Genomic DNA, 72,089 nt, shown 5'->3' with positions numbered 1-72,089 from the left:
TTAATCTTTACATAAATGACTTTGTTGATACAGTTAAAGCTTATGGTTATGGAGTTGACATTGGTAACAACGAGCAGTGTTGTATATTGCTATACGCTGAAGAGATTGTTCTTACAGCTGACATTGAAAGTGATCTTCAGAATATGTCAAATGTCTGATATGAATGGTGTGGTACTAATAGAACGACAATCAGTCCAACTAAAAGCCAGGTAGCTCAATATAGACCTAATTAAATGTATACGTAGAACTAATGCCCCGTTCACATGTGGACCAGTAAGACTGGACACAGCGGATAGATATGTCTATCTATGTCTTGTTCTGACCGAGTTCCTTGACTATAACATCACTGCGAAGGTAGTTTCACAGTCGGCTGGAAGAGCACTGGGTGTCAGGCGCCGATGTGGGGCTTTGTTGCTCTGTGTATGTCAGTCCATGGTTGTGGCATTTCGGGGGCTGTAGCTCCGGTGCTGCGTATGGGTGAGGCTGGTTAATGTCTGATTTGTAGATAAATGTATAAGGTTTTAAGTACCGATACAGTATTTTTATCATCTGTGATAATTAATCTCATGAAACTCATTTTATGAGGGATCATGTGCAGCAATATAAATGTTATGTATGTGGTATATTATATATGGTTGTAATATGGATGAGAATAAACTATGAACACAAGTAAATAAATGAATTATTAAACGGTTTACTGGTTCTATCCGATATCTGCAGATAGGATAGTCATGCAATGATTTCTTTACAGTTGTAGCTGACTCGCTGTAGTTAGGTGAGGCAATTCCACTGATCATATCAATAAGCTCCTTGTCTGATTAAACACCTTTTGTCCATTTAATGCCTTAAAATAACGAGCATGGATTAGAGGAGACCAGATAAATTCTCTGAACTTTGGACGAGAAAGCAAGGGAAATATTTTTCGCTACATTTGTAAGCATCGTTCCATTGTTTATCATTGTTTTCTCATCCATCGTGACGCCGTCCCGCCGAGACGGATTGCTGGGAATAATTAGAAAAGATTTTCGTTCATAGACAAAATACTTCAAATTTCAAATTCTGGCACGTTTGCTGGAATAATTCAATACAGAAAACCTAGTAAAACCTTCAGATGTTGTGCTTGCGTCATGAACATTAAAAAAAAAGAAAGAAAGAAAAAAAAAACCAAACCCATTATGATTCAAAATTTGCGACGGGAGATACTACATTAAATTACACAAATTTAACATGTTTAATGCAACAAAATAAATAATAATGCAACCTAAGTAGCCTTAGAGTATATTTGAAAAAAAAGTTTCTTTGATTTCACAAATGCGTCACACATTTACAAACATTACAATATTCAAACTTATATAAAGCGAACTATAACTGAGAAAAAAAATGTCTTACCTGCAATAAATGTAAGAACCAAGAAAAATATTGTCAGCTTCATTACTGACCTAGTGATTGAATGTCGAATGAAAGTTTTGAAAGCTTATTTAAGTTATATAGTTACAGGGCAATTAGGCTGTCATATGCTTTTTGCTACTTTAACTCATTCTGCCCGCGCGACGCATTAATGCGTCGACCAGTTGTTATCTGAATTCCGCGTGCCGCTTCTAGGCGGTGTTGTTATCTACATCTGGAAACCGCACGCCGCGTACATGCGTCTTTACAGTAATAGCTCTGAATTCCGCATGACGCATTCAGTCGTCACATTTCATTGGTCTTATATAAAATCTTTTAGTTCTTTCTAACAAGTTGGACCAATCAATTTTTTGTTGCGTAACATTTTTAAAACATAAATAAAACCGGATGTTGTGAAAAAATAAATGCTTTCGTTGAAAAAAGTTTTAAAAGCGAGCGTCGTTCGAGTTATAATTTGTGATTTCTCGAAGTCTGAAAATTACGGATGATTCTTTACATGATCGAAACATAAAAGAAAAATGAATAAATAAATAAATAGATACCAACAAATATTCATTGAGAAATGACAATTGAAATAATGCGACCCAAAATTATATACTTTTTCGCTCGTCGCTATGCGGCAAATAATGCCATCTGCGGGATCAAACAATTTTACGGCTAATTGAGTTTATTCTGATTATTATCAATCTTACGTTTTATTAAAATAAAATTATCATTAAACATTGTGCCAGAATTTCATTTAAATCTGTCAAAATTTAACAGAGATAAATATAAAAACATAGCTATGGAGCTATAAAGGGCGTTGAGTATATTATTTACGGTTCTAAACATTTGAGCGCGGAAAAATTAAATTATAAATGATCGGGTACTGTTATAAAAATACACTTCAGTAAAGACAGACGTACATAATTACCGCACAAAAATAACGTGTAAGTATCATACCGAAATGCAAAACAAAAATTTCATAGAATTATTTTACACTTTCATACCGCGCGAACATTGTCACATCTTTGCGTCGTGACCGTGAACGCACACAACACTGCCTGAACAAAACTGGTAGAATTGTGGATTATATCATTGAAAAGAAAAGAACTAAAAAATTTTCTTTTACATTCAACTCATGCACACCAGATCTTTAATTCTTACCTATGCGATATAACAATGCTCATGTGTGTATAAAAAAGTGAAAAGATCTTCGTTGGTATCTATTTATTTATTTATTTATTTATTTATTATTTATTCATCTATTTATTTTGTTGTTAAACTTCGAGACTGTCTCTTGATCTATAGAATAAAGTGTTAATGATAACTCAATTATTTCGACAGCTTGTTTGTGATACTTTAGAAACTCCACAACATTTTTACAAAATTCAAATTTTCATAAGGTACATGTACATGTTTTCTGAAAATTAGGCCAAAATAATCTCATTTTCAGCGCAATAGTTTCTGTCTAAAATAGCTAAAATATTCATTTTATTACATCTTCATACTAAACACATACGCTATTTTTTATGAGAAATAACTTTATTTTGATGCGTTTTGTTTGCCTGGATGCGTATAAATGAGTAAAACCAGTGTTAGAAAATGACAATAATATGTATTTATAAAATTATTTTAAGAATTGTTCATATTTGTTGTTTAAATATGTGCATGATAAAATTTAACATTTTATAAATGTTGTTTAGCCAAAACAATATCTGATGAGAGAATACGGTCATTTGTTTTGTGTTTTTAATTCAACAGTCTGTTGAAATGACTGTACTACAAAGCTGCATGAAATTACCTTTGTTGCGTATCTGCTTCAATTTACTTACAAAGAGTGCAAATTCCATACCTATTAGCACATATTTGATGTCATATGTCACTAATTAACAACAATATCCGAAGCAAAAAAAACTACGAAATCAATGCTATCTCTCAAAACATCTCTCGGTATTCAGGGTAGATTGGCTTATCAGCCTCCTAGGTGGCTGAAAGATAAATATCAGCAGAGTAGAAGTGGAGATAACGCTTTAGGGCAGAATGAGTTAATGTTAAATTTGCACTTAGTCGTCACTCGCGGCTTAATATTTTTGTATCCCATGAGGATGGTGAAGAGGAAGTGTGTCTTATATTTTTGTTCGTTACTTGTGTTGATTGGCAGGAAATATATTTGTATTTTTATATACACATGTTTTCCGCTACTGACTTAAAACATAAGTTCATCACTGTAAAATGAAATTATATAAAAGGTGTATTTTAACTGTGAACGTTGTATTAGACCCAAAGTTTATATTTGAAAGCGTATTCAATTACTACATATAGATTATGTCAACATAAAATTAACATGTAATACTATGCATTAGGTTTAAAATAGTACATACTTTATATACTTTATACATTTATAGTTAAATATTTACATTCGCCCTATTCTTTTCCATTGAAAATTATGACGTTCATTTCGTATGAACAGCAAAAGGAAAGGCGCGAAACGCTGCTTAGTGATAACGGGCCGCTGCTTTGACGACGTCCGCGTATAGTCAGGGAGAACGTTCCTTTGATGACGTCGCAGTTCTTCCGTCTGGTGAACAGAATGGCCGGGACGCTGATTTTAATGTGAAATGCAGCAAAATATGTGCAACTTATAGTTCAATCTTGCTTACAAATGGATAGGAAATATAATGCAAATATAAAAAGAAATGAAACATTTTTTTCAGTGTTCATGCGAAATGAACGACAGAAAAGGATCGGCAAATTAAACATGAATCGCTAGTGCGATTCATGGATTTGCCGATCCTATTCTGAAAATTGGATGGTTGCTAAATGCTTAATGACAAATAGTAAATGCTCACTGCCAACTGATAAATGCTAATGGTCCAATTCTTTAACTTTACGAACTCTGAAACTGATGAATATAATTTTTATGTTCTAAGCAAAACATATTTTAATGGTCATGGGAATATGGGACCGATACTGGGAACATGGGACCGATACTGTTTATCTCAACTACGTGTAGCAAAAATGGTTTTAATAGATATAAAGTTATGTAACGAAGGCCAATGACTAGCTGAAGAAAGTGTTAATTCTTTGATATATTTAGCCCTTTATCTTTTCAAGGACTAAGCAATAAGCATCGACATTTTTGGTATCGCATTTCGCAATTATTAATTAGCATTTATTATTTGACTATATCGTAAGGCAGTCAATATTTGACATCAAACATTTGGCAGCTAGCATTTGGCATTAACCATTTGGCATTTAGCATTTGCCAATTAGCATGGCGCACCGGCCTTCCGTAGGTAGCGGTTTGAATCTCACTCCCTACAGAGATGAGGTACACTCTTGCTGAGTTATTCAACATTATTGTACTAGAGATAATAACTTTTAGGGTTGTTATATTTATCACATCAAGGTGCAGCAGCTATAATTTATAATTTAAAATGTACATTTATATATATTTCTTAATTCTAATACTTATATCATGACTGTTACACTATAAACGGACATGTAGCAAGATTCTTGTTACACAATAGAAGGATCTGCAGCCAGATTCTTGTTACATTGTAGAAGGATCTGCAGCCAGTGTAGAAGGATCTGCTGCCAGATTCTTGTAACAGTGTAGAAGGATCTGCAGCCAGATTCTTGCTACAGTGTAGAAAGATCTGCAGCCAGATTCTTGCTACAGTGTAGAAGGATCTGCAGCCGGAGTCTTGTTTCAGTGTAGAACGATCTGTAGCCAGATTCTTGTTACAGTGTAAAAGGATCTGCAGCCAGATTCTTGCTACAGTGTAGAAGGATCTGCAGTCAGATTCTTGTAACAGTGCAGAAGGACCTGTCGCCAAATTCTTGCTACAGTATAGAAGGATCTGCAGCGAGATTCTTGCTACAGTGTAGAAGGACCCGAAGCCAGTTGTTTGTTACAGTGTAGAAGGATCTGCAGCCAGGTTTTTGCTACAGTGTAGAAGGATCTGCTGCCAGATTCTTGTAACAGTGTATAAGGATTTGCAGCCAGATTCTTGTAACAGAGTAGAAGGATCTGCAGCCAGTTTCTTGTTGCAGTGTAGAAGGATCTGCTGCCAGATTCTTGTAACAGCGTAGAAGGATCTGCAGCCAGATTCTTGCTACAGTGTAGAAGGATCTGCAACCAGATTCTTGTAACAGTGTAGAAGGACCTGCAGCCAGTTGTTTGTTACAGTGTAGAAGGATCTGCAGCCAAGTTTTTGCTACAGTGTAGAAGGATCTGCAGCCAGATTCCTGTAACAGTGTAGAAGGACCTGTCACCAGGTTCTTACTACAGTGTAGAAGGATCTGCAGCCAGATTCTTGTAACAGTGTAGAAGGATCTGCAGCCAGATTCTTGTAACAGTGTAGAAGGAACTACAGCCAGATTCCTGTAACAGTGTAGAAGGATCCGCAGCCAGATTCTTGTAACAGTGTAGAAGGACCTGCAGCCAGTTTCTTGTTACAGGGTAGATGGATCTTCAACCAGATATTTGTTACAGTGTGGAAGGACCTGCAGCCAGAATCGTGTTACAGTGAGTACCTAGAGGAACCTGTAGCCAGATTCTTGTTACAGGGTAGAGTTACCTATATCCAGATGATTGTTATAATGTAGATGCACCTTCAACAAGATTCTTGTTACAGTGTAGAAGGACTTAAAGTCAAATGCTTGTTAAACTGTGGGGGGAACTGCAGCCAGATCCTTCTTACATTGTAGATAGCCAGATTCTTGTTACAGCGTAGAGGTACCTAAAGCCAGATTATTGTTACATTATACAGTGATATGCAGCAAGATTCTTGTAACAATGTGGAAGGACCTGAGCCAGATTCTTGTTACATACTAGAGGAACATGCAGCCAGTTTCTTGTTACAGTGTAGAAGAACCTGCAGGCAGTTCTTGTTACATGGTGGAAAGATCTGCATCCAAATTCATTTTACACTGGCGAACAATCTAGAGCCAGATTCTTGTTACAGTGTATAAAGACCTGAAGGCAGACCCTTGTTTCACTGTAGAAGGACCAGCAGTCAGATTCATGTTACACTGGCGAAGGAACTACAGCCTTATTCTAGTTACAGTGTATAAGGACCATCAGTCAGATGCTTGTTACAGTATAGAGAGATCTGCATTACTCTGTAGAAGGACCTACAGTAAGGTTTTCATGCATTGTAGAAAGATCTGCATCCAGATTCATGTTACACTGGCGAAGGACCTACAGCCTTATTCTAGTTACAGTGTATAAGGACCTGCAGCCAGACTCTTGTAACACTCTAGTTCTAGGACCATCAGTCAGATTCATGTTACACTGGCGAAGAACCTACAGCCTTATTCTTGTTACAGTGTATAAGGACATGCAGCCAAATTCTTGTAATACTGTAGTTCTAGGACCATCAGTCAGATTCATGTTACACTGGCGAAGAACCTACAGCCTTATTCTTGTTACAGTCTATAAAGACATGCAGACAAATTCTTGTAATACTGTAGTTCTAGGACCATCAGTCAGATTCATGTTACACTGGCGAAGGAACTACAGCCTTATTTAAGTTACAGTGTATAATGACCTTCAGTCAGGTAATTGTTACAAGGTAGAGTGATCTACAGCCAGATTCTTGTTACATTGAAGAAAGACATGCAGACAGATGCTTGTTACACTGTAGAAGGATCTGCACCCAGATAATTGTAACAGTGTACAGAGATCTGCAGTCAGATTCTTGTTACACTGTGGAGGGATCTGCAGCCAGATTGTTGTTACAGTATAGAGTGACCTGCAGCTTGAGTCTTGTTACGGTGTACTGTGACTTTCATCCACATGTATTTACAGTGTAGAGTGTATTCTGCTGTGCCTGATTGTTATTAGCCTTTGTCTCTGTGATTCTTTGTCTCTGATAAATACTACTTAAATGACTTGTAGTTGAAACAATAATTAAGCAAAATTAAATCATTATATTAAAGGATATTCTTAAGCTTAAAGACCTATCCAGATTCTCTTTCTTAGCAATATATCGTTGGCGATGAACAATGATGAATTTAGTCCGTAGTATTCATGTATACTATAACGTGATTATTGCTTAAGAAAAGTATAAAATAGGTCAAATTCCATTATACAATTAATCATACTGTACGGTAACAGTTTTCAACACGCGGTATCCAGCGTAAGGGACGTAGGCATATACATTATCCGAGATTTTCGGTCTACTGGTATTGTTTTTATGATAGTCAGAAGTCGTTATGAATCCATAGACATATTATCTTAAGTTTAAAATCATAAAACAGAATAAAAGAATAAATGGACGGACCGAGTTTAACCCTGAAATCATGACTGGAATCTAAAAGATCTTCCGATTTCCGTGACATTACCCTTGCCAACAGCCCTATCTATAAGGCTATAAAATAATAATAATTATTATTATTATTAGATTATTGCAGGAAAAGAGTTCTTGAATGTGAACAAGTTATCAAACACATTCATACTGTATGTTTTCAGAAAAGTTTTTTTTTCTAAGAAGATCCAATGGAAACATGGAATACACCTAATCAAAATATTATATTATTATTTGATCTGTACTGAAATGAAAGCTCGCCCGCTTAGCTCAATAGCAGATCTACGGACCGCGGGGTCTTGAGTTCAATCCCCGGGTGGGGCATATGTTCTCCGTGACGATTTGATAAAAACATTGTGTCTGAAATCATTCGTTCTCTACCTCTGACTCATGTAGGGAAGTTGGCAACAGGTTTGTACCGGTGCAGAATCCAGGAACACTTGGTTAGGTTAACTGTCCACCGTTACATAACTGAAATACTGTTAAAACGGCGTTAAACCAAAAACAAACAAACAAACAAACTAGTAAAATGAAAGAATTTCATTTATTTCATTTGTTCGCTGTTTGACTAGTTATTGTTACATTGAGGAACCTCCCGATTTCCGATTTTCCATTTTGTATAACAGCCACCACAGTAATCGGGGCTGAAAAGAGATATTGCGTAAAAATAAATAAAACAGGAAAGAGTTGGAGACGAAGTGTGTCAGTTTATTGTATAAAGTAATCTTATAGAACTTTGAGTCTTAAGGAATGGTTTTCATATATCTGTAACTTACATATTTGATATTTGTCGACGGATTGTAGATTCACATCTGAAAGTGTGTTTACAGTAAATGCTGACTGACTTGTTATCAGACTGTATATATTATGATATTCCCTGTAAATAATGAACGTATGAATAATTATGTAGTGCTCTTTCTTAAAATGTCCATATTTGCGATGGAATACCGAAGTCCGGACAAATCGGAAGTCGAAAATAAGATCAATTTTCGATATATCGGACTCGTCATTAATTCTGATGATATGAATACGTACGTGCATGAAGCATCTGGATACGCTGGGCATGTTTTACCCTCACACGGATTAACAAGGCAGTTCACCTCAGTTTTACCAGCTGGGCACCCATTTGGTTTCATTTCTAACCCTAAAACGTAAACATACATTTGTAGGTCAAATTGCTATAAACGATTATTATGTTTTAATGCTTTTGGGGCTCTGTGGCCGAGTAGTAAAAGTCGCTGGACTTTAAATTACTAGCATCTTACCGATGTGGTTTCTAAACCTTGGCTTCTTAACCTTGTTTTCTAGTTGTTTGAGTCGTAGATTTCATTTGTATGAGGAAGCGGTCTAGCAGGCCTACGGAAAGCTTGCGGTTCTACACAGAAGCCCGCCCGTGCCATAAGTAATGCTCGGAAGGACAACTAAGGTTTTCTCCGACCATCAAATTCTGGAATTCGCCGTATGATCCAGAGTTGAGTCTGTCGGAAAATCAACAACAAAAGACAAACACGAATATCACTATCATCATCACTGTCTTCGTAAGTATCTTCATTTTCATCGTCGTTGACATCATCATCACCATCTTTATCATTACCAGACGACCGAAACGTCTTCATATTTTAGTGCATCTTTCATTTTGATCACGCTTACTTAGTTAATTTCCATTTACAAGCAGTCATATTTTTGTATTTTTTTTTAAAGATAATTTAAATTTTTTTTATAACGGTTTAACTGAGGCTGTGGTCATATTTGTCATTTATTTGGGCAATACAATGAATTTTGTCGATCAGTAAATAGCACTTTATGTTGTTGAGATGCATTACTGTTTTTTATTGTCTGTTGGTAAATAGCATTAAATTACATTTTACATATTGCATCTGTTGGTCACTCGTGAAATATATTTCGAAATAACAAATACCCTGTCTATATGATGTTTACGGTGACACAGAGGTGACATAGACGTTTTTTTATACTTATATGTGAGCTCGTTTTCATTCATAGGTAAAATACCTCAAATTTCAAAATCTAGAAAACTAAAGCCCGTTTGGTGGAATAATTCAATACAGAAAACTTAATAAAAGACTTTTAGATGACGTGCTTAATTGCGTCTTCAACTTTTTTTTTAAAAAAGAAAAGAAAATACAATAATGTTTCAAAATTTTGGACGGGAGATGCAACATTAAATGACACAATTTTAACATGTTTAATGCAGCCAAGTAAGTAATATTAAAAGCTATGTAAGAATGATTTTCAGAAAAGATATAAGTCTTTTTTCTCAAATGCATCACACATTTTAACAAGTATCACAATATTCAACTTATAAAAAAGAGAACTATAAATATGACTTACCTGTAATAAAAATAAGAACCAAGAAAATTATTGTCAGTTTCATTTTACTCTTTATGACTGAATGGCGAATGAAAGTTTAAAAGCGAGTTTATGTTATATAAATTACCGGGCAATGAGGCTCACAAATATGCATTTTTTGTTACTTTTATGAAGTCGTCACTCGTGGCTAAATATTTTTGTTTCCAATGACGACAGCGAAGAGGAAGTGTGTCTTATTTTTTTTCGTTCCTTGCTTTGATCAGCGGGAAACATATTTACATTTATTGACATAAATATGTTTTCCGCTATTGACATAAAATGAATGTTCACCACTGCAAAATGAACATACATTAAGGTACATGTACACTGTGAACGGTATATTATAACAAATTTCATATTTGAAAGCATAAACAGTTACTTACATATAGTTTATGTCAACATTCTAAATGGCCAAAACTAAGAACAAAATATTCAATCAGCTTATAAAAAGTCTAAACGAAAGACACATGTGGTGGGTATAATCAGATCGGCGTCCTATAAGTCTCTTAAATATTGATTATAGATTTTAATATGCTTTTCCCTGTTAAAACACTCTTACACTAGAATGACGTCGCGTTAACGTGCGGTGACGTCAATGTTTTTGTTGCGACAAAGAAAGAGCGCTACTATATTTTATCTACTTGCATATTAGAATTCGAAATATTTTATAGCAAAACCGTGTTTTAACACTATTTATACACTCGAGCGGTAATACGTCGTACAAATAATATAACTGCCCATCGTGCCTAAATAGTGTTAAAACACTCTTTTGCTATAAATAGCGGATATAATAATAATAATAATGATAATAAATAAATAAATAGATAAATAAATAAATGAAAAAATCATTTAAGAAATAGACGTTTAAGATTGTTGTTACAGTATAGAGGAACCTGCAGCCAGGTTTCTTTAACAATGTAACTTGTTACGGTGTATTGGTATATTTAGCCAGATGTATTTACAGTGTAGAGTATATTCTGCTGTGCCTGATTGTTATTAGCCTTTGTCTCTGTGATTCTTTGTCTCTGATAAATACTATTTAAATGACTTGTAGTTGAAACAATAATTAAGCAAAATTAAATCATTATATTAAAGGATATTCTTAAGCTTAAACACCTATCCAGAGATTCTCTTCCTTAGCAATATATCGTTGGCGATAAACAATGATGAATTCAGTCCGTAGTATTCATGTAGACTATAACGTGATTATTGCTTAAGAAAAGTATAAAATAGGTCAAATTCCATTATACAATTAATCATACTGTACTGTAACAATTTTCAACACATGGTTTTCAGCTTAAGGGACGTAGGCATACACATTATTCGAGATTTTCCGTCTACTGGTATTTCTTTTTTATAATAGTCAAAAGTTCACATTCACAAGTTATCAAACACATTCATACTGTATGTTTTCGGAAAGTTTTTTTTCTAAGAAGATCCAATGGAAGCATGGAATACACCCAATCAAAATATTATATTATTATTTGATCTGTACTAAAATGAAAGCTCGCCAGCTTAGCTCAACAGCAGATTTACGGATCGCGGGGTCTTGAGTTCAATCCCCGGGTGGGGCGTATGTTCTCCGTGACGATTTGATAAAAACATTGTGTCTGAAATCATTCGTATTCTACCTCTGACTCATGTAGGGAAGTTGGCAACAGGTTTGTACCGGTGCAGAATCCAGGTCCAGGAACACTTAGTTAGGTTAACTGCCCACCGTTACATAACTGAAATACTGTTAAAACGGCGTTAAACCAAAAACAATCAAACAAACAAACTAGTAAAATGAAAGAATTCCATTTATTTCATTTGTTCACTGTTTGACCAGTTATTGTTACATTGAGGAACCTTCCGATTTCCGATTTTCCATATTGTATTACAGCCACCACAGAAATTGGAGCTGAAAGAGATATTGCGTAAAAATTAATAAAACAGGAAAGAGTTGGAGACGAAGTGTGTCAGTTTATTGTATAAAGTAATCTTATAGAACTTTGAGTCTTAAGGAATGGTTTTCATATATCTGTAACTTACATATTTGATATTTGTCGACGGATTGTGGATTCACATCTGAAAGTTTGTTTACAGTCAATGTTGACTGACTTGTTATCAGACTGTAATATTATGACATTCCCTGTAAATAATGACTGTATGAATAATTATGTACTATAGTTTCTTAGAAAGTCCATATTTGCGACGGAATACCAAAGTCCGGACAAATAGGAAGTCGAAAATAAGATCAAATTTCGATATATCGGACTCGTCATTAATTCTGATGATATGAATACGTACGTGCATATAGCATTTGGATACGCTGGACATGTTTCAATAACACAAGGATCAACAGGGCAGTTCACCACAGGTTTACCAGGTGGGCACCCACTTGGTTTCATTTCTAACCGTAAAACAGAAAAATACATGTAGGGCAAATTGCTATAAACGATGCTATTGGGGCTCTGTGGCCGAGTTGTTAAGATCGCCAGATTTTAAATTACTGGCATCTTATAGATGTGGTCTCTAAACCTTGCTTTCTAGTGGTTTGAGTTGTAGATTTTATTCATATGAGGAAGCAGTCTAGCAGGCCTACGGAAGGCTTGCGGTTCTACCCAGAAGCCCGACCGTGTCATAAGTAATGCTATGAAGGACAACTACGGTTTTCTCCGACCATCAAAATCTGGAACTCGTCGTATGATCTAGAGTTGAGTCTGTCGGAAAAGAAAAACCAAAAGACAAACAGAAACAAACACGAATATCACTATTATCATGACTGTCTTTGTCGTAAGTATCTTCATTTTCATCATCGTTGACATCATCATTACCATCTTTATCATTACCAGACGAATGAAATTCCTTCATATTTTAGTGCATCTTTCATTTTTGATAACGCTTACTTAATTAATTTCCATTTATACGCAGTCATTTTTTGTAATCTTCTTCTAAAGATAAATTGAAAAATATATAGAACGGTTTAACTGAGGATGTGCTCATATTTGTCATTTATTTGGGCAATACAATAATATATTTATAGCATTTTATGTTGTTACAATGCATTACTGTTTTTTTTTTTTTTTTTTTTTTTTTTTTTTTTTTTTTTACTCTTAGTAAATAGCATTAAATTACCTTTTACATATTGCAGTGAAAGATATTTCAGTAGCAAATATCTTCTCTGTATGTTGCTTACGGTAACAGAGAATTTATATTCATACGTGAGCTCGTATTAGTATAAAATAAACATCAGTGCACATATAAGTACGTGCGCACGTACTAGTATAAAAAAAATCTACGCGCTTATTAAGTTATATACATGCGCAGATATTTTTATACAATTACGTGCGCACGTAATAATCTATACGCTCGCATGTATTTTTTTTCTACTCAAACGTGAGCAGATGTTTTTATATACCAATACATGTTTTAATCAAATGACTGATGTGGGCAGCGGTTGACAGCTTCTGGTAATGGGCATGAACAGTTAGCTTAAGTTTGGTTATTCTGCTTAAACTTTTGATTAATAAGCATTGTCAACCTTCTTTTTACCAAATCAAGGGGGAAAACTCATGACTGTGCTTATTGACAATTTTGTGAGGTTTGATTGTTTTTGCTAATTTTATTTTTGAATTATAAGCATTTTCATTTTTTTAACAAATTGATGGAAAACACTGCTTTAACTGAAACAAGGGGGATAACAGTAAATATGAGAGAAGGTCATGCACTAATTGATAATTATGTGATGATTGTAGATTCTAGTTATAACAAGACCTCGTAGAACACGAAATGCCCCCTTGTTGCATTCAGTAACTGCACAAGGAACAGAAATTATTTGGTCTGTGCACTGGACATTTGAATTACTAACTTCAAATCAATAACTATGGGCCATTTACCAGTCATAAGTGACATCCGTATCAAATGTGATCTTAAATCGAAGCATTCTCTAGTTATCTGGCAAAAAGTTCTATTCTTCCGGGTCACTGTGACCTTGACCTTTGACCTACTAATCTCAAAATCAATAAGGGTCATCTGCTGGTCATGACAAACCTCCCGATCAACATTCATGATCCCAGGCCTATGTGTAGGCAATGTCGCTTACTTCAAATTACTTGCCCACATGACTAAAGGTTCGAGTACCATTCGGAACTTCATGTATAAAAAGGCACCAAGCTGACTTGTGGAAGGCTAATGGTTCTATCCAGAGTGGAACCTTGGACCTACCTCCAACACTGAATGCTTGAAAGTTGCTATATGACTTTTGTCATGTGGCGATAATCATGTCAAGGTGTTTTTTACCTGACACCCTGCTAAATTTCTAAAATGAACTGGTCCATCTTTCAATTTGGGCAGTACCATATATTATTTGAAGTGTAGCTCACTGAAAATTTACTGACTGAAAAACGAACAGTGCAGACCATGATCAGGGGTGCACACCCAAAATATCTTACGACACATCTTTTCACTTGGCTGTAATAATGCAGTAAAAGTACAAAAACCATCAAACTTGTTCGTAATTTGTAGTTTGTATTTCAGTAATCTTCATCTAAATTTTGGAATTCAACAAAATTAAAAACGAGAAAAAAAGAAAGAAAAGAAACACACGCAAATAAACGAACAAACAAACAAAAACAATAGATTACAGGAGGAATGAAGTTTTTTTTTTTAAAAAAAATGGTGTAATTTTTCAGGATATTACAGTGTTGGTCGTTTATACTTTTTCATGCTACAGTGTGACATTACATTCATATTTTTTACGGATTATATTTGGCACTGCTTTTTTGTATACGATTTGTAGCGTCAACTATGGATTCTGAAATCAGTCTTGGACTCATGAAAATGTATCAGTAGAAAATGCCATAGAAGGACGTCAGTAAAATTAACAATTATGTAAATTAACTACTGTTAAGTATCATAATAGTGGTATATTCTGCGGTACTATATGTCAGCGTGTTACCAAATGAGAGAATAATTGAGCCCCACCATGAGAAAACCAACATAGTGCGTTTGCGACTAGCATGGATCCAGACCAGCCTGCGCATCCGCGCAGTCTGGTCAGGATCCATGCTGTTCGCTAATTGTTTCTGGCTTTGAAAGCGAACAGCATGAATCCTGACCAGACTGCGCGGATGCGCAGGCTGGTCTGGATCCATGCTGGTTGTTAACTCACTATGTTGGTTTTCTCATGGTGCGGCTCAAATGTTTGCGCAGTATAAATGTTTTTATTGAATAATTATCTATAAACAAGATAACAGATGTTTAAAATGACAGTGGTGGATATTCTGTTTTGTACTTCTGAATTCTGTGCAGAAGTAGACCTCCTCGGATGTTTCGGTGTCGTGATTAACACACACGTGATATATATATATATATATATATATATATATATATATATATATATATATATATATATATATATATATATATATATATATATATATATATATATATATATATATATATATATATATATACCAAATGTTGTACCTAATTTAGGGATATGCACAATCTCAAGATTTAGGGATCCTCAGTTACAGGTCCTCTGTTGTCATCGGTGATCATGTTCCTGGATTACTGCCTTCGTAAAAAAAATACGTATGTGATGTTTTGTTCGTATTAAATGCAAAATGTTTAATAAGATACTTTTGAAGTATTCATAATTCTAACATGACATTAGCATTTCTAACTGACCACAAAGAGTACCAGCATATTAACAATTAACAAATTGACTTCAAAAGCAAGTTTCACACCAAATCAGAAATAAGTTATAAGTTGTTTTTGACAACAAAATACAAAATACGAAACTTTACAGTTTCCTTCAAATATTGAATTGATTTAATACTTTTGATTTAAAGAAATGAGATTTTGAAATCAGTTTTGCTAGCATTTTTATCAATATCGCGAGTAACAAACTCGAAACTTTATGTCACATCAATATTATTACCCCTAGTGATTTAGATTATTCGGTTATTATGACTACATCATAATTATTACTGGTAATTAGCACCCCCGTGCCGTGCAGTCAGGTTATTATAAACGATTTATCATCGAACAGAACCGTGTTTTCCAACAATTATACAAAGATAATGTTTTTCTTTTCAGTTTTCGTTTTATTTATTATCATGCAATGCTTGTCTTCACGGGCTTCTATGCCTAATGGAATGAAATATGATAAACTCCTAAACTCTTATGAAATACAATTTGTATCTAAATCCGAACACAATAATGAATGCAAGTGGGCCATAGTGTCCTTAGTCGCTAACCTGAAATATGAAACACTGAATCCTGAATGGTAACAACTATGTTTAGTATAACCAGAGGGCTTCTAAGTAATTTTCCTAAGTCACTCACCTGACCTTGACTGTTTGAACTTGAATGTATCTACGACACGCTGAACCGTGAATAGTAATAACTGTGTGTGGTATAAACTGATTGCCCCTTAGAAGAGTCAAGTGCAACCATTTGAACACATTTTGGAGAGGATCCTATTTTAACGCTACAGACCAAGTTATTTCTTTCAAGTTGATGTTCATAAAGCAGCCATTGATTTGATTAATACTTTTAGCTCTAGCGACCCCTTATAGTGGCCAAGCGTGCCCATTAAACAAAGAGGACCTAATATTGATGCTACTGTCTAACTTTGCTAACTTTGCTGAAAATCCATAAAGCGATTAATGGAAAGAAACTGGTTAAAGATATTTATATTTTTAGCTCCAGCGGCCCCTACAGGGAGCCGAGTGCTCCCATTTGACGAAAATTAGGAGAAAACAGGTGTAAAGCGTTTTAATTCTTCATTAGTTCATAAGTGACTGGAAATGTTTATAGACTGAAAGCTTGATTTCGGCACATTTTTATTGGAAATTCGCTGTTTCCTTAAATTTTTCTCTCGACAATACGTTGCCAAATACATATACATGTATTTATGCAGATTTAACAAAAGATTATAACAAGAAATGCATGTCATTCGTACAATCTAAGCTGGTATAAACTGCGCATTTAATTTAATTTTAATACGACCTTGCATATTTTACACACAAAAAATCCAATTGCGGCATCCATTTTTCCTTGTTTACCAAACATACTGTTTTTATACTGCAAATATCGGGTAGCGACCTATTTGCAAAGTCGTCGTAAAATTTGTCAGTTTGTATCACAATTTTACGCTGGTTCGAAACTAGTTTATAAGATTTTTAACGATAGTTTAAAATTTCGTCCTCTTTCTGTATAGACGGGCATTTGTCCCAAACAGATTTTAATATTGCTATGAGAATATGCTTGCCAGTAAAATTAAAACGACCGCTAAGGAACTGCAGAATGGTGTATAACTTTAATCTGGATATTGGGTTATAAAGGTGAAATGTACGAAAAACACTAACAGATTTGGTAGATCAAACAGTATCATTTGTATTACCTTGTAATTTTTGTAGAGCATTTGTTTATATGCAAATTTCTAGTGAGGTTGCAATAAAGAGTGTTAAGGATATGTGTCAATAACAGAAATGACCAACTTATAAATAGTCTTTTATGACTAATATTCAATTTGGCTTATCGAAGTTTTAATTTCTATACGCCCGTCTCTGAAAGAGCAGGGCGTATTATGTGAACACCCGTGGCGGGCGGGCGGGCGGCTTCCGAAAACATGTCCGCTCTCTAAGTCAAACAGTTTTCATCCGATCTTCATTAAACTTGGTGTCAATGTTTTTGGCTATAATATCTCGGCCTAGTTCGATAACCACCCAAATCGTCCCAGGCACTCTTGGATTATGGCCTTGAAATACGCAAAATCTGCTAAATTAGCTTTGTCTATTCAAACAGTTTTGATCCGATTATCAATTTCATCCCACATGGAACATCACAAATACCTTGATTCCTTCATACTCTTTTTTTTTCCTTGGGAGGGGTGGGGGGTTAACAAGGCATATAACAGCAACAGTATTACCATTATGATAAATAACTGAATATTTTGGCGTATTTTGTAACAGTCTGGCACTCTTGCTATAGATGCATATATGTGTGTATAAGCTTTTTAAATACCGGCAGACCAAATAAGCGGCTACTCCTGAAGATTGTTAGCACATTTTTAGTGGGAGAACAGTGAAAGATACAGATAGTTCCAGAAGCTTTCATAGTTCCTTAGCGTGTCAGGTGTACGGCATCCACACATGGAACTCTCATCCCTGAGTTAGTTATTTCAGTTGGAGGAGCGGGGCCTCGAAGTCACATCCCCTGAATACGAAGTCAGACAGTATTATCACTGTAATACTTCATCCTTTCTGATGCATATATCTCGATCTATGCGTTTGATAGCGAATCTGCTGTTGCATGATGAATTACCACATACGAAGTATATGGAGAGCTATCCTACTCGCTCCGGCGTCAGCGTCCTTTTCCATAAGTTGGTGCACGTCGACTTTATCTCTGCTTTATTAGAAGGATTTTGCTTCAAACTTAGAACAGTTGTTAATCAGCATCACTCTCATCAAATGAATACTAGGATCATACCTCTCGCACCATTATGTAATGAAGAGGATGCTCTTTCACTTTGTTATTACTAAATGCATTTGATTCAAACTCTTTAAGTGTTTAATAATGGATGGATCTTGCTCAGAAATAGTGAAAATCAAAGTACTGATAGTACAGTACTGATGGGAGGTAATTTACGTTAGTATGTGTATGAAAAGAATCCATTCCGAAAATGGCACAAGCGCTAACAGCGCTTTGATAGTTAGAAACCAAATACATATAGGATTTGATTTGGCTAACCATATCATTAATATGATACTGCGATTTGGTGATATATTCAGTTACGTATTCAAACACATGTAAAGTAAAAAAGATGTTAAGAAAATAAAATCTGTAAAAAGATCCTTTGGAAGCGAAGCAAAGAATGCAACCAAGAAGAAAAATAGCAGACTTAGTTTGACTGAGTCTGTTTACGAGAGGTAATGAAATGTGCAACACCTCTCACGCACTCTAACACCGGTTTAAGCGGTACTCTATTACACATATGTTGAATGGACTCCATGATTCCAAAGGACCAGAAAATATAACAACACTGAATCAAAGTACGGCACTTAAAGTTTGCTGTTGTGATAGTTAATAAAATCTGCATGCAGCCGATAGTTATTCGTAGTAAATTACGGCGCCATTAGTATATATTCAAAGTATGTTGAACAATTCTTTACTGGGCATGAATACTTGTAAGTTTGTGATCAAGTCCACGGCTGCTTTAAAGGTGGTGATAGAGTAGGCCAAATTTCCGGTTTGTAACGATAATGACGTCAGAGGTGGTGAAATATTCCGCACTGAACTACATTGTGCAGCGGATAGATAGTTGTGAGACAGTCTTTTCCTGATTAATTTCTGCGCAGTTAAATAGAGAAGGTGATTTTGATAAATCACCTCTCAAAAAAGAAAAGAAAAGCGGAAACTCATACGTCGCCCAGCATCACAAAAATCAAAATCATGCAACCTCGGTTTGATTGAGCCTATTTAAGAACGTTAGTGCAAATGTATACTACCGTCCACGCCCTCTGGCCCCGGGATGAAAAGAAAGCAACATTTAAACATGCTACAGGTATCAACATACAATTTAGAGACATCCACAGATGTGTTTATATGGCGGTTATACACTAAGAGTACAATGCCATTAAAAGCGTCGTATATAATAGACTTGCATTTAAAACAGTTACATTAACATTTAGCTTGGAAAATTTTCAAATGGTGAAATGATATTTAATGCCATGTTGATTATTTTTACTTTTATTCGCATTTTTCGGGTTAATGTTTATCATCTCCTATTTCAACCTTACTGTTGTTATAATTAGTATATCATTCACTATCTTGTTCCGTCTCGGATGTTTTCTGTCAAACATCGTCATGTGATGAAAAAGGAGCATCGAGAATGGCGATTGGATTGCAGTATATTTTTTGAAGAGGGGGGTGGGGGGGGGGGGGGGGGGGCACGTTTATGTAAGCACTGAACTATAATCTTTGTTTGGTTTTATCTATCTCCGGCGTTTCTTTGCTTCGGTTTTAGATACACATATATCGTATATCGAGTTTATTTTAGAAATCTTAAATAATAGAATATTAGTTTAAAACTAAATAAAGACTAGCGAAATGAAATAAATCGTACATTTTTAGATCTCTGAAATATGATATATACAAATGTACGTAGATAGTTTATGACATTAGGTCGCATGTTCATCTGAATTTTGCTCAAATGTTGCAACATCATTTATATATACGGCAGTTTTGACTATGTCTTAACAGCATCAGCTTTTAGTAATAATTTATAAAATAGGTAGGTAAAATCAGCCAAACTACAAGTACAGGTTTTACAGGTAAGTTACCTTTTTAGATACAAAGAGAGATAAAGAGATCCAAAATACATAGACCTTTTACAATATTTATCTCCCTTTCATTTCACACACACACACACACACACACACACACACACACACACACACACACACACACACACACACACGCACAGATCCGCTTATAGACTTCATTTGAATATGTTATAACCTTGACTCTTGATTATGGACGCATAATGCGGTGTCACGAAATTAAGTCAGATATTTTATTGTCCCTTTTGATACTTTGATATTATTTTACGAGATTAATGGTTTACAATCACGAACAATCGGTAGTTTGTCGTCCTTCCTCGTGTCTTCACCCCGAGCAAACGAGTAATCGTAGACACGAACATTGCAATTTGTCGTGTTTTTTTTTGTGTGTCACCGCCACTAATACCATCCTTTCTGATAAAATGGAACCGTTCTGCAAGAGTTATGCTTCTTGGCATACTTTCATACCTAATGATTATAAACAAGTGTGCTAAGTTGAAAGCTATAGCTGTTATATTTTTTTTTTATAAAAACTCGGCATAAACAATAATAATTATCAAAGCCGACATCGACGCTGACAACGATCAAGGAACGGCAGTACGTCGAAGGCTTTCTCCAAAACTCAAACTAAAACATCCTTAAATATGTCGAACACTATATCTTCATCATCATAATTACTATATTTAATTCATGTTTGTAAGCACATTTTACATAAAGAGCTTACCATGTAAGGTGTAATTTCCTTACGTATATGTATCGGAAAAAGAAGACACGAAAGAACGACAAACTGCCAAGAATGATCGTTATCTGCAAATGATCTGATAAGTATGTTTCTTGTTATGTCATTTTCAACAAAGATTTAGTTGCGATGCAGCTATCATTGCAATTTATTTTCCTGTCAATTTTACCATTTGCATTTCCCGGGAATTTCTCAAAGGCAATATAGTACTTCGGCTTAATATAAGCGATGTCAGCCTATAGATGGTCGAAATATGTGTGCATATCCTTTACGCCAACACGCTTTATCTTCGATAGCAGGATGCAAGCGCATATGGCAGTGTAATCTTTCGTCAGGAACCGGTACGACTACCACGGCCTCTACTTCCGAGCAACTGATTAAAGTCTTCGCGACTTCTTGAGGAAAGATCTTCACAGTTCGTCCATGTAAAATAAAGTTGCCATCTGCTCGTATATAAGCCACATCGCCAGTGTGAAGCCAGTTTCCTTTGTCAACTGTATCTAAAACTTTTCCCGCATATCTTTGTACTCTAGGAATCTATAAACGCTCCCGACAAGCAGCTGTCCTACCTGCTACCTGTCCCCGTGGCACAACATTTCCATGTTCGTCAACAACTTTCATCTCCATTCCTGAAACAAGGTAATATAATTAAAGCATTACAAAATTGTGTTCCACTGAGTTCTTTGTGTCTGTCCCTTTCATCCTTGTTGTGTACTTTTACTTTTGTGTATATGTAAATCATGTATTCATCCACACACGCGGTTGAAGTCTGAGTGTGGCTGCGTTCTTAAAACATAGCTTCTCCAGCTGGATATTTTTCATTGCTTTCAATACAAGTCAATTGTATACAAAACGTCAATAGTAGGAAAAGGTTAACAGAAGTACATAATTTTGATATACGGAAAAGGGGCAATTAAACAAGGATATGAACAGTTACTACAAACTTTCAAAATGATCTTATGAATTTAAAACTGCTCAAAGTAATGGTAAAAACTACTCTGAAGAGTGAGAATAAATAGACTTTCAAAGCAAAATGTGATCTCCAAAACTCCAGAAGTTCAATGTGACTTATTTTATGTCGACGTAATTTTAACTATCAACGTGGACGTGACTAAAACTGTGTTGACGTGACCTGATATGTGCCGACGTAATTAAAACTGTGTCAAAGTGACTTGATAATTATCGACGTGACTGAAACTGTGTCGACATGACTTGATTCGTGTCGACATGATTAAAACTCTGTCAACGGGACTTGATACGTGACTAAAACTTTGTTCTTTGTGACTTAGACCCCAACATAACAAACAGATGAATCATGTCTTTTTCTATTCACCCAAGTAATGTTTAATTTAAATACTTTAAAGTAGGTTAAAACGAATATGTAATTTTATCCTATGCATGAATTTAAATAATATGGCTGATGCATTGACAAAATTACCTTAATGCACCAAACCTCTACTTTGCATTTTGCGAATATACTTGTTAACAGCTCATTTGCAACTGTTTCATACTTTGCTTGATATATGTATGTGTTTATAGATGTTATAAATAAAGTAATAAAATCCTCAGTTGATACGTTTTCGTAAAACGTTTAACTTGAAGTAATTTGTAGCTTAAGTTTGATTCCGTAACAAAGTTACCTACAATTTATTTACATAAAGAGTTAAAGAATTCCAGGCGTAATAGAAAGCACAGTTTAAGTTTTTCAAGAACTTATCATCAAAACACTAATTTAAAATATTTTCTCAAATTGTAGATTTCAGCCCTTAAATAAGGCAGAAATTTTCAAGAAAATGCTTTTGTAATTTTGCAAAGAAAATGCCAAAAACGCACAGGAGCTGTCATGTATTTTTGCCCACAAATTTAATGTGACCTCTAGGCACCTGCATAATGATGTATAGCTTTAATCTGGGTCTTGAATCACGAAAGAGGATATTCAAAAAACCCTGTTACAAACTAGGTGGATCAAACCGTGTAACCGTTCGTATCGTGGTTACGGAAGCCACCGGGATAAAACCTGCAGAGTCGAAGGAACAAGTCAGCCATGTAACTGCATAAATGTGACTTTATTTTAACAAAACAACCATAATAGTAAAAAGTGAACAAGTATATGTAAAATATGAATGTTAAATGAAATGTATTCCTTTATCATAAATTACCTATAAACATGAGGCAAACATGAAAAATACTGGATATATAACGAACAAACAACAAGTATGATGCTTATAATATCTAGATATTGGCAACAGCGATTCGTACCATATTTTCATGAAACCATAACTGAAATTATGCAACTACACAAGATCTAGTTATATCTTCCGTCTAATAATAAGCAACTAATCTATCATTACAATGTTCTTTCAAAATGATTAGTAAGGGAAATTCATTATACTTAAATACGTTTTCCGCTCAGATTATCCTGATCTAATTTCAATTGTGAATAAATGAATATTCAAAGTACGTTGTTTGGAAAGAAGTGACTGAATGTATGTGAATAAGAATTTATAGTAATAAAATACACTTGATACATTTCTTTATAACAAACACTTCATTTACTGAATTATGACTATGAATTATCATTACATTACAATACGTTATTCAAATAACAAATAATATTTAACCGCAATATACAAAATATTAAAGTGTATAAAATGTTAGTAATTTTCTCAAAAATATTACATAAAACCTTACCTGCAGAATCCATCCAAGGAATATGTCAGTCATGTAACTGCATAAATGTGACTTGCCCTTCAATTCTTGGATTCTGCTTATATAGCAAGATGAAGACAAACATGCAGATGTTGTTGATTTTTATTATGTATTCCTGGATGGCAACAGAGATGTAACCAGATAATGAAAATTATCTCACCATTAGTACGATTTTGTGCAATAGTATCATTATTACCAACAGTTGGATGAATTCTACTATCTGTTTATAAGAGAAATTGTATAATATTCATAAATGTCAGCAAGAACAATCAACAATATTAACTATTATCGATAGTTAGGATATATCTTGTTATTGGCAAATTAACCAGCTGTTCGAAACTTTAACAGACTCTTAAACTAACCGCCTATTAAATTTTGACTCAAAATAGTAGTCTTGATGGGAAACACTAGTACGATGTAATAGTTTTACTGTAAAGACATTTTGGTGTTCATAATCATTAACTCATACATTTGGTTTTCAAAGTTTTCTAAAATGTCGAAATATAACTGTAAAAGTTAATCGACTGTTAGCTTAATCGCCTGTTAAAGTTTTGAACAACTGGGTCTAGGCAAGCTCAGCTATACTGGTGTTCATTAGTGTCCACTTGTCATCTACAAGTACTGTTACTACAACAATACTACCTTGTCATTTTAGTACAGGCTTTATCTTTGCAATAATACGATGTGAGATGAGCTAAACAGTTCTATATATGTGTCAATCGTAAAGAAATTCCACTTATAAACATTGTTTAAACACATGCACAAACGCGTATGTATAACTTAAATCTTTATCTGAAATCATATTCAAAAATGTTACAGTTATGGTGGATCAGACAGCATTCTTTGTATTACAACTGTACCACTTCATCCGCTCTACATGCATATATCACGATATGTGTGTAATCTACTGCCGAATGAAAAATAACCATTTTCAGCTCGACTATACAAAGTATATGGAGAGCTGTCAAACTCATCCTGGCGTCAGTGTCTGACTCGGTGTCCACAGGTTGGTTAACATGATATAGATATGAAGTGTTGTCAGCGCCGGGAACAACAATGTGATGATTTTCGTTTTCAAGCCTTCAGCGTTAGAATTTTTCCATCTGCACCTCATAATTCTCCAATATTTTCTGGGAACTATATAACTTAAACCATTCATTGGAAATTCAAGAGTATTATAAAAAAATTACCTCAGTGATTCTTAATATAATTAGTGTAATCACTAATATCTGGTGGTGAATGATTAACTCCTGAATCTTACTATATTACTGTACTACAGTATTTGCTAATTAGAGTACTTTAATTGTGTGAGATTCGAGTAGGTTTCGTGATTGCATTCTGTCATATTACATGTATTAAAACAATTAACTAGTCTACATTTAATCATCAAGGTATCTTCGAGATACCTAAAATGAGCGCGACTTACAATATATGTGAATCTGAAGCCGACCTACAAATGGCTAAGATATTAAGGTGTAACTTAAAAGTAAAGTTACGCCATAAAACATTAACGTATGTAGACAGAGTCTTGATACGTGACTAAAACTTATAAATAAGTGAGATAGAATAGTCGTGGAATGACGAAAGGAAGCATAAGATGTTTGGCAGAAAGCACTCTAGATGGAACAGGACGTGAGGATAAACAAAAACAGTAGAAGTGAATGAGAATCGACGAGAAACAATAGCCCATGATATAGCAATCAAAACAATACTAAGCGTGAAATAAGAGTTGTTAAATTTCACCACTAAAAAAAGAAAGTAAAGGTAATGGACTGATTATTAATGTTCATTTGAGAACTTGCATATTTTGCAAGCTAAGTTTTAATAATTAACGATAGAAAATAAGCAAATATACTTAGGTAGTTTGTAGTAGTAGGTCACATGTTCATCTAAATCTCGCTCTGATACTACAACACCATTATTAATTATTACTATGAATGGAAATAAAACTGTTAACTTAAAATAACAATCTTCTTTCAGATTACTACAAAACTAGGTAAGTAAAATTCAACCCAACTACTAGTGTAGTATAAAAGAGATAAACAGATCAAAAATACACAGACCATACTATCATATTTACCTGCCTTCCATTTAAAGAATATCAAATAATTATAGACTTCATATGTTATAGTCTCGATGCATAACGTGGAGTCATGAAAATATCTTAACAGAAATACTGAAGTTCAGAAGATAGATATAATATCTTCGCATGTGCCTGTTAATACATGTTCATAACACCCAAAGTAGATTTACATATTTAATAGATTTATTTTTTACAAGGCGATAAAGTGAAAGTCGACAATTTGTCGTTCTTTCGTGTCATAGTGTCATCACCATAAAACATATTTAATTTAGTAATATGTCGTCCTTTTTGAAAAATGCAAGCGAGAGTTATGGTTCTTGGTATACTTCCTAACCTAAAAAATCATAACAAGTATGCAAAGTTTCAAAGATATATCTCTTATAGTGTATGAGAAAATTTAGACCTAAACAAAAACCAACGCTGACACCGACGATCAAATGACAATTTTACCTAGTTTTCAGAACTCAGACGAGCTAACAACGCATCCGTACATATGCCGATCCTTTTTCTGCAGTATTATTATATTTTTTTCACTTGTAAGATTACTTAACATAAAGAGCTCGTCATGTTAGATGTTATTTCTCTATGCATATGTTACGGAAGGTAAAGACACGAAAGGACAACAAACTGATTTGTGGCAATGAAATAAGAACACAAAAGGACGGCAAATGTCAGGAAAATTGCTTTTCACATGTGATCTGATTTGTGTGTATTTTTTACGTCCTTTTCAACAAAGATTCAGTTGTGAAGAAGCTATCATTGCAATTCGTTTCCTGTCAATTTTACCATTTGAATTTTTCGGAAATGTCTCAAATGCAAAATAATACTTCGGCTTGTTATAAGCGGCCTCAGTCCACAGATGGTCGAAATGTGTGTGCATATCCTTTACGCCCACACTCTTTGTCTTCGATAGCAAGATGCATGCGCAAATGGCATGGTGTAATCTTTCGTCAGGAACCGGTACGACTACCACGGCCTCTACTTCTGAGCAACTGATTAAGATTTTTTCAACTTCTTGAGGAAAGATCTTTACAGTACCAACAGACATTAGTTCGCTTGTCCGTCCATGTAATATAAAGTTGCCGTCTTCTCGTATATGCGCCACATCACCAGTGTGAAGCCAGTTTCGTTTGTCAACTGTATCTAGAAATTTTTCCTGCATATCTTTGTACTCTAGGAATCTATAAACGCTCCTGACAAGCAACTCTCCTTCCTGTCCACGTGGCACAATATTGCCATGTCTGTCAACAAGTTTCATCTCAATTCCTGAAACAAGTGAATATATATGTTCGTTTGGTCCTCGTAGTATATTTGTTTTACTTTTGTGTACTTGTAAATCATGTTCTCATGCACATAAATATTGCATTAACTTATTACATATACATGTAGCATACCCCTGTAGTATTTTGAAATACATTCCCACCACGGCCATTTTCTAAGAGCGGTAGCTTCACAATCAGAAAATGTAAATTATAGAAATGAATTATTGCCACAAAATTGAGACGTCAACAGTATTGACCATATTTTTCTAATAGTATACTTAATTACCATTAAAATGACACTAAAGCTATTAAAAAATGATTAATTTTGATAACTTTAAATAATAAATATATTCAATGTTGGTCCAGTGTTCGAATCCCGGTCGAAAAACTGGATATTTCTGAGATATACTCCTGCTTGCCTCCCATCTAATTAATAAGCCAGTACTGGAAATACAGTTTCGTGTAAATCTGTGCTATCCATCGGGCACGGTAAAAACTGGACTGTCTTTTTTCAAAGATTTAGGCTAAGTTTGCCGGACAGGCCTGTACATAATGGATTTCTTTCGGTCTGTTCTAAAAGTTTTCTCTCGCTCTGTACCGCTGTTCGCTCTGTGCCTACACTAGTGGAGAATGTACTGGCACACTCATTGGCTGCCTTTGATTGTAAAGCGCATCTAAAGTTGTTTATCATAAAATGGGCGCTATATTAACATCGTATAATATGTTTCATGCCTTTCCGTTGTGAATGTTTATTTGAAAATTCAGTGTTCTATAGTACTGAGCAATGTTTTTTTTTAGTTGATTTTATTTGTGAGTTATTGGCACATTATGAGATGCTGGGATGTCTTTAAAATTCCAATGATCGTAATTTAAACGATCCTATCAAGCAACTTGAATAAGAAATAGGAAGTTAATACACCTGCCGTCTGTGGAAACCCCATGAAATAAACAAGGACAAAGTCCAGCAGAAAAAAGCTCTCATATTTGAATATCACTGCACTTATCCTGACCATACATTTAACTAGGCAATGAATGTCATTTTAATATACTATAAAAAGTCATACCTGGTAACGGTTTCCCGATAAGTCCATCCTCATACTCTTCAGAACTATAAGAGGAAAAATTTGATACATCGCCTGTCTCTGTGGATCCGTAACAGATGACCAGTTTCTTACAAAAACGGTCTAGAATTGCTGAATAATGCTTTGAGAATCTAACATAAAAGTATAGTAGAATATCATAAGTAAGTGACGGGAACTTTGATACAGCAGTTATTAAACAAATAATTGATCAATAACAGAGAAAGTAAAAGGTATGTTTTCTTTTTAGACTGATAAAGTTTCATTTGAAATTTAGTGACCATTAGTAGAGAAAAGACTTCTTTAAGCAGACACTTGCCAATTCTTATATTATTCGTAAAACTCATCTTTACTCTTCATGAAGCTAATAAAAGATGTTTGGTCTGTGGGTAAGACAATGCCATTCTATACAATGCTTATTTTATAACGACGAATTTCTTAGAACAATCGAAGGTGTAGCAGAATAAGGGTCAATGGTTAGACCATTTATTTTTAGTCTGTCTTTTTAAAAAATATCTCCAGGTCGTCTTGAATGATGTTCAAGATACGTTTGTCGAATATGATAAATCCCTGTTTCAGTCGCGTTCAACCTATTTGAGTGCCATATATCAAGTCTTTACGTTCATGTTCGGCTTACAACTCATTATTCATTTCAAGAATATTTTACGTAGCCTAAGCCAAATGTTTAACTCATCTAGGACATGTGCAAAATCAGTCATAGAGCAAGGTCTGGCAGTGAGTTTTTTAAATAAACTTCAAACGACTGATTGAACTGTTTAAGCAATATGCCATATTTACGGTTCAATTATGTAGGCTCAAAGTCACAACTCAAAATTATCAACCATCCATATTCCTTATATGTTTGATATTAATTTAGCCACGCGAAGAAGCTTTTAAAACATACGCCACTTTGCCTTAAACATACGTTCTCGAACACATCTTAATAGACATTTGCGAATTAATCCGATGCCGAATCCGAATCTGACTTCGGGTATACTTTAGGGACTTTCTCAAAACATTTAGTGGTTCAAATGATAAAAATGGTTGTTGGCTAACATTTTAACGTTGAGCTGTTTTTATCGGTTGACTACATATCTTTATACTCCCCGAAGGGCGAGCATATAGTTGTCGCTTTGTCTGTCCGTCACACCTTTGTCCGGTGTATAACTTGAAAAGTATCAATGGCATTTGATTGAAACTTCACATTATCATAGAGGCCATTGAGACAAAGTGCAGTGTCAAAGAATCATAACTCTACCTTACCTAGTTTTTGAATTATTTCCCTTTATTATACAAAATAAGGCTTGTCCAGAGCCCTACTTGAAATGTATTAATGGCATTTCATTTAAACTACACGAAATGATAGAGGCTATTGACGGGAAGTGGAGTGTTAAAGAACTGTAACTCTACTATACCTAGAATTTTAATTATCTTCCTTTATTTTACAAAACAAGGCTTGTCCGGAGCATTACTTGAAAAGTATTAATGGTTTTTCATTGAAACTTCACAGAATGATAGAGGCCATTGACAAGAAGGGCAGTGTTAAATAATCATAACTCTACCTTATCTACTTTTTTAATTATCTCCCTTAAGCACATGCATCTGGTAGGATCATTCGGTTTTACCGATTCCTTGTGCTAAACTGACTACCATACTTACCAAGTTGTCGTTCGAATAATGCAAACGTGTACTGTCTGCAGATCTTAATGAAGACATTAAACAGATCGCAACCATGTTTTTCAGATTTTTGTCCACCATGTTTCTAAGTAGTCGTCGAAATACGTCGAACTTTACACGTTTTAGTTTCTTTAAGTTAATCGTTCCGTAGCTCACAAATATGATATCTATACATGTTATATATTCTAAGTGTTGTTTATTGCTTATGGAACTCAAGCTGTTACAATATTTATTTCATATATAATACGTGGTAAATACACTTTAATTGCTATGATAACAAATATGTTGCCGATTTTGGTTAGACTTATCTACCATGTAAATAGACAAATTCCAGAGCAATGAAGAAATTTGACTTTAAATAAAATAAAGGATATAAATTTCATTGATAATTTTGCTGTCTCTGTAGGTTTAGATTAGTGTGATGTATTCAATCAGGTTCTACTTCTTGATACCAAAATATGCATATTTTGCACTTTTTTCACCCGAAACAAAAAAACGAATTACCTATGTTCCGGCGATTTTAGCGGGGTGGGGCGCCGAGTGCGCTCCCCCCTGAATCCGTCCTTGGTTTAAGACAAAGAAGATCTGAAAATTTTACTCTGTTGTTGTATGAGGAAACCCTGCTCCACTCCCTGGCAGTCACATTCTTTAGACTCACCAAAGAAACATTTCCGTGGAATCATATTTAAATCAGCTTAGCAGTCTTGTAAAAGGCGATTCTCAAAAAATTCGTTATAGTTAAGATAATATGGAAACCTTGTTTGCCCCTCACGGCCATGTTTAACATAGCGAATGATCTGACGGCCACCTAATAAAAATGTATGCACAACAGCCATATATAATAAGAAAATCTGAAAGATTCGACTATTCTATATATTAGTAACTTGCGGTCAGGACATAATGAAATTTGGTTGAAGGAAACATTACTGTGAGATAGTGTTGAAAATGGAGTAAGTAAGAAAAATAATTCTTAATTTCGGTTGCTATCGCAACCGGAACTCTGCATGGATGACCCCATATTTTCATGTATCGAAGGAGCACCTACAACATGTACAATATTTTTTTCTGTTATGTCTGGACAAAACTGACTCTGTGGTTAAGGAGAAGATGATCATAACAATAAGTACGGGGGCTGATGACGGACGTACGATATGGACATTTCATGATCATAGATACACCACCAGTACGGCATGATAGGTGAACTTAATATGTCCAGGATTATCTGTGAAAAAATAAAATAAATAAGAATATAACCATAACACGTTTTCTTGTATTGCAAATTTCTTCACTGAACCTTTTTAGAAAATTAAATTTTAACTATATAATGACGTAAAAATCCATAAGAGTCACAAAACAAACATCTCTTATTTGCCCTACAGAACTACTAAGGTATTAGGATAATATGCAGTCCTTAGTTCAAGCTTGCGCTTTTGGTGCGTGGCATTCCCTGTTTGATATTTCTCTTTGTTTTTACAATGAACTCACTTGATAACGTACGAAGTGATGCCAGAAATAGGAAGAAAGACGTCTACTGTCCGCCCTTTGTGTTTCCACAGATAATAGGTCATAGCGTCTGAGACGTGTGGCTTTTTCTTAACACTTAACTGAATAGTGTTAACTAAATTTCATTGTTGTTTAAAACAGTAATGATCAAACATTATGAGGCCTAAAAAATTGTGTAAATTGTGTTTCCAGTTTCCCGACCTACCCTAAATGTTTTGCCCGACCCTAAATGTTTTATGGCCTTTTTATCATGCTTTAAACATGGTCAGTGATGTCATAATTGAACTTACTGATGCTCTAAAGGCACAACCCCTTATTTTTATTCATTTATTGAGAAAAATTAATTTCCGAAAGGCCCTTCTCAATAAAAAATATCAAAAACACAAAAAATTACCGACCTACCTGCCCTGCTTTTTAGCATGTTACCGGAAACAAACATTTTTTTGTTAGGCCTGACTACTAAAAACAATAGATTCAAGTTAAAACAATGAATTAAATAGACCAATATTTTGCTAATATTTCTGATTGATGTAAATTATAGCACATAAATGTTTTGAGATTATCCCTTAAAATACAATATGAATATCGGATTACAATCTCGGATTCGGTATCGGATTAATTCGCAAATGTCTATTAGCTGTTCATTAATCGAATAATAAACGTTGCCGCACTAACAAAGAATATTCATTAGGGAGCTCAATTTTATAAAATTTACTTGCGTATATATTTAGCAGAACACATCATTTTTGTAATTTCATTTATGTTACATAATCAGCAAGAATAACAACAGACAAACCTTTCTGAGAAAAAAATGATAACTTTGACAGAAGAAAATTTGGGCTCATTTCCACGACTTCTAAGAAGATCCGAGACAAGATATCCAGGTAGATACACGTGTGTGCACTTTTCTTGGTATATGACGTCGGACAGGAAATCTGCAAAGGATCAACCTATTATTAAATAATGTGAAGGCCAATGTCATTACCAGTGTAAAGAGTTTAACTTTAGTTATTTTTAATACCGAAGTATAACTTTTAAAGGCCCATCACGACCTAGTGATCTACTTTTTTCGCCCGTAAAAACTTCATGAAAATCTTTGTTATAATACAGGTAATATACAGCTATACTACAAGTTTTCATATGGACAATTTAGGCCAACCTGAATAAATATGTTTTCACAACTTTATCTGCAAACTTATTCAGTCAATCTCTTTTTAGCATAGTTTTAAGAATATAGATGAATAACTGTCTTACACTGTAGAAACAAAATGTGATTGAAATTTAACTAAATACAATGATTTATGTACATATTACTACATGAATTCAATGAATGCTAAGACATTAAATACATTGTCTTGGCTTAATATAAGTATGTCACTGTCAATTTGAAACTAAATTCTTGTATAACTCAATTTTTTATGCCAATCATGTATAATTACCATCATGAAATGCAAAAGAATACAGTTATTTTGTGGTGCCTCTTTAAACGTTTCTTGAAAAATAAATACGTAAATTGTGCCAAACAATACCTTACAATAAATTACAATAATTTGTTACCTATATTGTTTGTATGAATCGATAAAGAACTGTTCAGTATCACACGAGTTGCTCCAAAGTTGAAGAACAAACTGGGAGCGCCTCCACTCCATCCAAGCGGCCTGTCGCAGAAATATCGGGACTGGCTGTCTATTTCAAGGCAATCTTTGAGTAGATACGTACTGCCGGGAAATCCAAAATGAGCATGCCCTACCAATTTTGGTTCACCGGTGCTGCCGGATGTTTTGAAATACATAGCCAAGTCTTCAGGATACGCATCTGGAAGTTGTACTTCTGGCGTATTTGTTAAACTGATAACATGACTGTCTTTTTCTTTAAAGTGGAAATGAATCAGTTCAGAGGATTTGTTATTGTAGACGACGTCAAGAAGACAGAAAACATCTTGAGATGACTGAATGTTCTCTAACAGATGCCAGCTGTGTTCCCCTTGCTTAGCGTCCATTATAAGCAGTTTGGAATTTTGGCCACGAATAGTCTTCACGACGTCATACCCGTCCGCTCTACTTTGCAAAGTTGAAAAAGGTATTCCTCCAGCAAACTGTACACCAAACATTGCAACAAGCATGTTCAAGGAGTTTTCCATACAGAACGCAACCATATCACCTTTTTGGATTCCAATACTGGCCACAAACCACCCAAAAGATTTACTTTTTTCCAACAACTCTTGGCAGGTTATAGAATGTCTCTCTGCTTTTGCGTTGTATTCTACAAACGCGTCTTTGTTTGGATACAACTGTGCCCAATGTGCGATCATCTGTATGTAGGTTTTATACTTGTACTCATTTGAAGTCGGAGTATTTTCGTAACTAAGAGTGTTGTCCATTCTGAAGAGGTTTCCGCCGCAATTATCTAGCCTGCAAAACACAAGAAAATCATGTAACCAGTTTTAAGCGTTAAATCTGCCGATATATCAACATTTAACTGATATTATATTGGACTTCACATGTGCTACTCAATAGATGCGGTATAAAGGTTGATTTTAATCTTCTACCTCTTTGTGTATAATAGTGAGTGAAGTTTGATACGCTTGAGAGGTTTCCTGTTATTTGATTTTCAATTTGCCAATCTTAGATACCGTCGCGGGATTTTCTTTCAGTAAACATAGATCACATGATGTCCACTACAGATGCCGTCGAAGGATTTTCTTTTAATAAACATAGATCGTATGATGCCCATTTTAGATACCGTCGCGGATTTTTCTTTCAAAAATCATAGATCACATGATGCCCACTACAGATGCCGTCGAAGGAGTTTCTTTCAATAAACAGTGATCATATGATGCCCATTTCAGATACCGTCGTAGGATTTTCCTTTAATAAACATACGTCATAAAATGCTCATTTTAGACACCGTCGCAGGATCGCGGGATTTTCTTTTGATAAACATAGATCATAAGATGCTCATTATAGACACCGTCGCGGGATTTCCTTTCACTTAACATAGATATTTAGGTACTGTCGTAGGGTTTTCTTTTTATAAATATAGACCATTAGATGCCCATTGTAGGTACCGTCGTTGGATTGTCTTTAAATAAATTTAGATCATTAGATGCCAATTTTGGATACAATCGCTTTTTTAAAAGGTTTACTGAAACAATTTATATTGTCTTAGGATCTTTTTGTTACAAACTAGTGCATTTTTGTAGTCCTGATACCGGTCCGGTATCAGTGATGTATCTATTTTAAGTAACAGGGATGATCATTGAGAAAATAAATGGAAGCTGCTGTTGCTGTTATAACTTATGTAGATGTTTCTTGAACTTCGATTATAAATTGACATATCAGTTTGTATTCAGACATGAAGATATGGCTGCACTGGTTTGATAAAAAAATCATTTTATAAAAAGAACGCCCAGTTAAATTTAGTAACATAAATAGTGGTCCTCTGAGTTATTTGTGAACATGCACGTTCACGTGTTTAACGGGGTGTTGGATAAATTAAACAGAGTCATCATACGACAGAAAGAATATATTTTCTTTTAATTAGAATATTTCAATGTCAGATATCATTTTGTAGATGTAAATAACCGACACCGTATAAAGTAAGATACGTTAATCCATGCTGTTCTTGTACAATACTACTACATCTGTGATTATGTACTATCCTTCCATGAAACCTTTTTTTCATATTTGGAATTATTTTTGAAATTACATGTATCTGAGTATTACATAAAACTGCCTTTTAGTCAAACTGACGTTTAGTCAGAACTTAGGTAGTGATATACATGTATTGATAATTATTATATAATTATATATGTTATTGCTTTTAAAATAATCTTAACATAAAGTAGGAGAAAGGGAACATGTCAATCAATTAAAGGCATTGAACGCAGTAAAGAGTATAGAAAGTGCCGAACCTCCATCGAATGTAATAATTAATTTATTAAAGCTCAGAAAGATAGTTTTAAAGATTACAAGTTTTAAATGGAAGATTGATTAATACAATGCGTGGGACCTTTTTTCAAAATAAGTTTAAAAATATCTTTCTACATATCGAACTCTATGCAGTATTGACTGAATAAATATGACTTACATCCTAACTAGATATCTTATGGTGTGTGATTCTCATCTAAAGACTACGGCAAATGATCTTTCAATTTGAATAAAAAATATAGGGTATTTTATAAAATTTCACCGGTATTTCAGCTATACAAATTAGAAGAAAATATTGGCGAAAGATCAATTAAGTTAATGTTCTTTCGATGGGAAATGTGGACATAATGAGCAAAATATGTCAATGACAAATAATCATAGGCGCATGAAAGGCATTATTCAAGTTTGGATGACATGCAAACAAGGATGAAAATCAAACAGGGAAAGCCAACTTTTAAAAACGCAGCATCCCCAAACGTAAAACCAGAGGTAAAAACTATTAATTTTCATTGGACAACTTGCATATTTTGCAAGATAAAGGGGCAGTCTCCATAAGGCTGTTTTCCTGGTACAAACAGATTTTAATATATTTTTGCTAACAATTAGCCTTATGAATGGGCCTTACATCCCATGAGTAGTTAGCCAATCGGAGCTTTAGTTTTGAGAGAATTATGTCTTAAGTGTGGGTGGGGTAATTCCATACTTGTCCCGCCTTACATAACAAATAGGTGAATTTCAATGTTTTTATATCAGCTGGACTAAACGTAATGGGGTATAATATGTACATTATAAACACATACTGACATGATGTAGGACATTTGATTCTGCAGCATACCTTTACAAAAATATGCCACTTCATACGCACTTTGTAGAATCCTATACATTTTGCATCTACCATCTTTGCGGAAAACCACAACATTTCTTGATACAAGAAGAGAGACAAATCCCATTTACTGAGAATACTTGTTAATGACTAGACATTGCAGAATTATGGGGATTTTTCTGTGCGTTGCCTGTGAAGTGACTTATTTGCCCTTGACTGCAGAAAAAGACATGAGAAAAATGCAAAAAATGCCAAACTTTCTTATTTCACAATTGCAATTATTTTTATGTCTTAAAATCATATTTTAATTCTTTTAATTCTCAGTTGCTATTAATTTGATATTGTCATACAGCCTTTACACTCTCTTAGCGTTGCTGTACTGGTGAAAGCAATGGGGAAAAGATACATACTTTGCAATTAGATATAAGAGCCTGGTGTATATTTACTCCTTGTGTTATGTTTTCTGTTTCAACTTTCTGATATTTCATCGTCTTTTTGTTATTCTGCATAACCATCACGTGAGGAGTTATGCACTTTCGGTGCCCCATACCTCAGATGCAGCATCTGTCAAAGCTATCGTGAGTTTATCATGTGTATTGGGATGGCTTTAATTTTGCTGGTGGCATTTAAAACTTAAATAATAAGTAATAATAATGCCTGTTTTTATAAATATGTTAGTTCTCTGTTTTGGCGAAAGCTTTGTCATATTGGCAGATTTATATCTATGTCTGTCTTTTTGACACACAAGGTACTTCACAGAAGAAGGGGATGATGGTGGATCTAGTTCTGAAGTGCTGACATTATTATTTGATTGCCGTTCCCTTAAGATGGAGTTAGGCAAGGAGGAAGCTTGAATCCCGTAACATTTATCACAAAGGAAATTACTCTCACTAACTTTTGATTTTGATATTGAAGGTAAAACACAAATATCATGTTCATTCAATCTTCTTAGTCGGGACAAACGCCCATATCTGACTTTACAGCCTCTGCAGATTTTGCCTCTTGACTTTGCCACATCATATTGAAAACAAAATGTTATCTTATCTTTATTTTGACACAAAGTTAAATAACTTGCTAATTCTGGACGATATGATGTCAGAGGCTGGAAAGGACAAAAGAATCAGAGATTTATTCACGGAGGGATCGCATCACCGATCCTTGTCGGTGATTTCCATCAATCAAAACCTATACGCCAGCAAGGATCCGACACAGAGAAGAAACTGTCGTTATCTTGTAATGTTCAATAATCCAGTCGACAAACAATCTATGATCACATTAGCGAGACAGATGTACCCTGGTAAAACTGAATACTTTTTAAAGAAGTTTGAGAAAGCAACTAAACAGCCCTATGGCTTTCTATTGGTGGATCTAAAACCATTTACACCGGAACATGCCAGACTGAAATATGATTTAATGTGGATAGACAGAACATCTACGAACAACGAAAGCCTGACAGAACTGACCAATCAGATGACAGATCCAGGCCAAAATTGTACAAAAGGCGAGCAACAATCAGATTTAAATCATTTGTCAATCGGAATTCAAACTGTAGACATCCCAGGAAATAGTAGTGAAATTATGGCTGAAAATACGAATGCTTGCGACGATTGTGGACTTTTGTTTGACTCTTCGCACGATGTACAGAGACATGTAAAACGAGGATGGTATGCAGAAAATAACGATACTACACAACCAAAGGAAAGAAAAATAGACGACAGCAGTGATGATGAAATGGGAGATAACGTTGAAGAAAATCAGGCTTATCTATCCCTCTGGAAAAAAGCTATAAACTGTAACGACGATAAATACGACAAAATGTATAATCAGTTTATACAGGACGGAGAAGACAAGGAGTCTGCACAGGAAATGACAGAAGATCGTATCCAGCCATATAATGAACGCACATTCTTCAAAAAATACGAGTATTTGTTGGATTCGTATATTCTGCCATTTCAAAACAGTACACTGCATCAAAGATTTTACAAGACATACATTCATTAACACAGAAGCATGTAAGCACTGAGTCGGCAATTAAGCGTGTGCTGCGAAAGTACAAGCCTGACTTTAAAGAACTATTCGAGACAGAATTGTCGGACGAGGAAAGTGATGAAGAAAGCGAGGAGGACGAGTCTGATACTGAATAAAATACTTAATGTATAAACATTTATTTCATTTACGTTGTGGACTGTATACAGGATGAATGATTTGCAAGACGAAGAAATTAAAGGAACATTTTATGAGAGTGAATTACAGAAAGTGGACTATGATCCAGACCAGGCATTTAAAATAGAACAAATTCTCAAAACTAGAGGCAAAGGACAGAATAAACAATACTTTGTGAAATGGAGATATTATCCTAAAAAGTTCAACAACTGTGTGAAAGCTAATGACCTGCAGTGATTTTTACATACATATTGTATATACAGATTTTGATTACTAAACAAAAGCTCTTTTGTATAGCTTGTATATTGTATTGTTTGACTTGTAAATATCTTGTAAATAAATTGACATAAACTATATCCAATCTTATTTTGAATGTTTAAACCATGAAAGGACACTGGCGCGTGCCACCTGTCAAATATGAAAGATAGAATAACACTTTCAAACCTCTTAACCCCGTTTACAAAATATCTTACAAACTACCCGCCTATTTAGTTTATCGTATTGCTGAGTGAATAAGGTCAATTACCCGTAGCAAAACAATAAACCCGGCTCGATCATAAAGAATGTTTAACCATAAAAATATTTATATAAAAAGAAAGATTATTGTCAGTGTAATATTTTACCTTTATGTCCCTGCGGTTTATCTGAACCTTTCTCTTCGCCGTCTCTTTGAAATATGACATACCATATATACGTAAAAAGTATTATACAAATGTATGTCTTTATCAAAACAAGATTTGACTGGTTAATCTTAATCAAAACATTTCTTGATTGGTTACCTACATTATGCTGTTTTCCGCTTCAGCTTGATTGAATTTACTTTGTAATTGTGTCAAATAAATAAATGACAAATACACCAATTTAGAAATAGGTAAATGCAAAATTCAGCATATATCTTGTTAAAAATGGGATCTCATAGTTGTGTTAAAGAAAGTTTAATTTGTCAAATCTCTTTTATTTAGATTTTATCAAGAGTTTATTATGTATAAATCAAATTGGCGAATGCGTACAAACGTTTGTTACTGTGCCATTTTTTAACCTGTCAAATGTGCATACATTACACGCTCTGTGCATTCGATATTATAATATTCGGCCCAACTTCGGTGCTATCCGTATGTTTTACGGAAAGAAATTTTGGTTAAGTGTCCAAATTTCATTATTAGTATTGAAAGTGAAACACGTACTCGTTGTTCGTATCTGTGGCCCAATAGTTACAGCACATGACTCAAATGCTGGAAATCGCTGGTTCGAGCCCATTAGGGAGAACATTTTTATTTTTCATTTTTAATTGTTTATGTGATTTGTATGACTCCGATGACAGCAGTACCGACACCGCGAGTGAAACTGAATGATGCATTTAGCTAGTTGTAATTTATATGTATGAAATTTATAACGTAGTGGAATGAACTGTGAATAAAGATAACATAAACATGTATGTATTTAAAATGAGAAATTAAAAAAAAAATCAAAAAAAAAAAAAAAAAAAAAAAATACAAAACGAGATAAAACATAAAAAGATACTTGTGAAAATACAATAAAGGGAACATTGCATAAACATGTACATGTACAAAGTGTTTCTTGAAATTTGTGAAAGAAAAGAAAAGGAAAAAAAAAGCAGACTCTGAACGGTTTCGATCTTAAAATCTCCAGGTTTCAAGCTATTGACGATGACCACTTAGCTATCGTGACTTGCGTACATTTGTATGCTTGCTTTAAATATAAACCATTTTAATTCCTGGTTACTTTCCGTATACTATACGTAATGTACCGAAAATCAACCGAAGATTAAAATATTCTGTGCACCGCCCATGTAATCAATATGCATTTGACAGTTCAATAAAATAGTACAATACCGATATGATGAGTTATGAACCGTGGACTGTTACTATATTTTAACTACGGAAAGTCCAATATTTGTTACTATTATTAACTTAAAGTTATAGATTAAAAAAAAAAAATAACAGTGAAATTGCGTGCTATAGATTATAACAGTAAGAAAAAAATGAGTATTGATTTGAACATTAAAAACGTTTAAACGGTTATAAACTGGGAATCCAAGTTATGTAAAATAATGGATAGATTCACGGATGATCGATTCTGAAAATTCACTCATTTGCGGATTATCCAATATGGCGGCTTTACATATAATATAGAAGGGGTCACCGGGTGTGTGGTTCAAATGAGCCCATTAGACTACTAATAGCGAATATAATAATAATGATAATAAATAAATAAATAAATAAATAAATAAATAAATAAATAAATAAAAAATTCATTTAAGAAATAATTCATGGCAAAAGAGTGCTTTAAAACTATTTATGCACGATGGGCGGTTATACGTCGGGCGTAATAATTTCACGAGGGCGCAGCCCGAGTGGAATTATTTGTACGATGTATTATCGCCCGAGTGTATAAATAGTGTTAAAAAACTTTCGCCTTATATTATTTCGATTCTAATATGCTCTTGATCTTAAACAATAGATAAAATATAGTAGGGCTCTTTTTTGGTCGCAACAAAAAGTCTGACGTCACCGCACGTTAACGTGACATCACTCTAGCGTAAGCGTGTTTTAACAGAGACAAGCATATTAGAATAACTGGTAAAGCACAAACAGGACTCAAGAAAAACAAAACAAACATCGGTGAAAATATAAGGTTACTAGTTTGAAACTATTATTTATTAGATTTTTTTGCAGATTTACCCTCCTCCCAAAAAAAAAACAACAACAACAAAAAACAAATAACACAACATTTCATAGCATTGATCATGCTTTCATGTTCCAGACTGAGTGTCTATTAGGACAGGGTGCGGACCTGACAGTTTTTTTTAAATAAAGTTATTATTATTATTATTATTATTATTATTATTATTATTATGTACAACGCCATTGAATATTTCAATGTATAGAAATAGACGTTTAATCAAATTAACCATTTTCAGTTTCGGTTTCAGTATAGGATCTGCAGCCAGATAACTGATAGAGAGTAGAATGATCTGCTTCCAGATGCTTGTGACACTAGTACCATGCAGGGATCTGCCGCCAGATGCTTGTTACACTGTGGAGGGATCTGCCGCCAGATGCTTGTTACGCTGTGGAGGGATCTGCCGCCAGATGCTTGTTACACTGTGGAGGGATCTGCCTCCAGACGCTTGTTACACTGTGGAGGGATCTGCCGCCAGATGCTTGTTATACTGCGGGGGGATCTGCTTCCAGATGCTTGTTACACTGTGGAGGGATCTGCCGCCAGATGCTTGTTACACTGTGGAGGGATCTGCTTCCAGATGCTTGTTACACTGAGGAGGGATCTGCCGCCAGATGCTTGTTACACTGTTGAGAGATCTGCAGCCAGATGCTTATTACACTGTGGAGGGATCTGCAGCCAGACTGTTGTTACAGTATAGAGGGACCTGCAGCTGTCTTGTTACGTGTATTGGTACATTTAGCCAGATGTATTTACAGTGTAGAATATATTCTGCTGTGCTTGACTGTTATCAGCCGTTGTCTCTGGGATTCTTTGTCTCTCACAAATGCTTCTTAAATGATAATTTGGATTTTTTTAACTTGTGATAATTAGGAAAAATACATTGTTTGCTTCCAGAATGTTTATCCTGTATAGTTAATTCAGTTATTTTAGAAACAAATTTATTATTTTCATCAAAAGATGTCACTGAATATTTCTGAAATTTTTTGGAAAAAAAACCAACATTTTTTGCCTTATTTAAGTCACATAGAAATTGTTTTAATAGTGAGCACGCATCTTTCAAAGAATTTATGGACATTTTTATTGTGGTCGACAGCTGTGAAAATTTCAGATATCTGCAAAAATTTAGTTTTCCCAAACCCTTAATGTTAAAAGTATTTAAATTTACGTCATTTACGTATATTTACATTTACGTCAGATATTTGTTTTGATAATGAATAATTGTAAAATATTTCATGCAGTTTGATAACACAATACTTCTTGACAACTTGTTCTGCACTCTATTTTGAGACTTTCAGTTTTAGGCCATGTTTGGGCAAAAGTGAACCTTCTTTACTGGGAAAACCAGCAAAACAAATTCAATAGACTTTTGAAGCCCATTTTGTTATCTTTTACCTTTACAAAGCAAGCTATTATAATTGATCATTTTTAAAAGATATATCACTCACCTCCAAATAATAAAGCCACAAAGAAAACAAAAAAGAAATTCATTTCTTTCTAGCCTAAACAAAACGAACTGAAATTATTTTCCAAGCTGTTTTGTAGGATATTCAATACCTGATGTAACTTCACGGGTAATGAAGCTAAAAACCGGTTTTACTTGAATGTAAAGATGGGAGTGTCAATGTTTTGCTACTTTACAAACTTGCTGATGGGTACATTTAATTAGTTTTATATAATCGCATAAATGACAAATTTCAGACGGGTTGCTTCAAACATCCAACAAGTACATATTAATATAAGCTAAATATTGATAAAGGGGAAGGAAATGGTAAGGGGCGAAATGGGGTCGGGGGTGGGGGAGGAATCCGAAGGGGAGAGTTGAACAAGGACGAATATACAAGGGAATGCCATGTTCTGTAAAAGCAGTCGCACTACAACGTGAACCACAATAGCGCAGACACTCATGTTCCAAAGATAAACACACAACGATGATCAACTGAATAACATAGAAAAACGAACAAGCAACACTTAAGAAAACAGTAGGGCACCGTTATAGACTCACAAGCTTACAAACGCACCCACGCAAGTAGGAAAAACAATCAAGTACCGTCTTGGGATTCGGCTGCCAAAACAAAGAGGAGCCACGAAAACTTACTAAAAGTAAAGTATACTATTTACTGCGACCCCAACTACTCAGCATAAATTATAGCACATCAGTCACAGTGCTAATAAATGTTGCTTATTCATGACCTTTGAATTATTGTTTTTTTATGGGGATTCCGTGACTGTGTAGGCAATATAGCTTACTTCAAATCACTTGCCAACATGACTAAAGGTTCGAGTACCATTCGGAACTTCATGTATAAAAAGGAACCCAGCTGACTTGTGGAAGGTCAATGGTTCTATCCAGAGTGGTGTCTTGGACCTACCTCCACCACTGCATGCTTGAAAGATGCCATATAACTTTTGTCATGTGGCGATAATCATATCAATGTGTTTTTAACCTGACTTACCCTGCTAAATTTCTAAAATGAACTGGTCCATCTTTCAATTTGGACAGTACCATTTATTATTTGAAGTGGAGCTCACTGAAAATTTACTGACTGAAAAACGAACAGTGCAGACTATGATCAGGGGTGCAGACTGATCTTGGTCTGCACTGGTCGCAAAGGCAGAAACATTTGCCGCCAGCAGGCTAAAGGTTAAACAATCCCAACAAACCTAATAAATGTTCTGTGCTTTGTTTTGTAAGTCCTGCTAATCTTAAACTTGAATCTTTACAAAATTAGACTAATGCGCAAAGCCTATATTTATTACTTTGAAATTATACAAATTGTACGGCTCATTACTTTGCATTTCATATCACACCCAAAATATCTTACGACACATCTTTTCACTTGGCTGTAATAATGCACTAAAAGTACAAAAACCATCAAACTTGTTTGTAATTTGTAGTTTGTATTTCAGTAATCTTCATCTAAATTTTGGAATTCAACAAAATTAAAAACGAGAAAAAAAAGAAGAAAAGAAACACACACAAACAAACGAACAAACAAACAAAAACAATAGATTACAGGAGGAATGAAGTTTTTAAAAAAAATGGTGTAATTTTTCAGGATATTACAGTATTGGTCGTTTATACTTTTTCATGTTACAGTGTGACATTACATTCATATTTTTTACGGATTATATTTGGCACTGCTTTTTTGTATATGATTTGTAGCGTCAACTATAGATTCTGAAATCAGTCTTGGACTCATGAAAATGTATCAGTAGAAAATGTCATAGAAGGACGTCAGTAAAATTAACAATTATGTAAATTAACTACTGTTAAGTATCATAATAGTGGTATATTCTGCTGTTCTATATGTCTGCGTGTTACCAAATTAGAGAATAATTGAGCCGCACCATGAGAAAACCAACATAGTGCGTTTGCGACCAGCATGGGTCCAGACCAGCCTGCGCATCCGCACAGTCTGGTCAGCATCCATGCTGTTCACTAATTGTTTCTCTAATTGCAATATGCTTTGAAAGCGAACAGCATGGATCCTGACCAGACTGCTGGTCTGGATCCATGCTGGTCGTTAACTCACTATGTTGGTTTTCTCATGGTGCGGCTCAAATGTTTGCGTTGTATAAATGTTTTTATTGAATAATTATCTATAAACAAGATAACAGATGTTTAAAATGACAGTGGTGATATTCTGAATTCTGTGCAGAAGTAGACCTCCTCGGATGTTTCGGTGTCGTGATTAACACACACGTGATATATATATATATATATATATACCCAATGTTGTACCCAATTTAGGGATATGCACAGTCTCAAGATTTAGGGATCCTCAGTTACAGATCCTCTGTTGTCATAGATGCTCACGCTGGTATCTTTATCAATAAATACTTAATTACTTCCTGGATTACTGCCTTCGTAAAAAAGTACGTATGTGATGTTTTGTTCGTATTAAATGCAAAATGTTTAATAAGATACTTTTGAAGTAATTTCATAATTCTAACATGACATTAGCATTTCTAACTGACCACAAAGAGTGCTGCATTTTCAAGTACCAGCATATTAACAATTAACAAACTGACTTCAAATGCAAGTTTCACACCCAATCAGAAATAAAATATAAGTTGTTTTTGACATGTGCTACAAAATACGAAACTTTACAGTTTCCTTCAAATATTGAATTGATTTAATACTTTTGATTTAAAGATATGAGATTTTGAAATCAGTTTTGCTAGCATTTTTATCAATATCGCGAGTAACAAACTCGAAACTTTATGGCACATCAATATTATTACCCCTAGTGATTTAGATTATTCGGTTATTATGACTACATCATAATTATTACTGGTAATTAGCACCCCCGTGCCGTGCAATCAGGTTATTATAAACGGTTTATCATCGAACAGAACCGTGTTTTCCAACAACTATACAAAGATAATGTTTTTCTTTTCAGTTTTCGTTTTATTTATTATCACGCTTGTCTTCACGGGCTTCTATGCCTAATGGAATGAAATATGATAAACTCCTAAACTCTTATAAAATACAATTTGTATCTAAATTCGAACACAATAATGAATACAAGTGGGCCATAGTGCCCTTAGTCGCTAACCTGAAATATGAAACACTGAATCCTGAATGGTAACAACTATGTTTAGTATAACCAGAGGGCTTCTAAGTAATTTTCCTAAGTCACTCACCTGACCTTGCCTGTTTGAACTTGAATGTATCTACGACACGCTGAACCATGAATAGTAATAACTGTGTGTGGTATAAACTGATTGCCCCTTAGAAGAGTCAAGTGCAACCATTTGAACACATTTTGGAGAGGATCCTATTTTAACGCTACAGACCAAGTTACTTCTTTCAAGTTGATGTTCATAAAGCAGTCATTGATTTGATTAATACTTTTAGCTCTAGCGACCCCTTATAGTGGCCAAGCGCGCCCATTAAACAAAGAGGACCTAATATTGATGCTACTGTCTAACTTTGCTAACTTTGCTGAAAATCCATAAAGCGATTAATGGAAAGAAACTGGTTAAAGGTATTATACCGGTATTTTTTAGCTCCAGCGGCCCCTGCAGGGAGCCGAGTGCTCCCATTTGACGAAAATTAGGAGAAAACAGGTGTAAAGCGTTTTAATTCTTTATTAGTTCAAAAGTGGCTGGAAATGTTTATAGATTAAAAGCTTGATTTTGGCACATTTTTTGGAAATTCGCAGTTTCCTTAAATTTTCTCTCGACCATACGTTGCCAAATACATATACATGTATTTATGCAGATTTAACAAAAAATTAAAACAAGAAATGCATGTCATTCGTACAATCTAAGCTGTCTGGTATAAACTGCGAATTTAGTTTAATTTTAATACGACCTTGCATATTTTACACACAAAAAATCCAATTGCGGCATCCATTTGTCCTTGTTTACCAAACATACTGCTTTATACTGCAAATATCGGGTAGCGACCTATTTGCAAAGTTGTCGTAAAATTTATCAGTTACGCTGGTTCGAAACTAGTTTATAAGATTTTTAACGATAGTTTAAAATTTCGTCCTCTTTCTGTATAGACGGGCATTTGTCCCAAACAGATTTAAATATTGCTATGAGGATATGCTTGCCAATAAAATTAAAACGACCGCTAAGGAACTGCAGAATGGTGTATAACTTTAATCTGGATATTGGGTTATAAAGGAGAAATGTACGAAAAACACTAACATACTTGGTGGATCAAACAGTATCATTTGTATTACCTTGTAATTTTTGTAGAGCATTTGTTGATATGCAAATTTCTAGTGAGGTTGAAATAAAGAGAGTTAAGGATATGTGTCAATAGCAGAAATGACCAGCTTATAAATAGTCTTTTATGACTAATATTCATTTTGGCTTATCGAAGTTTTAATTTCTATACGCCCGTCTCTGAAAGAGCAGGGCGTATTATGTGAACACCCGTGGCGGGCGGGCGGCTTTCAAAAGCATATCCGCTCTCTAAGTCAAACAGTTTTCATCCGATCTTCACTAAACTTGGTGTCAATGTTTTTGGGTAAAATATCTCGGCCTAGTTCGATAACCACCCAAATCGTCCAAGGCACTCTTGGATTATGGCCTTGAAATACGCAAAATCTGCTAAATTAGCTTTGTCTATTCAAACAGTTTTGATCCGATTATCAATTTCATCCCACATGGAACATCACAAATACCTTGATTCCTTCATACTCTGTTTTTCTTCTTTGGGAGGGGTGGGGGGTTAACAAGGCATATAACAGCAACAGTATTACCGTTATGATAAATAACTGAATATTTAGACGGGCGTATTTTGTAACAGTCTGGCACTCTTGTTAATAGATGCATATATATGTGTATAAGCTTTTTAAATACCGGCAGACCAAATAAGCGGCTACTCCTGAAGATTGTTAGCACATTTTTAGTGGGACAACAGTGAAAGATACAGATAGTTCCAGAAGCTTTCATAGTTCCTTAGCGTGTCAGGTGTACGGCATCCACACAGGAAACTCTCATCCCTTAGTTAGTTATTTCAGTTGGAGGAGCGGGGCCTTGAAGTCACATCCCCTGAATACGAAGTCAGACAGTATTATCACTGTACTACTTCATCCTTTCTGATGCATATATCTCGATCTATGCGTTTGATAGCGAATCTGCTGTTGCATGACGAATTACCGCATACGAAGTATATGGTAGTATATGGAGAGCTATCCTACTCGCTCCGGCGTCAGCGTCCTTTTCCATAAGTTGGTGCACGTCGACTTTATCTCTGCTTTATTAGAAGGATTTTGCTTCAAACTTAGAACAGTTGTTACTCAGCATCACTCTCATCAAATGAATACTAGGATCATACCTCTCGCACCATTATTTAATGAAGAGAATGCTTTTTCACTTTGTTATTACTAAATGCATTTGATTCAAACTCTTTGGAGGCAGTAAACAGTTTTCTAGCACTCCCTGAAATAGAGTACGCCTAACTAACTTTTCAAAACCATTTCTACAACATAAGTCTGTACCGTCCGAACACCTGATGAAAGAAATGCTAAATTAACATCACTGTATGTCTATCGTTACAAACCATCTGCAATACATCTCTAATATCTAGTTTTCTGTTTACAAGACATGAATTTTGTGCTGTCCCGGTCGCGGAAACTGATGACGAAAAAAGCTAAATTTGCCAATTTTTAAATCGCTGCAGAAAATTCCCTGCAAATGATAGCCCTAATTGCTACACTGTTCCATACTCCAGTAACACTGTAAAATCTGAAAATAAGCTCAAATATATGTGCCATCCGTACCGTGTTTTCACTATTCCACTTTTCCTGAGGTCCCTGCTAAAATAACAACCCCACTTTAAGCTAGCTCAGAGGAAGCATGTATACGCTCCTGCAAGTCATTACGTCATACTATCAAGATCAAGGCTACTCAACTGATTTTCTTTAAATAAGTGAAACTCAATTCTAGCCGCAGAAACTTCAGTTCTAACAATTATTATTATTTAGAAGTTCAAATATACACTTCATTCCGTAAATTGCCTCTTATTTGTAAATTTGACCCTGGCCAATTCGACACTAACAGCTGCAAACTGTTTACTGCCTCCTTAAGGGAGACAAAAGTGATCCAAATAGCATGACATTTGCTATTTATTTTGTAATTGAATCAATTCTGACCAAAAGAAACCCAATTTCATACATATCCAACATATGCTGTTAAAAATTTTGACAACTGGAATACATCATGTATGCAAAAATTCTACAGGGAACGCGTACCGAAATTAACTAGTAACATTATAGTTTCATTTAAGGCCCATTGCATACAAAAATGAGGTCTCAACATTGCTTTTAGTATCTATATATGTTCAGCTGCCAAGCTGGCTGAATATTATAGCAATTTTAAGTCACTGGTACTGTGCTGGACCTGCTCCAGGAAGCTACAGGCACATGCATGAGCACCATATGTCACCGTAAAACGTTTCACAAAATACCACTACATGCTAATTTGTCTATTCCAAGACACTAAATGGTGTCTATTTGAAGATAATTATCTGCACTGTGATATTTAGCTATGATGTACATGACTTTCAAGCCATAAAACTGACTGCATCAGACCACGAGTCCATGTTAAGACCTCCATTTGATAATGATCACTTTCCGCGAGTGATGAAATACGAGAAAAACGTTACTTTTGAGACAAACCTTTCAAAACCTATCTATTTCAGGGAAAAAGATGTTTATTCTCTAAACTTTGTGTGCTGTGACTGGAGTCTATGTTATATGCAATATGTACATAAATTCTAAACTGAAACGAACAACGAAATACTGATTCAGAGGACATACTGCCGAAAGTACCCCCGAGGTCTGTTCCACAGTTCGAGCCGCTATTTTGCTGTTAAAAAGCTTACTGAATTAATAGAAATCAATGAATTTGCATTTAACTGCCTTATTTGACGACTTTAATGTCACAGTAAGCATATGTCTAAGTAAAACGGTGTCATAACAGATATATCTTTCATTATATCGGCTCGGAAAACGCTGTAAAACTGACTTTCATGTCTGAATCGCGGTTATCTCCCCTTAGTTATTGCTCTTAAAAACTCTCATTTTGCTTCAACATTAACTTTAAAACTCATATTCCTTCACAAATCATACTGAAAAACCTCTAAGACATCAAATAAATGCACATGGAAGAACTAACAAATTTTCAAGATTTGCTCTTAAGGAGGCAGTAAACAGTTTTCTGAGCTTCTCGGCCTAGAGTCGCCTACCTAACTTTCAAAACCTCACACAAAAGTCTATAACCACACACCTGAAATAAAGATATTGCAACATTAACATCACTGTATGTTTATCGTTACAAACCATCTGCAATACATCTCTAATATCTAGTTTTCTGTTTACAAGACATGAATTTTGTGCTGTCCCGGTCGCGGAAACTGATGACGAAAAAAGCTAAATTTTCCAATTTTTAAATCGCTGCAGAAAATTCCCTGCAAATGATAGCCCCAATTGCAACACTGTTACATACTCCAGTAACACTGTAAAATCTGAAAATAAGCTCAAATATATGTGCCATCCGTACCGTTTTTTTTCACTATTCCACTTTTCCTGAGGTCCCTGCTAAAATGGCAAACCCACTTTAAGCTAGCTCAGAGGAAGCATGTATACGCTCCTGCAAGTCATTACGTTATACTATCAAGATCAAGGCTACTCAACTGATTTTCTTTAAATAAGTGAAACTCAATTCTAGCCGCAGAAACTTCAATTCTAGCAATTATTATTATTTAGAAGTTCAAATATGCACTTCATTCCGTAAATTGCCTCTTATTTGTAAATTTGACCCTGGCCAATTCGACACTAACAGCTTAAAACTGTTTACTGCCTCCTTTAAGTGTTTAATAATGGGCGGATCTTGCTCAGAAATAGTGAAAATCAAAGTACTGATAGTACAGTACTGATGGGAGGTAATTTATGTTAGTATGTGTATGAAAAGAATCCATTCCGAAAATGGCACAAACGCTAACAGCGCTTTGATAGTTAGGAACCAAATACATATAGGATTTGATTTGGTTAACAATATCATTAATATGATACTGCGATTTGGTGATGTATACAGTTACGCATTCAAACCCATGTAAAGTAAAAAAGATGTTAAGAAAATAAAATCTGTAAAAAGATCCTTTGGAAGCGAAGCAAAGAATGCAACCAAGAAGAATAATAGCAGACTCAGTTTGACTGAGTCTTTTCACGAGAGGTAATGAAATGTGCAACATCTCTCACGCCCCCTAGCACCGGTTTAAGCGGTACTCTATTACACATATGTTGAATGGACTCCATGATACCAAAGGACCAGAAAATGTAACAACACTGAATCAAAGTACGGGAATACTTTTTACGGCCGCCACACGGCACTTAAAGATTGCTGTTGTGATAGTTAATAAAATCTGCATGCAGCCGATAGTTATTCGTAGTAAATAACTGCGCCATTAGTATATATTCAAAGTATGTTGAACTATTCTTTACTGGGCATGAATACTTGTAAGTTTGTGATCAAGTCCACGGCTGCTTTAAAGGTGGTGATAGAGTAGGCCATATTTCCGGTTTGTAACGGTAATGACGTCAGAGGTGGAGAAATATTCCGCACTGAACTACATTGTGCAGCGGATAGATAGTTGTGAGACAGTCTTTTCCTGATTAATTTCTGCAGTTAAATAGAGAAGTTGATTTTGATAAATCAGTCTCAAAAAAGGAAAGAAAAGTGGAAACTCATACGTCGCCCAGCATCACAAAAATGAAAATCTTGCAGCCTCGGTTTGATTGAGCCTATTTAAGAACGATAGTGCAAATGTATACTACCGTCCACGCCCTCTGGCCCCGGGATGAAAAGAAAGCAACATTTAAACATGCTACAGGTATCAATATACAATTTAGAGACATCCACAGATGTGTTTATACGGCGGTTATACACTAAGAGTACAATGCCATTAAAAGCGTCGTATATAATAGACTTGCCTTTAAAACAGTTACATTAACATTTAGCTTGGAGAATTTTCAAATGGTGAAATGATTTTAATGCCATGTTGATTATTTTTACTTTTATTCGCATTTTTTCGGGTTAATGTTTATCGTCTCCTATTTCACCCTTATGACTGAAAATTTGTTGAAAAAGTCGTTAAACCCGAACAAACACACACACACACACACACTTACTGTTGTTATAATTAGTACATCATTCGCAATCTTGTTCCGTCTCGGATGTTTTCTGTCAAACATCGTCATGTGATGAAAAAGGAGCATCGAGAATGGCGATTGGATTGCAGTATATTTTTTGAAGAGGGGGCACGTTTATGTAAAAACTGAACTATAATCTTTGTTTGGTTTTATCTAAATACATCGATTATCTCCGGCGTTTCTTTGCTTCGGTTTTAGATACACATATAACGTATATCGAGTTTATTTTAGAAATATTAAATATTAGAATATTAGTTTAAAACTAAATAAAGACTAGCGAAATGAAATAAATCGTACATTTTTAAGATCCCTGAATTATGATATATACAAATGTACGTAGATAGTTTATGGCATTAGGTCGCATGTTCATCTGAATCTCGCTCAAATGTTGCAACATCATTTATATGTATGGCAGTTTCGACTATGTCTTAACAGCATCAGCTTTTAGTAATAATCTATAAAATAGGTAGGTAAAATCAGCCAAACTACAAGTACAGGTTTTACAGGTAATTTACCTTTTTAGATACAAAGAGAGATAAAGAGATCCAAAATACATAGACCTTTTACAATATTTATCTCCCTTTCATTTCACACACACACACACACACACACACACACACACACATACACACACACACACACGCACAAATCCGCTTATAGACTTCATTTGAATATGTTATAACCTTGACTCTTGATTATGGACGCATAATGCGGTGTCACGAAATTAAGTCAGATATTTTATTGTCCCTTTTGATACTTTGATATTATTTTACGAGATTAATGGTTTACAATCACGAACAATCGGTAGTTTGTCGTCCTTCCTCGTGTCTTCACCCCGAGCAAACGAGTAATCGTAGACACGAACATTGCAATTTGTCGTGTTTTTTTTGTGTGTCACCGCCACTTATACCATCCTTTCTGATAAAATGGAACCGTTTTGCAAGAGTTATGCTTCTTGGCATACTTTCATACCTAATGATTATAAACAAGTGTGCTAAGTTGAAAGCAAAAGCTGTTATATTTTTTTTTATAAAAACTCGACATAAACAATAATAATTATCAAAGCCGACATCGACGCTGACAACGATCAAGTAACGGCAGTACGTCGAAGGCTTTCTCCAAAACTTAAACTAAAACATCCCTAAATATGTCGAACACTTCATCTTCTTCATCATAATTACTATATTTAATTCATGTTTGTAAGCACATTTTACATAAACAGCTTACCATGTAAGGTGTAATTTCCCTACGTATATGTATCGGAAAAAGAAGACACGAAAGAACGACAAACTGCCAAGAATGATCGTTATCTGCAAATGATCTGATAAGTATGTTTCTTGTTATGTCATTTTCAACAAAGATTTAGTTGCGATGCAGCTATCATTGCAATTTTTTTCCTGTCAATTTTACCATTTGCATTTCCCGGAAATTTCCCAAACGCAATATAGTACTTCGGCTTAATATAAGCGATGTCAGCCTATAGATGGTCGAAATATGTGTGCATATCCTTTACGCCAACACGCTTTATCTTTGATAGCACGATGCAAGCGCATATGGCATGGTGTAATCTTTCGTCAGGAACCGGTACGACTACCACGGCCTCTACTTCCGAGCAACTGCTTAAGGTCTTCGCGACTTCTTGAGGAAAGATCTTCACAGTTCCAACAGACATTCGTTCGCTTGTCCGTCCATGTAAAATAAAGTTGCCATCTGCTCGTATATGCGCCACATCGCCAGTGAGAAGCCAGTTTCCTTTGTCAACTGTATCTAAAACTTTTCCCGCATATCTTTGTACTCTAGGAATCCCGACAAGCAGCTCTCCTACCTGCTACCTGTCCCCGTGGCACAACATTTCCATGTTCGTCAACAACTTTCATCTCCATTCTTGAAACAAGGTAATATAATTAAAGCATTACAAAATTGTGTTCCACTGAGTTCTTTGTGTCTGTTCCTTTCATCCTTGTTGTGTACTTTTACTTTTGTGTATACGTAAATCATGTATTCATCCACACACGCGGTTGAAGTCTGAGTGTGGCTGCGTTCTTAAAACATAGCTTCTCCAGCTGGATATTTTTCATTGCTTTCAATACAAGTCAATTGTATACAAAACGTCAATAGTAGGAAAAGGTTAACAGAAGTACATAATTTTGATATACGGAAAAGGGGCAAGTAAACAAGGATATGAACAGTTACTACAAACTTTCAAAATGATCTTATGAATTTAAAACTGCTCAAAGTAATGGTAAAAACTACTCTGATGAGTGAGAATAAATAGACTTTCAAAGCAAAATGTGATCTCCAAAACTTCAGATGTTCAATGCCAAGTAAGTATGATTTCAGTGTAAACGCAACAGAATGGACTGCAAATTGCAAATGCTATATTTTTGGTAAACTCACACCTGGTAAAGGATTCCTAATAATGCCATCCTCATACTCTACAGAATTATGGGAGGAAAAAGCTGATATTTCGGCTGACTCTACTGACCCATAGTAAATGACCAATTTCTTACAAAAGCGACCCAGCAATTCTGTAAATAGCTTTGAAAATCTAAAAAAGAAATATAACATGTTATTGACACTTTGATATAATGAATAAAAAAGCAAAGGAAATCTAATCAAATATGTGAGAAGATCATTCGGAAATATATAACGCAACCAAGCAAAACAATAGCAGACTCAGTTTGAACGAGTTCATAAGAGATAATGAAATGTGAAACACTCATCACACCCTCTAGCACTAGCTAAAGCGGAACTCTATTTCAATCGTTAAACTGAATGTTCTCCATGATTCTGAAGGACAAGAAACTATAACAACTTTCAGTCCAAGTTTTGTATCAAAAAAGATAAAGTTTGTGATAATTATCTTTGAGTTAACTTAAGTTAAATGTAAGGTTGAAAGATAGCTTCTTTAAAGTGACAATTGTCATGTCCAATGTTCTTCGGAAATACTTATTTTCACTCTTCATGAAGGGAATAAGAGATGTTTGGTCTGTTAACGACATTCCATATTTCAGAGAACAATGGAGGGATGTGGTAAAAAATAAGGTAGAGCAATAGAGTATATATGTTGTCAGTTCATTTGTCTGAATGTGTTGTCAATATCACGGGAAACTGTTGAAGATTTACATAAACGATCAAAGGTAACTTTTGGGATTTTAAGCCTTTTTGTAACTGGTCGTCTTGATGGGTGTTCATGAAACGTTGGTCAATGTGTGTTCACATTAACACAATATCATGAACCCACGTGTCAGTCCCGCTGTCTCCAGGTGATTGTCATATCTCGTTTGTGCCAATTTTATCAGTCCTAAAAGGATATTTGCACAACTTGGGTCAAATGTTCATGTCACCTACGAAATATGTAGCAACAGACAAATTACAAAGTCTCGGTGTAAATTTCTTTGAATTATTGTGTTTGGACTATATATCATGAGCATTGGAATGCTCTTTAACACACTTCGAACAATGGCTGTGCAAAACCTAAGATGCAATTGTAATTATATTACCTCAAGGTCAAGATTACAACTCAAATACAATTATCAACAATCCATATTTCTTGAATGTTCGATATTTCTTTAGCCATCCGAAGATATATTTTAAGCATATGCCACATCGCCTTAAACACAAATTCTAAAACATACCTGTACTGAATAAAATTATATATATTTCTTTTACCTAACAGCGCTGCACTGAAAAAGCATATTAGTTGACTTTATCGAATAACATTCTACATAAAACTCAATATACAATTCCCTTTTTGCTAAAAACGACAAGAAAAACATCAGACATACCTTTCTGCGCTATAATTAAGAACTAATTAAGAAATGAATATGCCATACCAGTTTGGGTTCACCGGTGCTGCCGGATGTTTTGTAATACACAGCTAGATCTTCAGGATAGATATCCGGTTGTACTTGGGGAATATTTGTTAAACTGACAACACGGCTGTCTTTTTCTTCAAAGTTAAAATGAATAAGCTCGAGGGAATTGTTATTGTAGATGACTTCAAGAAGGGAAGCCGAACTTTGAGATGACTGAATCTTCTCGAACAGATGCCAGCTTTGATCCTCTTGTTTAGCGTCCATTATGAGCAGTTTGCAATGTTGGGCACGAATTGTATCTATAACGTCAGTTCCGTCCGCTCTACTTTGCAAAGTTGAAAAAGGTATTCCTCCAGCAAACTGTACACCAAACATTGCAATAAGCATGTTCAAGGTGTTTTCCATGCAGAACGCAACCACGTCACCTTTTTGGATTCCAATACTGGCCACATACCACCCAAAAGATTTACTCTTCTCCAACAACTCTTTGCAGGTTATAGAATGTCTCTTTACATTTGCGTCATATTCTACAAACGCTTCTTTGTTTGGTTACAATTGCGCCCAATGAGCGATCATCTGCATGTAGGTTTTATAACTTATAGCCTGCAGATGAAACAAGAATCATGTGACTAGTTTTAAGCGTTATATCTGCCGAAATTTGCAACATTTAACTAATATTATATTGAACTCAATTGCTACTCAATGGATGGGGTAAAAGGTTGATTTTGATTTTCATCATCTTTGTGTATTATAGTGATTAAAGATAGACATACTTGAGAGGTTTCCTGTTACCTGATTTTAACCTATAGGTAATTCTCCTTATTTTATTCTTTACAAGATCCCATAATGAATACAATAAAGTAACAAACAAAAATACCACTAAACTTAAAATCAAACAGTTTAGCAAACTGCACATCAGAGGAAGATTTCCTTTATTTCAAATTAAGAAAAATTAACATATTTTTAAATATTGATTATATTTATATATGTAAATCATGATTACATTCATAAAATTTACCAACATAGACATCGCACTACAGAAAACTCCTGACTGCTTATGAATATAAAATTTTGATCAAAACCTATAATGTTTAAGTCACTTAAAGACTGCATCAGTTATACGAAAGAAAGTCGTAATAGAAGTACATCCTAGTTGTTTTGGTTGTTTTTTTACACCATGTAGGATTTTCTTTTAATAAATATAGATCATCAGATGCACGTTTAAGAAACTGTCCCAGGAATTTCTTTTAATAAACATAGATTACATTATGCCCATTGTAGATACCGTCGTAGAATTTTTTTCAATAAACATAAATCTTAAGATGATCATTTTAGACACTGTCATAGGATTTTATTTTAATAAACATAGATTATAAGATACTTATTTCAAACATCATTGTAGGATTTTCTTTCAATAAACATAGATCACGTGATGCCCATTTTAGATACAGTCGCAGGATTTTCTTTCAATATTCTACATGATGCCCATTAGAGATAAGAGTTTATATTAAAAAACATAGATCATGAGGTTCTCATTTGAGACACCGTCGCGGGATTTTCTTTCAATAAGGCCTAACAAATTGTTTGTTTCCGGTATCCCGACCTACCCTAAGTTTTTGGCCCGACCCTATGGTCTTGGCGATTTTTTTCAACTTTCTAAAAAAAGTCGCAAAACTGCACTTTTTATGCCTGAAACATGGTCAGTGATGTTAGAAATCAACTTACTGATGATCTAAAGGCATAACCTAATGATTTGTATTAAAAAAAAAAATTACCGACCTACTTACCCTAATTTGTTTTAGCAAGTTACCGGAAGCAAATAATCTTTTTTGTTAGGCCTAAACATAGATAACATTATGCCCATTGTAGATACCGTCGTATGATTTTCTTTCAATAAACATAGATCATTAGATTCTCATTTGAGACAACGTCTCGGTATTTTCTTTAAATGAACATTAATCATGAGATACTGATTTTAGACATCGTGGCGGGATTTTCTTTCAATAAAAATGGATTTCATGATGCCCATTGTTGATAACGTCGTAGGACATAAACATAGAACAAGAGATATACTCTTCACAATTAAAAACGGTTTTAAAATATAAAAGATTTTTAGGTACCATTTCTAAATTGCAGTTTGTTTAGTTCTGCTCATTGTTTTCTCGTTTAGGGCAAACCCATTATTTTAACTGGGGACCATACGCCGCTTTCCATGGAATTATAGGGCCAATTCGTTTCACTTTTGCGGCGTACGCCGTTTCGCCGCGTGCATCCGGCTAGGCGTTCGTTTGGCTTGCAGGCACTGCCCGGGTCTATCCGGCGTACGCCGATGTGCGCCGGTCTTGCGAGATAGGCAAAGCGGCTAATCGTATATTTTCGCGATATAAAATCGGGTAAACATTTGGAAATTTGGGTTAGTACCAGTAAATGTAGAAACATACTGCAAAAACTATTTGCTAACTTATCTGGAAGAGACCACAAGAGAAAATCATAATAAATTGGAAGTTTATTTTTTGTATTTGCAACTCACGTGGCCGGCGTGGGCCGAAACGTTCGTTTATTAATAAACCGGCGAGATTTTTTTTCTAGCCGCCCACGTGACCGGCGTGCCCCGGGTTGAGTGAAACGAATTGGCCCTATACACTAGTGTAGCATTGAAGGTTCCATGTGCACCGCCGTATGAACACATCTGCGAATGTCTCTAAATTGTTTTTTGTGCTTTTAACATGTGTAAATGTTGAGTTCTGCTCAACCCGGGGCTAGAGGGCGTGGACGGTAGCATGCATTTCCACTACCGTCCATGAACAGACTCAATCAAACCGAGCCTGCAACATTTTCGTTTTTGTTGTGTTGAGCGGCCTGTGGAGTTTCCATTTTTTCTATTTGATTGAGCCTGTTCATGGACGGTAATATCGAAATATAACAGCCCTGATTGAATGTACGGGGAGACTTTTTACGGCCGCCACACGGCACAAACAACGCTCCTGTGATAATTCCATGAAGAGCGGCGTTTGGTCACCAGATAAAGTAAAGGGTTTGCCCCAAACGAGAAAACAATGGGCAGAATTAAACAAACTGGAATTTAGGAAGGGGATCTGAGGTTATGGAGCCTGCGTATCACAGGAGCTGTCAAAAGACAAAATTAAAAAGCAGGCACCATATCCAAGGGGTGATTAAACAATACCCAAAACTATGAAAGCGGGAGTATTGGAAGCACCCAGGCCGAAATGGTCATGTTGAGAAACTAAACAGTACCAATAACACGACATAAAAGTCGTGCTGAACGATCTGAGAAGATCGAAGTATAACAGCCCTGATTGAATGTACGGGGAGACTTTTTACGGCCGCCACACGGCACAAACAACGCTGCTGTGATAATAAAATAGAGAAAAGTGGAAACTTCACAGGTCGCTCAACACGACAAAAACGAAAATGTTGCAGACTCGGTTTGATTGAGCCTGTTCATGGACGGTAGTGGAAATGCATGCTACCGTCCACGCCCTCTAGCCCCGGGTTGAGCAGAACTCAACATTTACACATGCTAAAAGTACAAAAAGCAATTTAGAGACATCCGCAGATGTATTCAAACGGGGTTGAACATGGAACCTTCAATGATACACGTGCTGATGCGTGTAATTCCATGAAGAGCTGCGTTTGGTCACCAGATAAAGTAAAGGGTTTGCCCCAAACGAGAAAACAATGGGCAGAACTAAACAAACTGAAATTTAGGAAGGGGATCTGAGGTTATGGAGCCTGCGTATCACAGGAGCTGTCAAAAGACAAAATTAAAAAGCAGGCACCATATCCAAGGGATGATTAAGGTTCATTCTATCGGAAAAATAGTTGGTCTAAATAATTTAGACTGGCGGGTTTGTTACTGGACAAAAGTCATAAAAAGTATACACCAATAGATTCGTCTTGGAACGAAGTATACGACTAGATAATCAAACTACGACTACGACTCTTTCATAAGTCGTACGACGACGAATTTGATAACAAAATTGGTCATGTTTTTTTCAAAATCAAGGGTTGCTTCAAAATACATGCGGAGTCCATTTAAAATGTATTAATAGACAGACAAGAGATGTATCTAGTTCCTGCCACTCTTTAAATTACCCAAACCTTTTCTAAAAGACTGACAATTTGCGATTGAAAATATACTTTAAAATGCTTCAGACGATTGTTTTCATCGTGTTTTGTTGACATGACGGACTACTTTTTTGTTACTATAAATACTAATATTCCACGGTGAAAACGTGCTCGATTCCCGCCAAATATAATAAAGGATAGTTCTTCACGCCGTTTACCTGAAGGGAGAGTTCTTTATCCCGATTATCATTCTCGGCAGATTTTATAGATGCAATAACACTATTCTAATAGTAGATCTACAGTCAAAAAGCATTCGAAGAGTAATCAATTTTTTATTTCAAAATATTCTACAACCTGAAATGAAATCTAGAATATCTGATTCATTGAACTATCCAACATTTTTTCAAATGGTCTACTTAATATGATAAAAGCGTTATCGTTCCAAACTTTGTAAAAAAATTCTTACATCCATTACGTTTTTTTTAAAAAAAAAATGACTACCTCGGGGGCGGATACAGTATTTGGTGTAAGAGGGGGCGTAAAATATTTGAAGACTAGAGCAAATAGGGGGGTCCGGGTATATGTTCCCCGGAAAACTATGAAAATAATGGATCCATTTGGTGCATTCTGGGCGTTCTTGGGTACTTTATTTGTTATTGATAAAGGACAGGTTTTGTGACAAAATCAACACAAATAACATGCTAATTATAGTCACGTCTTATGAATTATCAGACTTATTCTTGCGCGAGTATCTCGGAATTTCTTAGCCGTTCGTTTTTTGAGGATTTTCATGGGGAGGGTTTACCTAGGACTGAAATAAAAAGCATAGCCAGCATAGCGAGCGAAAAAATGCACTTTTTTCCATCAATAAAAAAAACAAACAAAAAAAAAAAAAAAAAAAAAAAAAAAACAAGTAAGACAAATGACCTGTGAGATAGAGATAAATTGCATTTTTTTATGTTTAACCCCGAACAGAAGACAAATTAAGTTTTCGAGCGTAGCAAGCGCGACAAAATAGGCATATTTTTCAGCCGGAACAAAAGATTAATTATTAGTGCGGGCGTAGCGAGCGAGAAAAAATGCATATTTCATATTCTTCAGTCAGAATAAAAGACAAATTATGTACCCAAGCGTAGCGAGCGTGAAAAAAATGAATATTTTGCAAATATTTTACCCAGAATATAAGACAAATTACCTATTCTTCGGCGATTTTAGAGGCGGGAGCGTCCCGGTGCCCCCCCCCCCCCCCCCCCCACACCCCCCGTCCCCGACCTCCGCTATGAATCCACTAATGGTAATACTTCAGTCTGTACGCAGAAATGATTACAGTACAAAATTCATAACCATTTGAACTATTTATTCAAACTTGATGAAGTTTTATTGTACAAAAACGGCCGTCGTTTTGGAGTTTAAGTATGTCTGCATCTTAAGTCTGACAACAGAACAACTTCATAATCTCTGCTGACGTCGTTGATAAGCTTAAATGTTGTAAAACTTTGCTAGATCCCTCTTCCAATATCGACCTTAAAGGCCTTTATCATACTTAAGGGCAGGTCCTGATCTAGCCTGGGAATCCAGTCTGACAATTTCTAACCATTTTTTCTACCTGCAGATTGACAATATCAGAAACTCGGATGAATGCCAATTAACATTAATTAGCACAATTTAAGTTGGATCTTTAATGTAGGTAAGATTTCTTCTGACAATTATTGTCAACGGCTTCCCAGGCTAGTCCGGACCCAGAAATACCTTTATTTGATGCAGCGAGGCAACAGTTTAGAAAGAATGTGTCACCAGCGAGACACATAGCACCCAGCGTGAGTAGAAGTCAGGGTGTTCTACCCCTGCAAAAGTTTGAAATATAGTTATGTAATGGTGGCATCTGATAGATTTTTGGTCTAAATTTTGAGAAAATATATTTAGTATACAGCATCTTCTGTGTATGACTGTGCTATTTACGATAAAAAGGATGAAAGTGACGATAAGTAAAGTAATCAATGATGACTGTTTTATTTTGCAGTATTACAAATTCATGCATGTTCACACAAATAAAAGTGTATATGAGCAAGTCACAATAATGCATAGACAGTTGTACTACAAAAGGAAGCAAACTCTTCCCCTTATCGGTATAGTTTGACAAGTTCCTTCACGGAGGTTGCAAAGCGATCTAGAATGGTGTCGACAAAAATGTTTCATTCAATAATTTATAATAACGACGGGTCAATAATGTTATTAGGGAAAAATATATAGAAGTTAAACAACTGAACAAGAAACAAATGCGCATGTCTTCATAATGTTTATGATGCTTATCAAGTTTTATTTGAAATGAAGAGAAGGAAACTACAATGTAGTTGTCATTCGTCGTTAAAGAAGGGCCACAACTCCAGACAAAATAATCGATCATAAAAGTCAGGGCAACATGTACATTATTCATTTCATGCTTCTGATGTATACCTAATTTCAATTCAGTTGGATGGATCTGTTCGACTTAAGTTCACGATATGATGAGTTAGTTCAAGATCAAATAGGGCAACAACTCCAGAAAAAGACAACAAGAATTTGTAACAGAGTTAGCAACGTCCCCTGCCTAAGGACATTTTCATCATACATACTGTATGCCAATACAGCATCTTGGCATGAACAAAATAAAACAAGCGTGCCAGGATGTTAAATATAATGCTCGTCTGGTAGATGTTAATAACACATTTTCTGTACAAAACTATAAGTTTGGTAGACAGAAAGCCAAAACAATTACATATCCAATTCTAACAACCAGGATAAAAAGTTTCAAGAATAATCGTGTTATATACTAGCAACAAAGGGAAGTAAGTTTTGATTTTTTAAGTCCACAAAAAACTCCTTACCAGGAAGAGCTACCTTAAAATACACCTAAAATTTGAAAGTAACACAGAAAAATGGTCTTGATTTTTCCCAACGGTCAATTATAAAAAGTTGTCATATATATATATATTGTTTATAGTGACAACAAAGAGAAGTTAATCTGAAAAAAATATAAGTCCACACAAAAGTACTTATCAGGTAGCCTTAGGTCAAAATACATCAAAAATTGGATACACATGCGTGTTGTACTACAGAAAAGTAGTCCCAATTTTCTCCTAGGGCTAACATTAACCCTTACCCTGCTGAATTTCTATAATGAACTTGTCCATTTTTCAATTTGGACAGTACCATTAACTGTTAAAAGGGATGCTTACCAAAAATATACTGATTGAATGGTGCTGATCATCATCAGACTACATGGATGTGCAGGCTGATCATGATCTACACTGGTCGCAAAGACAGAATAAATCATGTTCAGCATGATAAGAGTTAATAGAATAGAACTTTACAGTAATAGTATTTATAGTAACAGCAAAGGATTAGGGGCCTGGTTCTTACTCATGACACACCAACTCATGATGATGAACATTTTTGCCATTGTACATTAAAATCCCTCCATGCATGAACAAGAAATGCTCCGGACAAAGTCATTTTTGTATCTGACCTATGGCCTCTAAGTGTGACCTTTGAGCTAGGGGTCGACACCTTGTTTCATTATGGTTAACATTGCGATCCACGAAGGGACTTTTTGATAACTTGGCGATCCATGAAGGGACTTTTAGATAACTTGGCATAAGAGTTATTGATCAGACACCAAAAAGACTCTATTAACCTTTGACCTCTAAATGTGACCTTGACTTTGGAGCAAGGGTTTGGGTCTTGCGCATAACACGTTGTCTCTTTATGGTGAACATTTATGCCGAGTAATTCCAAAATCCCTTTATGTATGACAGTTATTGACCAGACAGAAACAAACCCTTTTAACCTTTGACATGTAAGTGTAACCTTGACTTAGGAGCTAGTGGTCTGGGTCTAGCAAACTTACATTGAAACATCCAGAAACATTTTCTATAAAACAAGTATGAAAGTCTTACACTTTTTCTACAAGACTGTTTTATAAAGTTACAATTTTTATGTAGAACCATGCTCAGAGAAGTTGAAGATTAATCAAAGTCCACACTTTTAACTTCCATATTCATAATATCATTAACAGTTGTGTGGCTAAAAAGTATTTTGTAAATTAATCTTCTTCTTCTTCTTCTTGTCGTTCGCGTCTACACTGTCAGACCAGTAGCCTTTGTAAATTAATAAAAAGCAAGTTTTTCATTCATGAATTATTTCCTTTTCCCTAATTCTTGATATTTCTTCTCTGATTCACCCAATGTGTTTGGAAATAAGATTTGTATTATCCCTGTAGCCATGTTACAATTTTTATGTAGAATTATGCTCACAAAATTGAAAAAGAAATGTTGCACTGGACACATATTTTCCAGAAGAGTACACCTTATTTAACTTCCATATGCATTATGCAATTAGCAATTGTTAGATTTCAATGTATTTTGCAAATTATTTTTAGGCAGTTCTTCGTACATGATGCATACTTTTCTTTCTCTCTAATACTTGATATTTCTATTTCTCTGATTCTGGAAATATGCACATGTATGATCCATCAAATAGTTCAGCTTTTGTTGACCAGTGCTTTAAACAATTGTGGCCCTTCAGATGATCATCTGAAATGGAAAAATTTAGGCATTTTTACACTAGTATAAACTTTACATGTTTTATATGTTCATAAAAACACAAAATTTTAGAATGTAACATCTTACAATTATAATATTATCAGTCTGACAGGCATATCAAGAAAATGTCATTAAGAAGTGGAAAAACAGTACCTTACCCAAGTAATACAGCTTTGAATTCAAACAGATGATATATATTTGTCTGTATGTCTTCATGCATTCCATTTTCAACTAACACTATATATAGGCACATGATCACTTCATGTCCATAATGTATACTAAATTTCTTATGAATTGTTTGTAACTGTGAGTAGGCCTACACAATGTACAAGTGTATTTGTGATATTTTAAAGGACATCACTCAATAAAAAGTAACCAGAAATGAAGTCTTGCAATATGTGCATGCCTACTTCATGTTGATAATTTCATATCAACTTACTTTTGCACTGTGATACAGTATGAAAACTGTAGGAGATGAAATATAATTCTTATAATATAAAAAGGGGCATAACACTCCGCAAATTTAGATTTTAGGCTAAAATAGATAAAGGCCTTTACATTCAAGGTAAAAGTGTATTACAAGTTTCAAGGGTATTGGATAGAAAGTGGGGGAGGAGCTGAGTACACAACGAACAAAAGAAAAATAACTGTAACTGTTTCATTTAATTCAAGATTCTAAAAGGACCATAAATTAAGAAAACTGTCATCAGATGTAAAATCCACTATAGTATGTGTATAATTCTGCTGCTTGGCCATGAAGTATACTATGATCCCATTTGAATATGATGGAATCTGCAGAAAGAGAGTTTTAATACAAAAGGTATGAAAGAAGCTATGATATGACAATTTGAAAAAGAAAATGACATAATAACTGAAGAAACAAATAATCAAATTTGATAGTCCTGACAATATGTGCCTGTCCACTTCATGCTGATGTACCAAGTTTCATTTGAACTGATAGATAGTAATTACATAATTTTTTTTTAATAAATGCAGCTCTAAACTATCCTGTACCTTTTGATGTCTACTGTTCATAGTCTAGCCAAAGCTCCAGAACTGGCTGCATTGAGGGCTTTTTGTTCACCATATCATACTGTAACTAAAAAAAGCCCAACATGTACCTTTATATATACATAAATTTTTCTTTCACAATAAACTGTGATTTCTCTATAAATTTCCATTGCTGACACTTCACATTATAAACAATTTAAAAGTACAATGTACATAATTCTAAAATCAGTTATTATAGTTTGTAAAATAAGTGCAGAATGCCATATCTATTTTCAACTCTTTTAAACACCTACCTTTATAAAATGGTATGTAAATTGGCAGTCTTCTTCTTGGCAATTTTAGCATTCATTGTCCCATTATTTCTTTGAATGTTTTTATATCTTCATCTGAAATAAGTATAGTATAGTATAAAAAAAACTATGAGGAAACATATTGGTGGTTTTCAAAATAATGAAGCAAAAGTGTGACACAGGGGTTGGAAATTCAAACCTCTTTCTTTTGATGGTCACCTAATTGTTATGATAGCAAATAATTCAAATTTCAAGGAAATATACAACTTTGGGAAAGTGTTGGGAAATACCAGTCAGATAATATTTTGAACAGCCTTCAGTTCATATATTAAGTTCAGAGAATTTCCAGTAAGATGGGTGATAAATATTGCAGTGTTTTATGACAAGGAATATGTATAACAGTAAAAAGTTTTCAATATATCGTCGCGTAAGTGGAACGATGCTCTATCTACCATTTTTTTAAACGTGGCGAAAATCGCTTCCAAAGTTTAACTCTCGTCTAGTTTCTTTATGTCTGGGCGAAAAAGATAATAAATATATCTACTTGTTCCTTGCGTTTAGTTCTTTCAGATTGTAAATGCTTTCAAATACCTTTCTTTTTTACTTTTCTGCAATTATACATTTTTCACTTTGGAGAAATTTGAAAAAAAAAAATTAAAAAATGTTAAAGGTGTATTGCTCTATCGGGACATAGAACACTGTAAATTTACAAAATTGGACATAGAGCAAGATAATATTTATTACAATTGTATATGGAAAATAGGACAAGAGCTCTTAAACAGTAATTACAGTCGTTGTACTCATTTTGAAATTATTTAAAGGAGGATTGGTTTTGGTTTTAGTATCGTCAGACTGACACAATATTATAGGCCATATTGCAACTTTTAAGATTGTCATTGTAGAGGAGGACTCTAGGTGCATTATTTTTGACACGGGCGGATACCTGGGTATATGATTTCCTTCGTGTCAGCTAGATGGCTTCCTCACATGAAAAAGCGAGGTTTCGAACAGTGGTGAGGGGCAGGTGTTCAAAAATCAGAAGATTTGGACTGATTTGCCAGTTTTTTACCATGCTGTCCAAATTGTTCAAAGTTAACTAAACTACTACGCTACAGACATAATTGACTATTAAACTAGGCATATTGGTCGAAATTATTTGCAGATGGATATTCGTAAAACCCTATCGTAGTATTGTGTTAAACAACAACAAAAAAATTTTGAAGTTTAATTACTCAGTGACCGCAATAATTATTATCAACAATGAAAAACAGATCTAAAATCGTTTTTAGTCGTAACTATTCTACATGTACTTGCCAAATACAACTAGCTTTTCATTACGCTGAGTAAGATTGTCCATGTTTTGTTATCGGTTGGCATTAAGTTTGACATAATACTAAGCATTATAACAATACCTAATAACATTGTCTTTGCAATTAAATATTCTCAGTAATAACTGTATTCTTTCACAATACAACAGTTTTTATATTATGTTCAATTTCTGCTTGTAACACAATGTGTTATTCATGTCTCTTTTTAGCTATTAGTATAGGTGGATTGTACGGCGTCCATCGTCCGTCTTCCCGCGTCAACAATGTACTTAAAATTCTTCTCCTCTGAAACTACTGGTTACATTTATACCAAAACTTAGTCAGTAGAATTTTCAGATAGATCTCTATCAGTTTGATCAAATGGTTAATCTTGGCCCTTTTAAAGGGCCCACCAGAGCAGAAAAAAAATAGGAAAAAACATTTAAAGAACTTCTCATGAACCTGTTGGTGGATCTTCATCAAACATAGTCTGTAGCATCATTTTAATATCCTCTCCCAAATTTGTTCAAATGGGGACGATTGGCCCCTTTGAGGGGTTACCAGAGCTAAAATTAGAAATGTCTTTAAATGATTTCTTCTCATGAACCACTCGATGGATCTTCTTCAAACTTGATTTGCAGCATCATTATAAGAATCTTCACCAAAATTGTTCTGTTGGGGCATTTGGTCCCTTTCAGGGGCTGTTAGATTTCAAAATAAAAATACCTTTAAACGACTTCTCATGAACCACTTGATGGATATTCACCAAACTTGGTCTAGAGATCAGTATAAGGTCCTTTCTCAAATTTGTTTGATTAAGGGCACTTTGTCCCTTTTAGGGGCAACTAGAGCTACAAATAGAAATACTTTCTTGTCATGAAACCGCTTGACGGATCTTCATCAGAGACGGCCAGTGGCATCATTGGAGGGCTCTCTTCCAATTTTATTCAAGCGGAGGCTGTTTGCTCTTTCTAGGGCTAAAATTAAAACTACCTTTAATGACTACTTCTAATGAATCACTCAATGGATTGTCACCATTCTCTGTCCGTAGCATCATTATAAGGTCCCTCCATTTCTTTTTAATTGTGGGTAGGGATGGGGGCACTTGGCCTTCTAAAGGGCCACTAAACCTAAAGCAACAAATGCCCTTAAATGACTACTTCTCAACCGCTTGATGGATCTTTATCAAACATTTATTAGGTCCTTAAATAAGACTTAAAAATAGACATATATTTTACTAAATTCCTCTCTAACTCCTGAATGGGTCTTCATAAAACCTTGTCTGGAGCATCATTATAAGGTCCTTTACCATGTTATGTCTTATAGTCAAATAGGGACACTTTGGCCCTTTAAGGGACCACTAGAGTTGAAAAAGAAATAACTTTAAATGATTTCTTCCTATGATTATGTGTTTTGGTGCGTGACAGCAAAATGATCATGATAAAAAATAATGACCAGCTTAAATGATTTTCACCAACCCTAGTTAGAAGCAAAGTCAGATTGTTAAGGTTTTCTTCAGTTGAAGGATTTAGGCCCATTGAGGCCTCTTGTTAACTTTTCACATAATTCTGACAATTAAATCAAGGCTCAAAGATATTACATCGCAAATAATATGTCCCGGTCATACCTTTCATACTAATCTTATTGTATATATTCATTTTAGTTTCTGCATGTCGTACTCAAAACTGGTGGCATACATTTCAACTTAATACTGAGTATCATAACAAGAATTCGTAGCATTAATTTTACAATTAACCATTTGCAGTCACAGCACATATGTTTCATATTCCGCGGTACAGTTACATCATGTGATACTTTAATAGTTTTGTGGCATTGATTTTGATTCACACCAACCATTTGTAATAAGTATTGATTACTTGAAATTCTAAGAAACATCTATTCTCTCTCACAAACACAATCGTTATTTATATTCCTCACAGTTTCTTCATGTACGTACTTTCATTTAGCATCCGTTTGAATTTCACCATTGCATTCCCTGTTTGATACTTGTCTATGTTTTTTAAGTACATTTAATTTTCTCTGGTGACAAGGGTTGCAAGTTTAACGATAGGATTTTTGCATCTGGTAGTAGGGATATTGTACTGTCAGTTCTTGTTGTCCTATACTAAAAAAGTGATCAACAACAAAATTAGTTGGTGCCTTATTATAACTTTATAAAGTAAAATATGTTCTGTTTTGGTTTTATTTCTACTGCTTTTAATAGACAATAACACAAATTTGCTTCACGGAAACATGTTTGCAAATATCGCTGTTATATCAGGCGCGTAGCTGGGACATTTTACATAGTACGCAGAGGCGAAGTGGGGGTCGGGTATCCTCCCCTTGATTATTTTTTTAATGTGAGAACGGCAAATGGTGCAAATTTTAGCGTATATTTGAAGCATAAATATTGAAAGAATAATTTATGCTTTCTCATTTCTTTTACATAAAATGTATTGTTTTACTAGATGTACGTGTAATATTGCACATGTAAACTGTGGTTCATGTAGGCCTACATGGGTGCAAATATTTATTCAAAACAGATGGTTCGTGGTAACACATTTTCAAAATATTATTATGACTGGATATACCATTCAAGGGATATGTCTATAAGTATATATATATATGCGATAGTTGTTAACAGGAATTTTGCCATATCGCAAGCTTTGCCATCGTGATTCCGCGCTTCACGTATCGCCTGTCCATGATGGAGAAGCGTGACACGCGAAATGACGACGGCGAAGCGCAAGATTATGATTGCAAAGTGCGAAATTAAGCAATGTTCGTGATTTCACGCTCTGCTTTCTCTATGAATATGAGAAGCGCGAGGCCACGACGGCGAAATGGGAGATTTGAACAATTTCGTGCTTCGCCATTCGCGTATCACCTGCGCATGTTAGCGAAGCGTGAAGAGCGAAATAACGGTGGCGAAGCGAGAGATCACGATGGCGAAGTGCGAAATTAAGAAAATTTCGAGATTTTGCGCTTGTGATCTCGTGCTTTGCCGTCATGATTTCGTGTTTCGCCGTCGTGATCAAACAGTTCGCTTATCACTTGATGGAGAAGCACAAAACGCAAAATTATGTTTGTGATCTCGTATCTCGCCATTGTGATTTCACGCTAGCAAAATTAATGTATACAGTTAACTTCAAATATAACGAGCACAGTTATAATGAATTTTCGATAAATGTTTGGTTATAAGGAACAATTTAAAATGTCCCTTCAATGTAAAACAAAGTGGTTATAGCAAACATGATTCTAGAAACTATCGGGTGTAAGGAACATATTTCCACGTCCCAGTGTTGAAATATACTTTGAAATAACATATCGAGGGCTGACCGGGAAACTATTGTATCTGCATTTTTGTAAATTTTACAGGAGAAAGAAAAAACTGAATATTTTCTTAAAAAACACAGCTTAGTATTACCATTCTTAGTAAATCATTATCAATTGAAATAAGAAATAATATGTTGGCTTTTAAAATGTACTCAAATAATTTATTTTTAAGATTTAGCAAAATGTGTCAGATACAATAGTTTCACGTTCAAAATGACGTTATTGAATTTAAAAAATTTCCGTGAAACTATTGTATCTGCATTATTCATTAAATATTATTTATAAAATTCATATTGCTTTAAGCATAGAATTATTGTTTTACTTATAAATAACATAAATTACAAATATACAATGAAAATAGTGTTAGATACAGTATTTTCTTTCTGATGACCGGGAAACTATTGTATCTGCACTTGAATTATTTTTTCATTTTTTATTATTATCTCATTGAATTATCGCTTATCTGTATGTATATTTTTGTATTTCCATGGATAAATTGGTAAATGAATTAAACTGAACAATACCTTAAGCCAGTAATAATGGTCAAATAAATTAAAAATATGTTTATCATTACCTTAAATTATTATTATTATTATTCATTTTTTTTTTTGCAAGCGTATGCATTAATACTTGACAGTACACATTTCATTACATTCGGATATAAATTTCATACAAGAAATCAAGAAATTTTAAATTTTTGCTAAAATGAAAACTATACAAGGGGGAAATGAGCTGCAGCATGAGAAAAACCAACATTTGAGCATTTATGGGCCAGTGTGGATCAGACCAGCCTGCGCATCTGTGCAGTCTGGTCAGGATCTTTACTGCTTGCTAAATGTTGTAAGTTTCTCTAATTGCAATAGGGTTTGAAAGTAAACAGTATGGATCCTGACAGACTGCGCAGATGCACAGCTATGTTGGTTTAATTTGGACCCGGGTTTTACCCCTCCCAAATATTCAACAAGAACTTAATTTTTCAGGACAGTCCGTGAATTCCACTGTCATTATTTCAGTAATGGTACAGCACTTTTGTGTTTTAACTTATAGCCAATACTGATGTGCAGTGGCATGGAGTTCTGTTGCTTTCGAAGTGACTGTGTAAGGCATAAAAAATTGTTTGTTTCCATTGTTTGTTTACAGTATTCTGACCTACCCAAAATGGTTGGTCCGACCCTAAAATTTTAATGTTTTTATGGCCTTAGTGAATTTTTTTTTCAAATTTTTTATGCTTTAAACATTGTCATTGATGTTAGAAAGGAACTTATTGGTGCTCTAAAGACATAACCTCCTTATATGTATTCATTTCTTGACATAAAAATAATTTCCGAAAAGTCTCAATAACTTTAATCAAACAAAAAACATTTTCCAACCTACCTACCCTGATTTATTTTGTGCATGCTACCAAAAACAAAAAAAATTTAAGGCCTACTTTACCTTTATGTGAACAATTTAATATGTGATTTTGTTCTCTGTATCACCTGTGTTCCAGCTACAGTAGTATAGTGAAACTTTGGTAAAGACAGAATATTATCAAGAATCATTTTAAAAAATTGCAGAAAACAAGAGATTTCTACATGACACTGTCTCTTTTTCTTTTTTGGACAAAGGTATTCATATACACTCAAAAATTTAAATCGTTATAGTACAAATAAAAAAAGACAAAATCGACAAGATGTTTTTAACAGAACTTCAGTTTATTACAATAACTTAATCACCTTTATCAATATTTGAGGCTAAAATTTCAAAAATGATAGACAGCAAAATGAAAAGCCAGAAAGCAAGCACATGACCACACGCATGTGCGATAAATGAATAAAAACTTAGGCATTTTGTCATGTCCTTACCTTCTCTGAAGCATACAACCCTCCCATGTGACAGAACAGCATAATCCGAGAGGAGTCA

The 72,089-nt window shown here is 34.8% G+C and overlaps 1 protein-coding gene across 3 annotated transcripts; it reads right to left on the bottom strand.

Moving 5' to 3' along the window:
* Nucleotides 1–23,193: 23,193 nt before the first annotated feature.
* On the bottom strand, nucleotides 23,194–42,667 carry LOC123527665 (3-[(3aS,4S,7aS)-7a-methyl-1,5-dioxo-octahydro-1H-inden-4-yl]propanoyl:CoA ligase-like). Of its 3 annotated transcripts, none has more exons than XM_053540157.1 (5): nucleotides 42,526–42,667; nucleotides 33,017–33,870; nucleotides 32,256–32,394; nucleotides 28,265–28,413; nucleotides 23,194–27,204 (listed from the first exon to the last, which is right to left on the bottom strand). In XM_053540157.1, exons 2-5 carry the CDS (start codon nucleotides 33,837–33,839, stop codon nucleotides 26,666–26,668), a joined length of 1,650 nt encoding a protein of 549 aa, XP_053396132.1. In that variant the 5' UTR covers nucleotides 33,840–33,870; nucleotides 42,526–42,667; the 3' UTR covers nucleotides 23,194–26,665. The 3 variants fall into 3 exon arrangements, with proteins under 3 accessions (XP_053396132.1, XP_053396134.1, XP_053396133.1); XM_053540159.1 differs by having other exon boundaries at nucleotides 28,265–28,308; XM_053540158.1 differs by lacking the exon at nucleotides 42,526–42,667 and adding an exon at nucleotides 38,998–39,109.
* Between the last annotated feature and the right edge of the window lie 29,422 nt (nucleotides 42,668–72,089).

Source organism: Mercenaria mercenaria, chromosome 4, assembly GCF_021730395.1.
Source record: "Mercenaria mercenaria strain notata chromosome 4, MADL_Memer_1, whole genome shotgun sequence".
Classification (NCBI taxonomy): domain Eukaryota; kingdom Metazoa; phylum Mollusca; class Bivalvia; order Venerida; family Veneridae; genus Mercenaria; species Mercenaria mercenaria.
Note: the sequence above shows the minus strand (reverse complement) of the source record. Positions and strands in the feature narration are given on the sequence as shown.

Excerpts from the sequence above, each read along its gene's own strand:
- LOC123527665 (XM_053540157.1), bottom strand. The coding sequence starts at position 33,839 with ATGGACAACACTCTTAGTTACGAAAATACTCCGACTTCAAATGAGTAC. Across the intron at positions 28,414-32,255 it reads ATCATTTTTTTCTCAGAAAG|ATTCTCAAAGCATTATTCAG; the intron begins GTTTGTCTGTTG and ends CTTTTATGTTAG. Across the intron at positions 27,205-28,264 it reads TATCGGGAAACCGTTACCAG|GAATTGAGATGAAACTTGTT; the intron begins GTATGACTTTTT and ends CACTTGTTTCAG.